The sequence below is a fragment of the Paramacrobiotus metropolitanus genome, unplaced genomic scaffold (genome assembly GCF_019649055.1).
Source record: "Paramacrobiotus metropolitanus isolate TYO unplaced genomic scaffold, Prichtersi_v1.0 Parri_scaffold0000212, whole genome shotgun sequence".
NCBI lineage: Eukaryota > Metazoa > Tardigrada > Eutardigrada > Parachela > Macrobiotidae > Paramacrobiotus > Paramacrobiotus metropolitanus.
In genome coordinates, this window is record NW_026570432.1 from 53,302 (window position 1) to 123,280 (window position 69,979).

Here is a 69,979-nt window from a genome sequence, read left to right on the forward strand (position 1 = left end):
CTTAAATCCACTGGTTTATTGTACTTAATTTAGCACTTCCTTCTTCGACGAATTTCTTGGTTGTTGTAGAGTTGGTTCGACTGCGATCCCCCCCAACTTCGAATTAAGACGACTGCAGCGTTTGTTGAATAAAAACCCTCATTAAAATCGGTTTTATGCTTTCGCATTAGCTGAATATAACGAATTAAGGTCCCTGTTTGGCACAATTGCGTTCGTTTGTTTGCATATGGCAGGGCTTGGGTATGCAAATTCGTTGTCTCAGTTTGTGCTGGAAACTTGTCCTGGTATTATTCTATTCGGTGCCGGAATCGTTTGTGACGTATATCAGCGCCTAAGATATTTGCTGTCTCGTTATCACGTATATGTAATTGCGGTCCGAAGGCTGCGGCACAGTACAGTATATCATACCCTACTACTTGTAAATGCTTGCAAATGATTTTTACGGACAGCACGCAGGTCGATACTAACTGTAAAGGCAGCAAGAATGTCGCCACAACTCATAAAATTATTATTTTTGGAAGACGTAATAGAAGAAGATTAGAAGACCCTACGCGTAATAGAACGGCCTTACTGCTAAATGCTTGCAAATGATGTTTTTGTTGTCAGCACATATTAACTGACAATGCGATTTCCTCCAAAAATCGCAGAAAAGGTCACGACAGGTGAAATCTACCGAGACAATGTAAAGGACAGCCGCATGGATTCCGCTGCATCGGTGAGGTGAAATTACAGTAATGGAAGTAAAACAAATTTTTTAGACTTATCCAACTCAAATGTAAGGGCTGTAACTGATAATCTTGCAGTGCGCGGTGCACACTAGTGCTACCGAAGAAATTTTGCCTAGTCTGTATGGGTATAAACAATTACTTACTATAGTGTGAGAGTAAGTAAGTTAGGAAGTTCTTGGTACAGAGTAAGTTGTCTACATAGCTATAGTAAGTTCTTGGTATAATGAACGAGAAAACAGAGTCGTAAGTTGTGTAAGTTGTACATGTGATAAACCTTTTGAAAAAAAGCTTTCCGATGTGAATATTTAGGGAAAAAAGATAGTGAATCGTAAATAGTTCATTTTGGTCTTTGCGAAAGTTTCTGTTGAGTTCGTCTGCTCTCGTTCGGTAATAATAACAACAAACAATAATGTTCTCAATTTCGGGAAGCACCAAGAATTTCGCTATCGCTATCCTTGTTTTAGCTTGCACAAACTCTTGACATTGGTTTCATTGTTAGTTTTTAACTAGTAAAGCAATTCGTTCGAGGTAACGAACGAAGAGGTCACGACACGTAAAATCTACCGAGACAATGCGGAATGCCAGCCGCATCGATTCTGTCGCATCGGGATTGCGTTCACTGAAATCCGGTTGACCATTTCGGCAGGTTACTACTGTCGGCAGGAAAGGGTCGACCGCTCGTGTGCCACTTTCGCTTTCCAGTAACCACATGTGCATATTTCGCAAATGGTTTCGACAGGGAAATGTATTGTCTCCCAGGAACACCGCTTCCATGGCGTCGCTGTTGCGGAAATCCATTGTGGAGAGCGTGATCACACCTTTCGCGCAACGGCTAATAATAGCTGGACCGATCTCGCATCTGCTGGCAGGTTGCGGGGTCGCCGGCGGTGTAAGAGGTAGTGATGTTGTAGTTAAGGCAAGGGTTGGTGTGGAAGAACGGGATGTTCTAGCGGTTGAGGTCCTCATGGACATATACGTTACCTCGGTCTCGATGGATGTTGTTCTTGATGTGTCTGTAGGCGAATGAGTTGGTGGCGTTTTCGTGGCAGCTGTCCACGTACTAAATTCCATTAAACCTGCATGCGGCAACATCACATCATGCCCTAATTCAGTTAGTTTCCCGAAGTACTGTAGCTGATATGCAAACCACTCATGATCCATGATCGTAGTACGGCTGTAGTACTACTCACCTTCGTCCTGCAGGACAATATTATTCAAACCCGCCCAAAACGTGCGACTCCGCACTTTCAGGCGAAACTTTAACTGCAAAATGGTAATGCAGGATCAACGATTAGAATATGCTTGTACTGTATATATGCATTCTTAGTTCACCAGTAGTATCGTACCCGGAAAGCAGTGGTACGCGGCTCCACGGTGATCACAACAGGATTGGACCAGGTGAACTGATCGTTTTTGCTAAAGATCCTCACTTCCGGTGTTCCATCCGATGGTACCACATTTAGTTGAATATGCGGATTGTTACTGGTGCCAAATGTCTGCTGATGCACGCGAAACGTCAGCGTTGCCTGGAATGTCAAGTAGATTTCTTGCGAGAGCAGCTCGGCGAAAATCTCATCACCGCTGGGACTATTCGCAGCAGCCATCCATTGCCCTGTACATACGTAGCGTACACAACAACTGTCCTACCTTTGTTATACCGTATTCGGATTACTCGCAACTTACTACGTACAATTTGTACAACGTGTAAGCATTATCGTTAATTCACATAGATATGGACAAGTTAAAAGTATGCCAGGAGGCTTCCTAGTCGATACGCACACCTAGTTCTAACTATATAGTTTCTGCTCTTATATTATCGTACGGTACCGTACAAGACAGTAATTAACAGGGATAGAAGCATTTATAATGCGGGTCGGGTGATCTAGTAGGTTATATTACTTCGTAATATACTCTGTATGCTAAACGGAAACAGGCGGCTTGGCGGTAGTGGACCCGTTGCAGCTGGTCTGGGTCACCTGCCATATCTGAGCTGGAGTCGGCGTCCATCCACAGAAGGTGCCCACGAACTGGCAAGAGATTTGTGCTTGCACCACAACTGTCCAGGATTGCAGCAATACTACAACTGTGAAAAAATACGCCAACTGAAGGTAGTATCCAAATTCAGATCTGTATTGCCACGAATGGGATACCCCAGTGACCCAGAGTCCGCAAACCAGAAAAGACTAACCAAAACCAATATTATATTCTGAAAGCCCGTAGGCAAAAACCCGGCCAGATAGTATTCATTTCTTTCAAAACCTCTCCCGCTTCGAACGCCTCTTAAAGTGCTGTTTTAAGGTGGGCGGCAACACGGGCTAATACTTCATAACTATACGACATACGTTTATACAGCTCCGGCCAACCGTAACTGGACATTTCTCCCCAGTGCCATGTAACGACCAAAAGATGTGGCGGATGCACTTTTGTCTTGCGGCTATGTCACCCTAGCGCAAAAAGTACGAGTATCCTGGGTTAAGTGGGAACGGTAAATTTGTGCGGACGTTTTTGTCGATTTCCCACATTTTACTGTTCGGTTACTACTTGAAGTAACTGTATACGACTACATACTAGGTAGCAGATACACAGCATACACTAAATGTCTGCATGTACAGATACGGTACTTACCTAAAATAAACCTGCGAGTACAGGCCCGACGATGCTCTTGCCATGATGCCATTTAATAAGAATCACTATAGTTTTGAAAATTTACAAAATTCAGTGGGATAATTCCGGTTGTAGGGATGTGGATATGAGATCACTCACTTTGCACACTATAACTTAAATACCGAAAACAAAACTGAGCCAAAAATATGTCAAAGCAAGTTTGTAATCAGCGGATATAATAATCTGTAGATATGAAATGCTTACGAGTAGTGTAAGCTGACGAATTCGCTACTTCCGGACTAATACAAGAGCTAATCTAAAGGTGGGAATTTTATCTCTTGTGCATGGGTTATCGGGTTCCACGTTTACGTTGACAATATTTTTCATCATTGTTTCTGTTTGCGTAATAGGTGGCTTTGCGTGATTCCTGTTCACGGTTGCAAAAGACTGAATACGCGGGTCTACCGACTAGATACTTCAATTATTATTGTTTATTAATATGACGAAAGAAATACGCGTAGCGTCTTAGGGGGGATCATGAATTATTAAACAATGCGGGCCAAAGTCAAGAAGGACGAAACTCCCGACTTGAAATAGTGATAGTACAGTACAGTACTACAATATTGCATAATATTGTACTTTCAACTTTGTAATTACATACTGTTGTTTATTACAAAGATGGAAATTTAATGTACATTCATAGGTCGACTGCATTACTTTAAGATTGAGCGAATGCTGTCTCAGAAGACCAGAATCCTAATTTATGTTAGATTTCTCTGCATCCTCTACCCGTCGCTAACAGCGTGCTTGCTGATATACCGATTAAATTTTCATTGATCTCGTGCGCAAGCTAGTTTTAAAACAATAAATCTCAAGAAATCAAATTTTTAAAAGCTGTGTCCTCTGGAACAACCTCGGAAATCCGTCTGTCCTGGTGGCCGTTACGCGAATCCATATTGTGAACATAGCGAAGGGAACACACGCCGAAGTGCTGCATACACCGGCAGTAGAAGTAGAGGCGCATCTACCGTATTTTCGCGTTTCAGATTTGCCGTAGTTGTTAGCATTAGTTACACGAGTACAGCAGCAGCACCATTACTTAGTTGTACGAGTACGGAGTACTGTACTGTTCTACACTATTGATCATGTTGCCGTTTTGCGATTCATTCATCCACATCATAAACTCATTCACAGAAACTGTAAACTTTCCGGGGTGTTAAATCGGATTTTTAATGCGAGTATTTGTAATGGATGTGTTAGCAAACGATAAAACGTGGTTCTTCTTAGCGAAAACAAAATTCGTATCGGCTGCCGGACTACTGCAGCGAAAGGTCACGCTTTGGAAATTTGAAAAGCGCAGTATTTTTCAGCGAACGACAGGATGTGTAGAACTGCGGACTTAAACAGCACCCAATCGGCCTTGGAAAAACCACTCGGAGTATTTTGCTTTCTGAACAGGATAGTTACAAATTCGGCTTCGGTACTGTTGTCGGATTACCGCATCAGGAGAAAATTCAGAATCAGGAGAACGAACACCAAAACGCAACAGCTGGCAAACGAACTGCGCTTTCTGCCCTTTGACATTTCTCAACAATTGCTCACTTACACTTTACAGTTCGAATAATTGCACATCGACAGTATGTATGCTGCAAACGGCTGCAGCAGACAGCAGTTGTTCACGTGAAATCCCAAACGGGGTGCCGCACTTCACCATGCGCTGTGCGCGATCATTGTGCGATAAACACGACCACAGTGGTAACTTACCTAAAGAACTACTGCTCGCTGCAACACAATATAGTGCCGGTGAGCAATTGTTTCAACTGTAAACTGTAACTTCTATAAGTAAGCAATTGTAGAGAAATGTCAAAGTACTTCAGACTTAACAAATATGTAGAAGTATCTGTACAGCACGAATCACATCACTGTAAATACCTGCTGTCGTTGTAAGAACAGTATTCTTACAGTATTCTTATTCTTAGTATTCTTAGAATACTACAGTTCAGAAAAAGACGGTGTTTTTTTCTTTCCCGTCCAAAGATATACGATCACAGGTATTCGTACATTATTTTCTTTATTATCAGAAAAACTCGCATTTCATCCATCCATGTTTTAATCATTTCTGTCAGGCTGTCGCAATGTCCTTCCCGTACTCTGTAGACACCGAAACACTACACCGAAATCAGCACATCCACGTAGAAAACTATTCGCTATAAGCCGTATAACCATCACCGAAAACAAGCCAGAATCTGATACAACATAACTGCCATTTACTCCCATTTAGAAAAAATCATCATCATCGAATCCCGGTGGCGCGGCGGGATAGGCGAAATGCATCTGCGAGAGGGGAAAGTACGGCATCAGCCGGGTATATCCGGCATAGCGGCGCATCTGTTCCGCTTTGGCCGAGTTGCGCCGTTTGGTCTCCGCTTCATAACACTGCAAGTAACACAACACCACATGAAATGTCAACAACCGGGATGATTTCCTCTTACGGTGCGTATCACCGACAATCTATTTCTTCACCTCTTTCCAGGAACCATGAAACCGCTTGATCTCCTCCTCGGTGAACGTGGCAAATCCCTTGAAATCCCGCAGCAGATACGCACGCCACAGGCGTTCCCGGTCGACGATGGAGAAGAGGCGTTTGCAGGTGCGGGCCAGACGCATGGCTTCGCTGGTGGGCAGCGTGTGGGCCAGTCGCTCCAGGACCTCCATCGGGAGGGCTTCTAATCCCACCAGGAGAGGCGGATCCAGACCTGCAAGGAAGCCAGACTTAGCGATAAGTCCTGCATGCACTTAAACAGCCACATCTGGCTACATTAAACCAATATTCGATGATCTGCTCAGTAAATTTTCAATACAAGAAACGGAGAGAAAGCAAGCATATGAAACCGTGTATACAGTTAAGCATGTAACCGAACATCAAAATCATAAACGTGATAATACAGTACAGTGAATGTTTTCCCCGTCTACAGTATCGTGCAAATAAATTTTACGGCGGCTGAAATCTTTTCACTAGGGTTGTTATAATCTTTGAACGGATGACCACTGCCAGTCTGTTCGAATTTACTCTTCGAATATCAAAATTAGTATTGTAATAAATTTACAATAACCAGTAAAAACTAGAAAAATTAGCACGTTAAAATACACTGTTATTTTAATAAACAGACAACAAACTACTCTAAAAAAAATTCTGACGCAGTACTCATATAAGCGCCTATTGCTGACCGCATACTACATGGAAAATCAAATCGCAGCAATCAGTCCCGTGAAAACGACAAAACGCCGCTCAAATCTGCATATGCCGAAAAATAACGTACAAAAAATCCAGGAAATTACAAAATTACGAACAAAAAATCCAGGAAATTTTTAAGATTCACTTGCCTAACCCGAATGGTTGCACGGGGAATACCACAAACAACCTATGACTATCCCAAATATTCTCAATCTTCAATCTTCTTACCATGTGCTATTATGGCTTTCAGGGGATGGACAATCGCATCCTTGACCTGCCGCGCCAGCAGATGCAGATCCCGGTACATCTCCACCACATTATTCCGCAGCGATCCACTGTACGCGTTACTGATCCAGTGCCGGGCGGCCAGGGGGATCTTCAGGGACGGCGGCGGCACGTCCGGCGAGCGGATCCTCCCGGAGCTGTCCACCGTCTCCTGGGCGTGCTTGAAGCGCTCCGCCACCACCGACTGGATCATCACACCCTTGGCTTGCCCACTCATCACCGTCGTGAAGACCAGCAGGCAGGAATAGGGCGCAGAGGGAGCCGGGTTAGAGAGATGCGAGTAGAAGGAACGCCGCACGAAACGCGTATCCGTTTCTGAATCCTCCACCTAAAGCATAGCAAAAATGTACAGCAAACGAATCACAAACGATTATTATTTTACTTACTGATTAAAGATTTAATGGATGTTGTACCAATCATGTATCACATGTTTCAGACAAAAAGGACCAACGAATAGTCAACATTATTAACTGAATCCAGCGAAATCAGAATTAACTGATCCAGTTATAATTTACAGAGAACTTTCTACAGAACCAATTACTGAGTTTAATTTATTCGGAACCAAAAGAAAACTTAAGTCTTTTAAACTGCTTCAAGAGTTAAAAAAACAACTTTATAGTATCTAAACGAATAGTCCCTGTTTTCAATGTCGCTAAATAAAAATTACCAATTAATTCAATACAGCGCCCAGTGACCAACTTACCTTGATTTTCTGAAAGCCCTCTTCCCACATCAACACATCCACGGCGAACACGTATCCATCCAGGACACTGATATTCCCTTACGCTCCTCAATCAGATCCTCCCAGGCGCGCTGAAACGTGTTGGGCACCCAGTCGAACGTGCTCTCCATCAGCCAGCGCAGACGATTCGGCTCATCGGGATCGAGAACGATGTGGGGACGGCAGAAGATCAGGGCATCATCAGAGCTGCTGGATACCGTGCTGGCATCACTGGGACGGCGCTCGGCGTCCGCGCCGATATCGGAACGCTCCGGGGACATGCCCGCGGATTCAGAGGTGTGGTCTTCCATGAGATCCGTGAGGAAATGGTTCACACCTGGGCACGGGTGACTCCAGACAGCAACTTAAAGATACAGTCGATACTCGAGAAAATCCAATCCTATGAACCTCAAATTTAGATCGTCGAAAGAGCTGGCTCAGACAGAATTATAACAACTGAATATACTACAGCTTGACGGGTGAAATTACCGTGTATAAGAGTTAATTTGGCAAGACCACGATGAAACGGATAACAAAATTCGGAAGCAACCACCCAAGAAACGAACCGAAGCAGAGATGCTCAGCCTGCTCACACCAAATGTGAATTATCCGTTTTTAACTCGCATGTCTAATATGGCTGTAAGCAAAACCGTTCAACGCAAATTCATAAATAATTAAAAAAAACTAGGAATTTAAAAAACTAGGAATTCTCAAAGACGCACAGTCGATTTCATCATAATCTGAGATTGATTTCAGATCTGATTGGAAACCAAAAACAGCGCAAAAAATCTTCGAATGGAAAATCCAAAAACCACAACCTTCTTCGGAATCGTGACGGAAGTGACAGCTTAGGCGATTACCAAACGCCTCTGTACAGGGAAATCCTTCATAAATCAGCGTATAATCTGTAGTAACTCTTGGCTATATTAAGAGTGCGCGGATAAACGTTTCCCTGTGTCGCATAATTCGAATCTGATGGTAACGCCAGCGCAGCCGGGCAGGGCGGCAGTTTAACTCCAGAAATGGTGATTCATCGACTCACCGTGACTCGACTATGCTGACCCAGACTCGACCCCGTCTAGCGTATACATTCACTGCGTATAGGCGAGACGTGCGCTGCCGCGGAGCCAACAGAGACCGTTTTTTTCTCTTTTCCTCTTTCGTTAACATGTTGCAACCAACGCTGCACCGTCAACCTTGAGCTCTTGACGGGTGTTTGGCTACAATATTTTCACCCTGATTCTACACTGCATTTCCCAGTTTTTTCTTGAAGAAATTATGGAGGAGTGATCGTTTTACCAGGCACATTTAGCACGACGGCGGATACATTTTGGCGTCCCCCACCGGATCAGCAGCAGCGATAAGGAGAGGCTTGTTGCAATCCGCCTCCGTGTTGACATTGTGGGCCGACGCATGGAACTGTACGCTCCGTTAGTCCTGACTGGCTGTGTTTGGATAATCTAATTTTACACCACCGACTACAGTATATTGAGGGGAATATCTGAATCATTGCGTAATCTTTATAGCTCCTGTTTGAGCGTCATCTGTTTCTGGTCTGGATTACATCGTGGTTATATTTGGATTTAATTATTTTAATAGCCACAAATTGCAGGTAGGAATTAATTCAGCAGCTTTACGAACAAGGTCGTATTAACTATTACAGGATGCTTTTCGATTTCAAAATATTGTGGTACTTTAGTTAAGTTATCGCTTAATATTATTACAACAATCAGTTCCAGGATTAAAGTAAAACGAAAATTAGTCTTAAAGGTTTTTGAAATTTGTAAAAAAAATCGTAAAAATTTCTGTGTTAACTGTTAAGTAGTTTTCACTTGCATTTTTTAGATTTAGAATCTCATTTTTAAAATTTAATTTTGTAGTTTTTATCTAACCTTCCATTTAACATTAGTACTTCTAGTGAATGATGTAAATCAGTAAAATTATTTTGAATTATAACGAATGTTTGATTAGCCACCACAAATCCGAATTTGATGGATTTATTAATTTAATCGGGAATTTTGAGTGAAAACTTGAAAAGCCAGCAAACAGTGATCTGGTTAATAATTGAAATTGTTAATTACTGCTGTTAGAATATGACAAATTAAGCTGATTACGGTTTCCCTTTTTATGATCTTCGATAAACATAACATTTTATTACCTTCTGCGTCCCATTTGCAAGGTCGATTAAGACGTCTCGGACATTTCTTGAATTTTCAAGGGAGGCACCATAAACATCGCATTTGAATTTCTAATCTATTGTAAATCTTCGTCATAAAGCACTTTACGACGCACTCTCAGTGGCGTCGTGAGTAATTTTTTTGCTGCCAGTGTTAAGTGTTTTCCAATGAGCCAGGCTTTCAAAAAAAACAGGTTTCCCTTATTCTACATTATCGCTGCTGTGCCAGCCTATACGCTGCTCCTACGGCGCGCGATAATTCTCCCATTTGTCACTATCAAATAAAATTGCCCGACGGATTTTTTAACGATCCTCGTTATCATTTTTCACCGTCCGCCGTAAATGCGTTGCACACTGGCCCGTCCGATAAGCCCCGCCGCGTGTAACCACCCCGGGGGGTTGCTTTTGTCTATTGGCAGGATCCCCATGCGTGTGTGACGTGAGCGGCGCGTTATGCAGCCCGCATCCATGCGTATTCCGGCGCTGCAAACCGTCCCCGAAGGCCAGACATTCCCCGTACCCGTCCTGGCCGATCTGCTGAACCTCCAGACACCGGATTCGGCGAGCCCCTCCGCCGCCGTCACCCCGACATCCACCACCCCCATGCCCCCCACCGCGCCCACCCCCTCGGCCCGCAGTAGTGCGGCGGCCGCGTCGGGGGATAAGGAGAAAGCGCCGACGCACCGCTCCACGGATGTCAGTTCATCGCGGATACCCTCGCGGCGGACGGAGCTGGAGCAGCCCATCGGGAAGTACCGGCTGGTCAAGACTATTGGCAAGGGAACTTCGCCAAGGTGAAACTGGCCAAGCATCTCCCCACCGGCCAGGAAGTGGCCATTAAGATCATCGATAAGACGCAGTTAAATGCGGGAAGCCTCCAGAAGGTAAGGAAAATCGACCATTAAAATTAACCATTTTTAGCTATTTTTAATTTATCATGTTTATTTATTTTTAAATGTATTGCTGGTGATTTAGAAATTTTTGCATTGTTGGAATTTTTGGTTGATATTGTTCGGTATTTTGTTTATTTTTTCGGTAAAAATTTCTCAAAATTGGGTTGTGAAATTTTGGTTGTGAAATTTTATTTAAGATGAATTTTGCCGATAATTTGGGGAATTTTTTTATCATCTTTTTCGGGAAAATTTCAAACGATTTTTTTACGCTCTCGGGTTCAGTTTTTTTTAATTTGTGGTTTGAAAATGCGATTACGTGAGGCGGTTGTGAGAACGTTGGTTCGGTCGGGAAAATCACACACTGGTGTATTTGTGCTTTCATGCGTTTTGCCGCAGTTTTTGATTGCAGTTTTACGCGTTCATTGATCTTTCGGAAAATGTCTCGTTTTGCCACATTTACATTTCAACACCCGTAAAAATTTGGGGGTAGCTTTTCTTTTTATCTGCCAACAAGCGCACACGCACCGTGCCGATGTATCGCGGACTGTTATTAGCGTGTGTTGTGTTGCTGTGTAGTTCTGTGTTTAGTTCGAGGAACCCAGTTATTCCGTCTGTATGGGGGCGTTGTGGTTGAGTTGAGCATCGGTCAGAGCCTCAGTGTGCATTACAGAACATTAGCGCACGGCAAGGCGCTGCTTGTAGACTGTGCTTGGCAAGAGCGCCGAGCTCCATCCATGCGTCAGATTGGTGTCAGTGGCGGTGACAAAAGTTGATATATTTGGTTGATGCTGCTGGTGTCAGCCAGTTGTGTGCGCTGCAAGGAACCCCACCAGAGAAGTAATTGCTGTGTTGACGAGATTTGCTGGTCGTTTTCTGCTGACCAGGGCTGTTTTTTTTCGCTTCTCCGTACCCTGGGTGGAGAAAACTCACCACAGATCATTCTACAATTTGTGTGGAGATTTTGTTATACTGAAATTCCCATTAAAAATAAGTAGAACTGTAGACAGTAGAAGTAGTAATTTTTTTTATAAATTATGGAGAACGAATTTTTATTTCATGAGTTTTGGTATAAAAAAAATTTATTAAAAATCGGAAAATTTGTTAAAACTACAAAAATAAATAACATGTTAATAAATCGACGTTAAAAAACGGAGAGTTAAGTTGTTTTTAAAAGTAATAAAAAATACTTTTAATCGGGTAAAACCAGAAATAAATTTTTCGCGTGCCCTAATAATGTTTTTTTATCGGGGGTTTTATTGAGTGCGATTTTTTGTTTATTTTAATTTCTAGAAAAATAATTATTTGAATATCTGATAATTTGCGAACTGTTCTGACATTCTAGCTGCTAGTAGAAATTACGCAAGATCCGTAAAGATACGGCGGCGACTTTCAACCGCTGTTTGTAATGATAGCATACATTTACGCAACGATTACGTCGTTTATCTGGCGAATGTCAATACAGACCGGGTTGGGAATTGACGAATATTGTTATATTCAGCGTCATCCTGAGAAAAAAAAACACAGACAGCACAATGGTTCCGTTACGTATCATGGACGATGCGTAAACGGTGGTGTATGGTCTTGCATTGTCCTTGAGGAGTGAAGTTGTCTGGGGCTGTTGCTCACTGCTGATATGTGTCATGTCGGGGCTGTTTGGTTTGCTGATTATTTCCTCTTGCTCAACGATCAGGTTCCTTGCGGCTACGTGCGCTTCCATTGCCTTCTTGCGTTGATTATTTCATTTTATTTGCAACCTTATCCGGTGTTACCGGTGTGTGTGTGTGTCGTTCAGTCTCCACTAGTCGCCATTCTCAACACAAATCGATTTTTCGCAAAACGACTTTTGTTACCAGCAGAAAAAAGTGCGATGTACACATTATTGTCAATATTGACGGGTTTTCTTAGGCGCCGGATGAACGGTGTGTTAAATAACTTTTTTGTGGTTGTTTCTGTGACGTTCAATTCTGGTGTAAGCTTTAGGAAAATATTGACACAAGAAAATAATCGGGAATTGTGGGCTGATTAAAAATAATTGGTGTTGCTTGAATAATTACACCATTTATTTTCGCCTGATTAACCGGGTTTGCAGTAAAGCGCGTCAAATTAGCTAATTAAAATTTGACACCAATCGGAGCGTTTTTTCTGTTTACTGTTTTATTGGTTGATTATTAGATTTTTTCTGCTTTTCTGTTTTTAATAAATTTTTCTCTATATTAAATTTTCTGTATTTATTATTTTGAAAATTTCTGTAACAGTTTCTTTAATTTTTATTTTCTGGTATTTATTGGCAGAAAGTTTGCCATGTACAGTATTAGGTTATTTTTATGTATTATTTTTGGCAGTTTTTTAACTTTATTACTGTGTTCAGATTTTATTTTCGTACACGTGTTTTTTCCTATTAAATTATCGGCTCCATGATGCCGGTTTTATGTGCAATGTGAGACAGCCGGAATTTAAAATTGCCGGTTTACAATTTAACGTCTTTGATGTCGAGGCCTTTTTCTAATGGTTTCTAATTAGAGACAGCTCAATTTTCCCCCGTGTATAAGTTGTGCCAATTAAACACGCGTTGCCGGTGTTGATCGTGTTGCGATTTTTCCCTTCACTGGGATTGCAAATGAGAAAATGAAGGAGTGGAAGTGCGCGATTTGCGCACACTGCGTATATATTTCAGGGAAACATCGGGAATTACACTGGAGAACTTGAGAGAGAAAGATTGAGCCGAGACAGATCGCAAGAGTGGCATTGCCTATCGATTGGCATTTTGAGCGTAATGTTAAACGAGGAAAAATGTGTCCATCGCCGACATGTGTTGTTTGCTGTTGATCGAACGATGCGACAACATTTGAATGGCACAGTACGGGGCGAGATTGTTCAGGCAGGGGATGGGATGGATTGTTTTCGCATTATTCGTGATTTTCGTATTCAGTCGGATAATTGAAATGTTTTTCGGCGTTTGAGAAATTGGATCCCCGGTTATGCGGCTTTATTGTTTGAGTTTACTGACCTCTTTTACTGGGAACACTTACAAAGAATAATTGTTACGAAACTCGCTGTGATTTTCCCAGATTTTTCCTTGCTTATTTTTCCTTGAGTTTTCCTCGATTTTTATATGCAGTTATTTTAGCGTAAAAATCCACGAAAATAATGACAAAAAAATGATAAAAATAATAAAAACGAAAATAACGATAAAAATGATATTATTAATATAACTAAATAAATTTAATGGAAATAAAATTTGATATCATTTATAAAAACATGAAACCAGAAATTCGGGAAAAAATATTTATAAAACCTTTATAATACTCCGACCTTTAAGTGAAACCAAAAATATCGGCAATTTAAATAATGAAAATTGGGCATCTTTATGAAGAGTTTATTTTTTGTTGGTTCTGTTGGTGGATAATTTTTTTCTATTTGTTCACCGGGTTGGGAAATGTTTTTCATTGTTTTTAAAATTATTTTCTGAATTTTCTTGTCATCCGGTTGGTTGAGGATTAAAAGAGGATTTCTTTAAGCGCCACGATTTTTCTCGTGGCCGTCGGTTTCTTTCTTAAGTGCGGAGATTGCACGAACTGATTATGTTTGATTAAAGACAGCTAATGGGGCTTTTCGTGGAGGAGCGATGTGGGACTGTTTGTTTCATATGTTGTCGGGAGAGAGTGCAAACGCTTTCGATGGCCTGATTTGGATTTTGGTGTACTGGGTTGTGTGTTGTTAGTGTAGACGGGGCCGTTTTGTACAGTGGACTTAATTTGATTTATCGTGTTTTAAATGGTAGCGTTTGGCCGCGGGCCAAGATGGGCCATAACGTTTTCGCCGGTGATATCAAGTTCAGAAGTTGGTGTGTGCGTGGGTTTGGGGATGTATTTGGATGGAGTGCAATTCGCGGTGTCGTCAAGTAGTTTGGCATGCTTTTCTCCTCTCCCGGATATAAATGGAATAATTAATTTTCGTGACAAAAAAAAGCGGAGCTATTAAGTGGACAAATATGGCTGGGAAGTTTACTTACGCTGCCTTTTTTATAAATTCACTTACGCAGCAAGAAATAAAAAATGGCCGACGTTTCTGAACACAATTATACTACTGTAATAAAATCCTGAAAAATAAAAATTTCAAAAATAAATAGTCCGAAAAAAATATGCTGAATATCCTGAAAAATATGAAAATAAATATATCCTGAAAAATTAGAATTAGGAAAAATGCTTGAAAACATTAGAAGTTTACTACGAAGCGGAATTGATGACTTTTTACAGGAGATTTTGTGAAGTATTATTTTACATTAACAAAAAGTCGAGCAAAATTTTTCCCCGAAGGCTGAAATGTTACGGAGATACCGATCTTGAATAATGAAAAAATTTAAGCGCACGAAAGCGTGATGTATTTTTGCAAAGAACAAACAGTGGGAAATTCAGAAATGCATATTGTTTGTTATGATTAACCAATGCAAATAGGGAATTTCTTTGGGGATCGATATTGGCGTGCGAATGAAAATTAAGCACTTGTGACGCGTATTATCGGAAAATAGGTGATTATGCAGTTTCTCAACAGGTTGATTAGAACCGAAGGAAGACGTTGCGTTAAGCACCGTGTGCTGAATTTACCGGCACTTGGAGCGCGCGTCAGCATGATTTGGGGCTTTTGAAGGCAGCCATGACTGTGAATAAGCGATTGAAGCAGTTTGACGGTGTGTATAAGAAAGGAGGTGCTGTTTTTATTGTCCGTTCGACGTGCATCTCAGGCCGCATCTTGAACTGGTTTTTTAGCAGTATTATCCGCTGTCAAGTTGGCGGTGTTTGGGAACGGCCCGGTGCGAGCATGCTCCACTGACTCCCTTATTAGTTATTAGCGCATTTATTACCACCTTATGGCATGACTCTTCATAAATACACCGTTTAATTACTCTGAATTTTTGGATGAATATTTGGCATAGGAACAATTTTTTCGATGCTTGGACTTTTCAAATTAAACAGGAATTTTTTGGATTGCTTTCGAAATTTCATTTTTTTCAGTAATTTTGAAGTTAATTATGAAATTGTCTTATGCCCTTTAATTTTTTTTTGGTGAAAATTTTGCATGGGAACAATTTTGTGTGCTTGTAATTATTTTTGAATTGATTAAGAAAATTTTTGTTTTTCCGGTAGTTTTAAAATTGAATTTCGGTTTTTCGGGTTTCGCTGAAAATGTTTTCATAAACGTAATAATTTTCTATAATTGCTTAAATTCCTGAATGAACAGTGTGTAGTTTTGTGATTTCAAAACGACGTATTGTTTTTCAGAATTTTTCTAAATTATGCGGTTTGATTTTTTTCGGATTTTTCCAGGAATCTCTGTTTTTTATGGTGACGAAAATAAGAAGCTGTGTTTATTCCGGTAATTTTGTTGTTGTTTAGACGTGTTTTGTCGGTTTTTGACGTGGGCGATCGCCGGGAGCAGGCATGCTTTCTGTGAAGAAGAAAATAATCATAGTGATGATTTGTTCCGGGTGGATTAATTTGTAAAGTGGCTAAGCAGGACGCAAGAGGTGTAATTTACATTGGGTCTACAGAGTTATTACTCATTTGCTTGATGGGGTCGAAAGTACTGGCTATATCTGTCACTTATCGCTAGAGCTCGCTCGGCTGTGGCCGACGGCATTTTCGGATTGCTCCGTCGTAAAAACATTCGGCGCAGTCAGCGAGACAGCGCGGCCCAGCCGGTTGCAATCCATGCTCCATTGACTCCACCTTGGCTAATGGGGAGCACCAGGTTTTCCCAGAAGAACCCACCCACCCACAACATTCTTCATCCGAACATGTTTGTTTGTTTTGTAAATCTGGAATTTTTCCTCTAATATCTGTAGTGTTGTAATTTTTCCAGGGTATTCTAAAATTCGCTGGAATTTTATTAAAATTAGGAAAATATTTGATGCTAGATTTTGTTGCTAGACTAGATTTTATGATTTTATCTGCATTTGGAATTATGATGTAATTGCACGGCGTTCAACGACCTTTTTCGCCGAACTGCGATTAGAACTTTTGTCGATTTTATCATGTTGAAAATTTGATAACCAAAAACGCTTTGTGTCGAGAGATATTACAAATAATTAATTTTTAAAAATTTGGAATGCTACTCGTAGCGTTTCCGCAGACGTAGGTAATTTGTCTATAAACTTGGTTGCGTTTTGAGTGCGCAGTTTATAGTGGCAGTCGGTAAAAAATTATTCAAGATTCAAAAATTTTTTGCTTCGAAATTGTAGCATTTAGCTTTGTAGTTGAATATGAAGTCTCTGAAATAAATGGCGTGAATGTAATTTAGTCACAGCGGGAAACCTTTACTTTTTGCCACTGCACTACGCCGGTGATGATTTTTTCTTCACCCTTACACCATCGCGCATGATGAACGTTTCCTTCCGTGAGTGGTAGAATGCTTTGTCCGCGAATAAATTAGACGGATGAATTATGTGATGGTTGGAGGGAGAATGCCTCAGAATGGGGCATTGAAAGTGTGTTTATATGTTTGTATTGTGGTGGGGTGAAGGGAGAGTGCCGAGAGGAAATTGCCTTGCGCATGTCTGACAGGGAAGATCTATCCCGTCCTGTGTGTGCAGTCAGCTGCTGGCTGCCGGGTGGGGAATGCGCAGGAAGCGAGTGTGTTTGGCCATCCATCGAAAGCCAAGTGCTTTGGCTGGATGGATTGTCAGCTACAATCACTATCAACAAGAACAGACTGAGCAGCCACTGTCTCGGACGAGGAGAGCTGCTCCCGAGCTGGAAAAGACAAGCCCGGCACACCCTGAGTCGGTCGGCGTTAAAAAGAAGTATCGATTGAATATATGTCGCGGATGAAACGCGAGACGCTTGTTTCGCTCTGAAGCCCGGATTTTTGCGAGAAGCTGTAAAATTTTTTATTGAAATTGTAGCCAAATTATAGCCCAAAATCTAAAACAACGGCTCAAGAAATCTATGGGAAAGGAAAATAAAAACTGTCTGAGAAAATTGAATTTTTGACCGAAACGATTTTTCAGAAACTTCAAAAGTCCATTGGATAATTTTTAAATGACGTCTACCGCTCTTTTGTTGATGTCGGACAACAGAAATTTCGCGGTGAAAAATGCAGTACTTTACCGGAAATCCTTAAAAAAAATTGAAGAGAAAATTTTGAAAGACAAAATCAGTTGACAGAAATCCTGAAATTAAGAAAATAACCGGCAATGCGTTGTGGTAGTGATTTTATTTACTGCTTTTTAAAATTATTTAAGGTTTTTAGTTAATTTTTTATCGTGAATAGAGTAAATTTATTTGTAGCTGAATACATTTTCAGGAGGAATTTTTTCGGCTGACAAATTTTCGGTCTTTTGTTTACGTAATAATGATAGGGGAAAATGGCAGTTGATGCCATCTCGATTAGTCAGTTCATGATAAACGCATATACTGATACATATATACGACGGTTACGTCAGCCAGTGGGAAATGACAGTTGTTGGAGGGCTGTGTAGCGCGGATTATGCGTGTAATGGATGGGCATTATGGAGACAGTTGAAAAGTCTGTTTATCTTTTGATGGATATCTTCCGGCGGAAGTGGTGATTGTGCTGGGCACGACGTCAGCGATGTAGCGCGGGCCCGTGTGCTGTTGTTGTTTAAGAGCACAGTGCCACTCACGGGGACGGAGACAGTGTAATGCGATTATGGCACATTTTCCCGCGCTAATCGCATTACGTCCCCGGCAGAATAACAGACTCGGTGTCTGGTGTTGTGTTGGGTTACATTGTTCGGGAGGAGATTGCTCAGGGAGATGACAGTGTGCTTCGTTGGGTTTTAGTGTTATTAGGGAATTTTCGGGATCATCCGATGGATGCATTTGCAGTGGGATTTTACGGCTACACGGCAGCCGACGAGTTCCGAATAGCGTTAATAATGGTGAAGGAGCAAGCAGTTACGTATTTCGGGAATTATGAAAATAAAAATTACGGGGCACATGCAAGTGTGAAAATAATGCTTATTCGTTCTTTACTTTGCCGCAGTCGGTAATTTTAAACACGCGTTCTGCTGTACAAACTCCAATCAAGCACACCTAGAGCGTGCCATTCCGCTACGTTTTTCATATATTTCATATTTGTATTGCTCCATTCATTCTGCTCTATAAAAACAAGTGATTTCGTCCGAACTCACTGGTTAGTTTTTACTCGTTCCTGACTGATAATTTGGTAACATTAGCATTTGAAAATTAATCACTGAAGTGAAAAAAAATATTGCAATTTAAATACTGCAGTCAAGTTCAAACACACAGTTCAGTCAAGTTCAAGCGAGATAGAAACTGGTGAATGATCGTTGTAATCTTTTTTTGTAGTTATTCAGGGAAGTGCGGATCATGAAGATGCTGGATCATCCCAACATCGGTATGTAATAAAGGATGGAATTAATGAAAGAAAGATGTTTTATCTGTGAAATTTGTGTGTACAGTGAAACTGTTCCAAGTGATCGACACGGAGAAGACCCTGTATTTAGTGATGGAGTACGCCAGCGGCGGGGAAGTGTTCGACTACTTGGTGGCGCACGGCCGCATGAAGGAGAAGGAGGCGCGCGCCAAATTCCGCCAGATCGTCAGCGCCGTGCAGTACTGCCATCAGAAGCGGATCATCCACCGGGATCTGAAGGCTGAAAATTTATTACTGGATAAGGAGATGAATATTAAGATTGCCGATTTCGGGTTCAGCAATGAATTCTGCCCGGGGAATAAGCTGGACACCTTCTGCGGCAGTCCGCCCTACGCGGCACCCGAACTCTTTCAGGTACGCTGCAGAGTGTTTCCTGTCATTGGAAAGTTCTTCATCTGGAGTTTTAGCGGAATTTGTCATTATTTTACTAGCCGGTTGTTTGCGGTTTTCACGCAATTTTTCATTATGCTTTCGATATTTTACCGATTTTATTCACTGGGGAAATGCGTCATCACTGTGGAAAATCTAGAAAGCTTTTCTGTTCAGTGTAATTGTTTCGGTTGTGATTTTCTTACTTTGCAGTTTTTTTAATTTATATAGGGATTATTATTATCAGTATTTAAATGAAATATTAATTATTATCTTACCCGTATTTCTTCGAAATTTTGTCTATTCTTGGAAATGTTGTCTAATATATCTGCATTTGAAATGATTCCGTGGGAGAGTGTAGTGTAGTGGCAGTGCTCCATAAGGGGACGTAGCCATTTAAATCTGTGAAAATTAGTACTTACGGGTACTTCAGTATTAATCTATGGGTTACCAACTTACCGTTGCTCATTTGCTGAGTCAGAAAATTTTTTTCTTGCCGTTTTCTTTTCTTTTTTCTTTTTTCTTGTATCTGTCTGCACTGTTTAGCATCCTTTCTTTTGTTGCATTGACGACGAACTTAAATTTGTTTGTTAATGCTACAGGGTAAAAAATACGACGGACCGGAAGTGGATGTGTGGAGTCTGGGGGTGATTCTGTACACATTAGTCAGCGGCTCGCTGCCGTTCGACGGGCAGAATCTGAAGGAACTGCGGGAGCGCGTGCTGCGTGGCAAATACCGGATTCCCTTCTACATGAGCACGGACTGTGAGAATCTTCTGCGGAAATTCCTCGTCCTGAATCCCGGCAAACGCTCCACCCTGGAGACCATTATGAAGGATCGCTGGATGAACATCGGCTACGAGGATGATGAGCTGAAGCCCTACGTGGAACCGGAAACCGGTACGAGCACATTTCCCATTAATTAGACCGTTAATAAGAATATGTACAGCAGAATCCTGTGTTGTAAATGTTCCGCGCTTCTTTTTTATCAGATTCTAATTTTTGCCGAGCCGAACAAGTTTACCAGCATTACTTAATAACTGGAAGGAGTAGGCAGTATACATATTTAGAAAATTATGAAAACAAAAATTAATTAAGAGGCACAAGCAAGTGTGAAAAAATGTTGATTCTTAATTTAAACAGAGTTCTTAATCGCAGTCGGTAATTTTGTACTTGCATTCCGCTGTTGAAGTTTCGAACTGCCGAACGCTCCTGGGGAGTGCCAATCCACTACATTTTCCATACACTGTGTATTCGTATTGTTTCCTCAGTCTAGCCGATGCTTTAACAAACATATTAATTCCTTTCTGAACTTACTGGTCAGTATTTACTCGTTCCTGACTGATAATTTAGTAACATTAATATTTGAAAAAACGATTACTGTACTAAAGTAAATAAAAGTTGAAACTGGAATACTGCACTTGTGAATATCTTTTCCCTGTGATCTTGATTTGAGGTTAAATAATTTTAGGTGTTACCTTTATTTCCGATGTGATTACTTACCAAATTCAAATATATTTGGAATGAAAAAAATAATAATTTAAAATTAGAAGTGACAGAATGTTATAAATTTAATAAAGATGTTTTTGAATTTACAAAAAATTGGTGTATTATGATTTTTGAATTCGTAGCAAAGTTATAATTTAAATTTAATTTATTTACTGCTAATTTAGTAATAATAAATTTATTGGAAAAATTTTTTATTTTAATTTCAGATCTATGTGACCCGGAGCGAATCGCCAAACTGAACCAGATGGGCTACAGTCGTCGGGAGATCGAGGATTCCCTACGGGAGATGAAATACGACGACGTGTTCGCCATCTATCTCCTCCTCTTCCGCATGAAACGCCCCTCCGAGGAGCCGGAGCCGGGCGGCAAGACCTCAGCGTCCCTGCAGCGCAACGACACCACCCCGCAGTCCATCAGCAGCGTCACGGGCGGCGGATCCGCCTCCTCGGGCGGCTCCACCACCCGGTCCGGCGTCACGCGGGCCGCCTCCTCGGTCACCTCCGCCATCCCCACCCCGCGACGGCCCAGTGGCGACACCAACCAGGCGCCGGCCACCAACGGCACGCGCCGCCTGACACAGACCATCACCGGCGCCGGAGGGACGCCGGCCCCGCCCACCGGGACCTCCCGCAGCTCCAGCACCACCAGCGGCGTGGAGGACACGGCCAGTCCGCGGGCCAGCGTCAAGAACTTCAACGGGACGACGCCGGGGAAGGGCGTGCCGACGCCCAGCTCCCCCACGGAGAAGGTGCCCGGGCATCTGCTGCCGGTGTACGGAGAGGGCACCAAGACCGGCGCGTCCACGGTAGCGAAGGCCGGGAGTGTCCGAAAGACCCCCAGCGGACCCAGCCTGCGGACAGGCACAGGTGCGAGCCAGATCCCGAGCATGACTGACCGTAGTACGCCGCTTGCTATTCCTAACCCTAATTCTTCGATTTTTCTACATTTTTATAAAATTTCGCGGTTTTTTTCTGTAGAAACCACCACCGGATCGGTGGTGAAGGACCGCGGCTCCATCCTCCCCAAGTACCAGCCGGAATCCTCCGCCAAGCCCTTCGTCACGGCCACCAAGTCCATTTCCATGCACCCCAAGGACGTCCCCATGGATGTGTTCGCCGCGCGCTCCTCCACCGCCGGAGCGGTCGCCGCTAGCGCCGCGCCGGGGACGCCCAACCTCACCATGACCTCCACGGCCAAGAACCCCACGCCGGCGTCCGCGCCGGCCCACAACTTCCAGCGCGGCGCCACCGGGCGGAAGACGGTGCACGGGGTGCCGCAGCGCCGTCCCGCCGGCTCCGAATCGCCGACCATGCACCACGGGGTGCCGCGGGAGGCCGTCCAACAAGAAGGCCGGGCGTCGTTCCTCAGTAAATTATCGTCCAAGTTCAGTAAGCAGCGCGGCAGTGTGCATTCCAGTAATCTGCCCAGTGTCCCGCAGAGCCCGACGCAGATGATGGGCGATCTGAGTCTGCATTCGGCGCGGGAGCGCGACGGCGGGATGAGTGGTGGAGGAGGTGGACGGGAGGCGGGGAAAGAGCGGGAACGGAGTGATAGTGCCGCCGGGGTGGGCGCGTTCCCCACCTTCCCGCTGTCCGATCAGTCGCCCGATCAGGTACGGTCAAGCGCTGGTCATGCGTACGTTTGGTTGTTTTTTTCCTAATTTATTGATATGTCAGCCTCTTTTAATATGTTGTTTAAAAATTAATATATTTTCTTTGGTTTATTAGGGAGAGTCATTAATTTACTGATTTAGAAAGTTGTTGTTTTTATTGGATTCAAAGCAGTTTGAAAAGGTCTGGCTGTTGTGAAAATCGGTGTTTGTGTAGCGTACTGATTTTTGTTCTGCATTTACATATTTTGATTAATCGCTGACAAGAGTGATGACGGGTGGAAGAGCGTAGTGCGTGCCAATGGCTCTGATGATTAAGGCATTTTAACATGGTTTCTGTTGTATGACATTGTCGAAGTAGTACTTGAGATAATTACAAATGATTGAAACAGCTTTTTTTTAAAAATAATTTCATGGCCAGCTCTTTATAGGGTTTTGTCGGTAGGATAAAAGAAGGGAAGCAGTTACAAAACAAACTGATTTCCGGGATTCGTCCTGCAAATGTTGAGCAGATAAAAAATGGAAATTTGAATAGTTTTACTGTTATTCTCGGAAAAAAATTACCGTTTAGCTTCATGCTGAAATAATTTTAGGAAATTTACAAAAATTTTTGCCGGCATTGATCTCGTTTCTTCAAAATTTGCCGTTTAATGATTGACATACAGAATTTTTTTCCCGATACACTTATTTGACAAAGTGGGGAGGTTGTAGTGGAAAAATTGTAGAAAAATTTCACGGAATTTTTCCAGCTTGTTGACGTGATGGTTTGCAGGTATCCTCCAAGCCGCGCTCCCTGCGCTTCACCTGGAACATGAAGACCACATCAGCGATGAATCCGGAGGATATGATGCGGGAGATCAAGAAGGTGCTGGATATGAACAACTGCGATTATGAGCAGAAGGAGAAATTCTTGTTAATGTGCGTCCACGGCGATCCCAACACGGAATCCCTCGTCCAGTGGGAGATGGAGGTATGTAAACTCCCCCGGCTGCAGCTCAACGGGGTGCGCTTCAAGCGCATCTCCGGCACGTATCTCGGCTTCAAGAACATCGCCTCCAAGATCACCAATGAACTCAAATTATAAATGGAAGAAAAAATACCCGGAAAATCGCCGATTTGTGCCTTGATACTGGAAAATTGCGGAAAATTACCGGCGATGTGTGTGTTATTTTGGTGTTTTTTCTTCTGGAGGGTTCGTGCTGACCGGCTCCGGGTGGGGAAGGGGCGGTGTTTATACAGGCGGGGCGGGACGGACGGTCTCCTGTGTGATGAGGTTTTTTTCTTTTTTTTTGATTTTGAGCTGATGTTACAGGTTTTTGGTTTAATATTTTTTTTTCTTGTTCTTCTTGCGTGTCTTCATTATCTTACTGCTGGCGCTGCGAATGGATCATGTGTTGACGGATGCAGGATGGTTTTATAGTGTGTTTTTCTTGGCGGGACGAAATAGGCGTTTCACTTTTGATCAATGGATATTTATATATATTATAAGAATTATTTGTAATAATTTTTGACCTGGATGCTATTCGTGTCTCTCTTTCTCTGTGTCGCGCGCGCGCGCAGGTTTATTGTGTCGCAATGAATAATAACATGTTATTGTGCATTCGTCGGAAACTCGGAATTATCCGCTGCGATTCTTACCATTTTCCATTAGGATAGCAAAATAATAGCGCACTGATCGGGAATTTGTTTTAATTTAAAAATCATATATTTAATTTTTTTAAATTAAATTTGTGAAATTAATTTAATAAACGTGTTAAATTTTTTTCATGTATTTTCGCTCATACCGTTAACGAAGTTGGTGTGGAAACGTAGTACGGTGGCAGTTGTCAAACGCAGGCGCGGGATGCATAAGCGCTTATAATACTGTATCCGACTCGAATACAAATTATAGTAGCTAAGGATACTGACGAATTTAGGGTCCAATGCTTTTCAACGAATTAATTTTTGGACTCCATAGGCGTTTTATGATACCCTCTCGAACTTTCAACCATTTTTTAAAAATATAATTGCAACAAGAACAACTTAAACCACAGAAATACCGGTAGTGTCTATAAACGTTATAGCTTGGATAGTGCCAGTTTCGGGTTGTTGAGCAGAGATTTGAAATTTGGTAGATTGTGGGCGTTCGCATTCAGTGAGCGGTAGGTAGGGTTCGTGCCGTAGCCGGCTGCCGCGGATCCATTGCCGTAGCTATGCAAACCCTCGGCCAGTTGTCCCACCGGGAAGCGTCCCGGTCCGAAACCCACCCGGCAACACTGGATCCAGTCCAGATGGATGTCCGTGGTGTAGGGATTATGCTTTTTACCCAGTCCGGTCACCTATTCCATCACACGCATAGGAATAAATACAAAAACGCACTCTAAAAGAAGATGCAATAAAATTGTATACAATATGAAGGTACAAAACAATCGATAAATAAATACAAATAAGTACAACTGATAGAATTGTCTAAAGGTAGATAAAATAAAATTCACACTTTCACAATTATTTTTCGAAAATCTTGAAAAAATAATTGTTATATACCGCAGCTTAGAGCAGATATTAAATGAAAGCGCCAGTTAATATTATTAGAATGAGCAAGTGCATATTAATGGTACTGGAAAGTCCATATCGGTACCTACAGATATACAGATGACAGTTACACAAGCTCGTCCGGATGAGGAACAGAAATAAATATAGATAACGGTATAGCGAAAAATAACTTCACGGGATACGCCAAACTGCCCACTCCGGCGCGCCGCGCCACAAGTTCTGCGCGTTATATGCATTTGGGCTAAATAATGATATACAAGTAAAATTGGAGGTGTTAAAAAAATACGTATTTAATTATTGAGAAACTAATCTCTAGACTTTAGGATGTTAAATCCGTCATTATGAACATTGTAGTGTAGTGGCCAACAGCTCGCGCAATATGTGGAAGCTGTGTAGTTACGTGTTAAATTCTGAACAGGCTCATGTACGGTAAAGTTACCGCAAATATAAAAACACAAAATAAATATAACGAGAGGCTTTGAAATATGAATAACAAGAATATAACTGCATCATATTTCTTAACAATATTATTAAACCTAAAAACAATAAATCTGCAGTATAAATAAATAAGGCGTTTCAAGCGCATAAACACCGTACGATGTACGATGTATCGTATGTACAGATATGTTCATAACTAGTTATCTGTGTGACAGTAGCAGTAATGCATTAGTGTACAAGTATACTTAGCCGATTTTATGAACGTACCACGTAGCCCGTATCGCAGAACATGAGGAAGAGGACATGGTCATAATATTCCCAGTACTGGTCATGTGTCATTTTGTAGTAGCACGACATGTAGTCGATGTAATAATTGGCCGGTGTGGCGCAGCATTTAAACAGCTGCACGTAGTCGGTGGTGATGCGCCAGACTTGGAACTGGAAGTCGTTATCCCATAAACCTAAGCGAAAAACATGACCCTGGATGTACTTACACGTACGTGTACAGAATCTTTTCCATATAGCCGCAAAGCCGGATTAAAATGACATTATTGACGGTTCTCGTGTGCACCTGTCATGAAGCTGTTGGGTGACGTCAGGGCGTCACGTGGATCGTAGCAGAAATCATGCGTAGTAAAGTTTCTCACGTAGCACCTGCGCAGTAACACCATTGTACCGTTATATACACAGCATTATAAAGAATAATAATATATAAAATATTATTATAATAAAAAAAATCAATCTTATTTCTATAAAGATAACGTTCTGTTGCTCCTATAATTATGGGTGTTTTCCTATAACGATGAAAAATGCCAACCCAAATTACTCAGTAAATATATATCCGCAAAGCGTTGTTAAATGATATACTGATGCTGTCATAATTATTAATTTTGTATCTTACCCGGGATAGTAAGGATAATCGGATGACGGCGGTTTATACGGGAACATGAATTTACACCAAAGTCCTTGTATTCTCTGGATAAGAAACCATAAAAATTTCCGGTCAACATACGGTGCAAGGTAAATAAGTCGTAGTTGCAGCGGCGTTGAAAATATAAACGATCGATGTAAAATACGTGTATTAAAACCATGCCAGATAGTATACAGATACGAGTATGAACGTCTACGCACGTTGTTGCACATTCAGATATAATTTACGGCAGTTCAAAACTTTGCATATGCCATATAACATTATAAGAAATAATTGATGTACAAAATTGTATATATCAGTGCTGTGGCACCGGTATTTAGACAATACTTAACCGCCAATGTAGCCGGTTAAGTATTGGCTAAATCCAACTTGGCCAAATACCGTACTGTATGTATGTAATGTATTTAATTCCTCTGGATGCTGCCAAATGCCAATCACAAACAGACCCGGGATAAACATATCGGAAAAAAAGTGCGAAAAACTTAATCCATATTGAGCTGTTTTAAATACAGTCTTAATTTCTATCGAAAAGTAGGCTTTTCAGATTAAATAACGGAATGTGTTCCATTCACTATCAGGGAATGCGTACTCACCTGAAAATCATCTGCAGTGTCCCTGCAATTCAGTTCTTTCGTTATATGTTATACAAACTCCTTTACTAAAATGCTGTTGTGGTTTGCAGTAAAATGTTTCATGTTGCTCTTACCGAATGCCGATTACCGCTTCTCCTATAAAAACAAGTAAAAAAGCGTGAAAAGATCGGAGGCATCTGTATTTCTAGGAAATAAATTTTTTTTTTCAGAAATAGAGTGAACAAGCAATGCTTAAAAAAACAGCCGGACCACTCTTACCGTCCAGACATTCGATATTCCATTTGTGAATGGGTGATGTGGTTCCACCGTGCATATGATACGTTTCGATAATGTCATCGCCCTAATTATAACACTTAATACAGAATCACAGGAAAGCCATACAGATCTTTTAAAGTTAAATGAAGTTATTTTAAAATTTTAATTTTAGCAATGCTAGGTAAAGTTAAAAGCTTACAAACCGGAGAAGTACAAAAACTTTGTTCATATACTCATATATATTACACTGTACCAGTAACTACATGTATAACGATCGCCGCAATTATCACACTTTAACCGCTCACGCTTTTTTTTAATTTGGTGGTTACTAATCCACATCATATTACGGTTTTTTGTCAATGAATTTTAGAAAATTTTGACAAAACCTTTTTCTTGGTGATTTTGGAAGGCGTTAATCTCAATTATGCCATGATTGGCAGGGTTGTGATTACAAGCATACTAAAGTACAACCGTTACAGGAAAGGCAACTGATCAAGCATCAAGCATCAAAAGCATCAAGCTGTGGTCAGTGAAAACTACAACTCACCGTGCCAAACGTTAAATATGATCCATAATATCTGTTGGTGCAAAACACCCTCGCCGCCAAACAACATATCGCAATAAAAATAGTTGTAGCGCGAAAGACATCCACCGATAACGCTCCAGCCATAGATAAAACATGTAAACTTATAGTCCAATTTTCTACACCAAAAGTGACAACAAATTGCCGAACAATACACTAACAAATTTATGCGGAATTATTACGCCATATCGAATGATAATTGGCATTTGTGGTGAAGAAAAAAATCGATGGCTGATTGCGATAAGTTGATGCGGTAGCCACAGTGATGGTGCAGATTTTTGTTTAATGCGCGAGTACAATATCAACATGCCACATGCGCGGAGGTCAAGCGGTAGTACAGAGTCTCGTCTTCCTCGCGGCGCTGCTGTGTATACACTTATTTTTACGCGGCATCTTCCATTGGCGCGGTTTATCCAATCTACCGGCCATTTTTCAAGTGCCGGCACGATGATTCAGACCGATTTTGGCAACGTAAAACTGTGCAAAGAAGAACGTTAATTTTTTTAAAATATGCCTCATAACGAGCAGGCTTGACGGATGGTGACCTCCGGATGCCGGCACAACTGCGCCGAGATCAAACAACTCTTAGCCGCCAAATGATCCGCCAACAGCATGGACGTAAATCGTCATGTATTGTAGTCATCAGCCGCTGTTCGATTACAATCGTGTGCACTACGTATATCATAATCATGCACCGGAACGTGGGATGGCGCTAGCACGTATACCGTCCTGAGTTTCATCCCGTTTTTTTCCTCGTTTTTATTAATCGGGTGAAACTGCACAAGTGTACTGTACATACTGCCAGTATAAAGGCAATTACGCTTTCTGTCGGCAAGGTAAGCCTACTCTGTAACTGGAGTCAGTTAACTTGTTAGCTCGATTAGCGTGTCGAGAAGAATTAATTGTGCGTGTTATATTAACAATGTCCAAATATTTTTGATAATTTTACAAGCTAGTAGGTAAAACAAGGTAATAATGTCTATCATACAATAATTTATTACGTTTTACAGTCAAAAGGTATATCAACAAAACTTATTTGATAATACTTCATGTTTTGCATGGTGTTGCACTCTCTGTCGATCTGCTGATGGCTATTTGCCGAGGACTGCCAAAAAAGGTTTTACATCGAAATGCCTGCCATTTTGTCCAGTACAGAATAATAATCCGTATTATTACTGTATAATTTATTCAGGTAACTATAATTTCTTCAGGAATCTGCATAATTTCTTCAGGAACTATGTTTCGCATTACGTTGCAGATTTGATAGCATTGAACGAAAAACATTGTATGGCCACTATGTGCATTATCGCCTATCCAGAAAGAAAAACTACAAAATATAGCGCTACTACGCCACTATTTTTCAAAAATTTTATCTGTGATCAATAGAGCATCAGTAAAAATGAAATCCAATCAGTTTAGTTGAGGGATTTATTGACTCGCGCTCGACTAGCAAAAAATAGCCCATGTGTTTTGATCACGAATTACCGGCAATGTGGACGCAAAGGTCCTAAATAAATCAGCGATAAATAAGCGTAATTAGCAATAACATTTTGCTGAATTTGCTGACGCTGCGTTTCTAAGACATTTTGCCGCGCCTTTTTCCGCCGACAGCCAACGTACGCATCGTACGTTAGGATTTAGGATTAAGGGAAAATCTTATTACCATTGTCGCATTTGTAGCACACAACTGCCACCACCAAGAACACACTGGATTTGACTCACAAATGCGCACGACCCTTTATATGTGATCTGCCGTCGCACCGGCATCCAGAACTTATCTCACAACTTTGACAAATGTAATCCTGGATCAGGTAGTGATTTACGGTTCTGTATGCTTTCCAGGTGGTTCTCGGATGATCGCGACGTGGCGTTGCCGTATGCCGCCGCCGCCGAGGAGTAGCCTTTCCCGTAATCATGCAGTCCTTCGGCCAGATGCCCCACAGGCAGCCGGCCCGCCCCGAATCCCACCCGACAGCACTGGATCCAATCGACGTGGATGTCCGTGGTGTAGGGATTGTGCTTCTTCCCGATGCCGGTCATCTGCAATGACGACAACCTGACCACACCTGCTGGTAACGTTGGTCTAATTGGAGCACACGACGGGAAACATTAGCGCTTTTTGGAAGTAGCCGATCGATACCCGGGTTCGTCATCGGGATCGATCTTCCGGGCGTCAAAAGGACTGTCATCAGTCACACAGTAGAATGAGTGTTACACGTGCACACGTCGTGTCTGCCATGTGAGGTGGGCACGTGATTCGCACAACCGTGCACTTGCGATTGACTCACCATCGCCCGGCAGGTATAACCCGCTTCCTGTACTCCCATCACTCAGCTTAACATATTTTTTCATGCCAGTGGTACCCTCGCTGTTGTGTGATATAGAATACATAATACGTATTACGTATTACGTAATACGTATTATGTACTCCATGTTTTAGGTGAGCTGTGGGATGGCTAGAGCAGTAAAGGCAGCGGTGACCACCTCCAGTTTGTACAAAGAGAACAGCGCTGTCAGAGTCCAGCTGAAATGCTTGCTGTTCTAGGCTCGGTAGTCGGTCAGTACTCATATCAACGACAGAGGAGCAATCCCAGTATATGTTGCCTCGCCCGGCTGGTGTATGACATTGCGGCAGAGCATATGGATTAAATACAGCGCGGTATATATAAGCCCCATGCTTCCAGCCGACAGGCGGCACATAAAGGGAGTGCTTGTCTCAGTTTTTGACTGCCCTTTGTGTATTACATGTACGATACAGTACGTAGATACTTGCACATACAGAGAACATACTTTCAGGGCTACTGTTAGTGCCGATGCCCGAATGTACATAAAGGTCACCAGGACAGGTACATATATTATACATGTTCCCTGGGACCTTTATGTACATTCGGGAATCCGCTCCCTCTTAATACACCTTACCACGTATCCTGTGTCGCAAAATACCAGGAAAATAGCGTGATCGTAGTACTCCCAGTACTGGTCATGCGTCATTTTGTAGTAGCAGGACATATAGTCGATGTAATAGTTAACCGGTGTGGCGCAGCATTTGAACAGCTGCACGTAGTCGGTGGTGATGCGCCAGACTTGCATGAGAAACTCATTATCCCAGTACGCTGCAGTAATACGCATTGCTGTGATGGTACATTAGGAAAGGTTAAGGCTAAAGGTCACTCGCTGTACCTGTCATGAAGGTGTTGGGCGAAGTGAGAGCATCGCGGGGTCGTAGCAGAAGTCATGCGTCGTAAAGTTTCTGACGTAACACCTGCAGTTAGAAAATTGTTTGTTAGCAGGCGACCAACCAATCTCAAGTTAAAGTCAAAGGGTAATTAAATAAATTTTCCCAGCCTACCCAGCATAGTACGGGTATTCGGAGGACGGAGGTTTATACGGGAACATATACTTGCACCAGAATCCTTGTATTCTCTGCAATGGTACCAGAACTAGATATTTTGCTGTAAATACGTATTTTTGTAAAAACCAATCATCCAACTTCTGACAATAGTTTTTTTGGTAAACCAGACAGTTGCACCAGATCAGGCATAAAAACCGATTTTAAGCGTATGAACAGCAACTTTCCTACAGGAATACAGTGCTTTTACATGAAGTACGACAATCTTTTTATTTCATAAAATGAAACAAAACAAGTATCAAATTTTGAAATTAATAAAAAAGTTAATAGCAACGGTAAAATACCTCCGTTGATGGTGTTTTTGGCTACTGTAGAACGATAACAGTATTGCTAATGATGATAATAATAAATTAATAACAATATCAATGATATTGTCACCCAAACGGAGTGTGAGTAATTACCTGAAAATCATCGGCAGTGTCGCTGCAATAAAATTTAAATAATAAATCATGATGAGATACTGCGCATATGCTAACAAGTACAGGGATATAAAAAATAATTTAAGAATTACTTAACTATGTTAGCTACAAATAATGTGCATGGTAGTGCTTTTATGACTTACCGCACACCAATCATCGCTTCTCCTATAAAAACAAGTTCTTTGGTATTGTAACCTTATGTTGTTTTTCTTGTTTTAGAAGCTTCAGTAGTTTATCGACTTCCCAAAAACCGCCGCAGCCGTGCCGGCATATACCTATATGATTGGTCAATGATCGTGCAGACAGGTAACAAAATAACAATTATTCGGTGATTTTGTTGATTCACGTATAATGCCGACGACAACAATTAGCGCAAACTAACATAGTGTCTCTTTATCGTAGCACATGCATTAGATTTTTGCATGAACTTGAATTGTAAAGTCAGGCGTCTCTTACACAGCCATTTTCTCTATTTTTTCATTTTTTCAGAGACAGTGCAACAGTTTAATATTTAAACTGATTAAAGCATCCTCCTGAACGACATATCTAGTTAATTCTGGTAGCGTTATTTAAATACTTAGAAACAATTTAGCAGAAATTCTAAATTTGTAGTTAGGTCTTGTAAATGTAGTTAGGAGAAATTTTAAACCTTCAGGCAACAGAGCAAAGAAATAGGTGCTAAATCCATGGGTATTTTGGTATAAAATATTCTGCCTTTATGTTAGTTAACTCCAAACCGCTTTACAGCTTTTATAGTCAGTTTGAAAAGTTTCGTTTTTTAGCCTTGAGTTGCTTACTAAACTCTGAGCAAATAAATGTACATACTATAGTCTGCTGGTAAAAGCAAGTGCATGATTCCAAACTTCCAAATTCTTGTTCAGCACGGGTGTGACAACGTACACAATGATATTTTGCAAAATTATAGATTACAAAGTTATCTTTGCAGGATACAGCAGTACTAAACCTCCAAAAACGGATTCCCACTTACCGTCTAGGCATTCCAGATTCCATTTATGTATCGGCGATGTTGTTCCTCCGTGCATATGTACCGTTTCCAGAATATCATCACCCTTAGCACAAATGCATCGGTTTTAGGCTAGCCAAAAACCACATAGTGCATATAAAACGGAATCAGCTGCTGCGATATACTTAAGACGAATTAGGATCGATGGAATAACGAAATCACGTTATGATTCGTATCACTGCAGATTTTTAAGATAATAATAATTCTAAATACTGTAGTAACAGCGCTTGCACCATATTTTCAACGCATTGTACAGCAAAATATATATCACTATGTCCGGCAATTTATTAGGATACTCACGGTTCCAAAGAGCAAATAAGATCCATAATATCGGTTAGTGCACAGCACAGATGAAAGTAAGAAGGCAAAAATTACAACAGATATATCGAATTTCGGCTCCCCTGGTTTGACAAAGACGATCAATTCCGCCATTAACAACAAATTACGAGCACATATAAACGTAGAATATGAAAGTAAATTTATGTAAATTTTCCTGTAGCGCAAGTGACGTTGCAACGTCCGATGCAGAAGAAGAATGGAAAGTTAATTGACTATAAAACAGCTATGTATGCTACATATATGTAAATCAAAACTGCCTGCATGGTGTGCATAGATTTACACGTTGCAGCAAGCGTGTTTGATTCTTCAAGCCCGGTCACACCTCCGTCCGAAAAACCGGTAATTTATTTTTCCACTGTGCCGGAAGTTTTGAAGAATTTGCGTCTTCTTTTCCTTCCGGGCGAATTTCATGCTTTTACAGTAGTTGAGCATCTCACATCCGATCAACGATCAAAAATTTCCCGGAACGTGCGCGTCTAGTATCTTTTGTGCTTTATACAGTTTTTTTCTAGGCAGTTTTCATACAGTGCAAGGCGAAGCGGTTTCTTCTGTTTTTTTGTGCACTCACAAAAAATAAACTGCACCAGTATGTGTAGATACGTACGTGCCACCGTTTAAGTAATTGTTTTTTTGTAGCTTTGTAATATTTTTTTACGAGTATTGTTCTGTACAAGTATTGTATTATACACTACCCCTCGTCAGAAATGTGATATACAAAGGAGATTCCAAAAATAATTTTCCCTATTCTGTCTCCCTGCGATTTTAGGTTATACACAAATGGTATAATTCTTGCTGGATAAACCATTATGTAAACCATCTAAAGAAATAAGAATCAAAAGAATCGAAGAAGAACTTGCCAAACGAAAAACGGAATGGTGAATGCTGCTTTTGCACTTTTTTCAGCACCTTTTTGGAAAATTATTCTTTTTATTGCCACTTCTGACCAGGCAATGTTTTCAACAAAAAAATTAAAGCGTCAACTGGAAATTTAGTACTTGATATTACTGCGATGGCAGAACATTTTGAAAAGCTCAGGATTAAAAGTAAACATTTTTTTTTCATAAGACACCGAAACTCCCTTATTCCAGCCGTTTCGCTTTCATAAATTCATGATGCTTCCCATCGATAAAAAGCACATTTTATGGCCAGTCGTGCGCATCTAAGATACCAAGAAAGTTTGCATTCCACCGACAACAGCAAATTTTTTCATGAAATTTTCTGTTTTTTACCGTCTGGATGCTGCGATGCTTTCTGATTTTGACACCTAGTCCCAAGCCGTTCTTATTTTTCTAGAAAAGTGGTTTGAATAGGACATTTTGTGCAGAACTTTATTTTGTAAGAGAAAAGAATTCTTAATCTAAGTATATTTTATGCATCAAGGAAAATGAGCAGAAAGATTGCGAAAAATAGCAAAAACTGTCCGGGAAATTCACGTGAAAAACTTTGAAAACCCTGTGGTGTTTTTTTTGGCATTTCTTCCCCATTTGATTGTAATTAAACAAAATAATTTCTTTATACATTTTGCTAATGAAGGACGTTTGTAACGATATGGATGATATTAGGTGAATGCGTTAATGCCGGGAGATACAAAATAGGGAAAATTATTTTTGGAATGTCCTTTGTAGTTTATTGGTAGCTTTTGAATCCAATGTAGATATTAGAGGCCATGTATTAACCCTTAGATTTCTACTAAAATGACCGATTTCGATATGAGTAATCGATGTAAAATATATTTATTCGGGTATATAGCAGCGAGCTTGTTTTAAAGCACAGCGGCGATGCCATTAACAATGAAAATTCAATTCGTTACGCGTTTAATACTCAAAAACCAATGTTTTACGAATAGAAACGCTTTTAACAACTTATCATCAAATCATTAAATACGTAGCATGCGGCATTCAGCAGCAAATTTTGGATGTTGACATCCATGCGTTTTACGGCGAAGCTGCTTTCCGGAAACCGACGCAAAAGAGCAGTCATTCATCAGCAGTCATTCATTGTACAAGTATATATACTTATACAATACGCATATGAGTAGGAAGCTAACAAGTAAACTGCCAGTATTATGCGTGGAAATTAATATTAACATTAGATAATGTTTTCCTTTCATAATAATATCTTCTTGATATTGCAGTACTGATCACTGAGTATTATATCTACTGACAGCGCTTCAACTATATCTAGATATACTGCACTTACATAATATTATGCAGATCATAATAAAGTACAGCTAGTATCCACCGAAAAGGTTTTCTGTCGGAAACTACTGCTACTAAAATTGCTATTTATAGGCGGCATGTGTAGCATATTTTAACATCGCAGTCTACGAAAATACTAAATATAGCAGACAAATAGTGTTAATATGTTAAAAACTCAACGAATGCAAAACTCTTTTACAGTTTACATGAAATCTTTAGACTGCCTTTCTGAGAAAGATTTGTGAGAATGCGGTACAGTTATTGGATACGTTTTGTACCGAATATTTTTGTTGCGGGAATATTTTTTTAAGGTTTGTAGAATGCTTTAAAAGTAAAGTGAACATTGCAGTACAGTTCTCTGGTTTAACCCGTTCCCGACCATCCCTGTCAAATGGCAGGGTGGCGGACTTAATTCCTGTAGCGGCCCACAATGCAGTAAACTTGTTATTAGTGATTCTATTCTAGAGTAGGAATGTTTCTGGTCATTTTAAAAATTTGGCCATCGAATTCAACATTTTTGTGGCCACACAGCAAGTGACCAAAGAATACCAAAATGACACCTTTGGGGTTCGCGGAGGTCTTGGCTGTACATACGGCCTCCCCAGCACCCGATAATTCACATATAATTCACTGAAACCCACCCTGTGGCACACATTGCAAAAGCATTGCATGGCCCAAAAAATAGCTGGACAGTGGACAAAGATGGTCATTCGAAAATTTCCTGCCACGTTTGACAGGGATGGGCATGGTGCAACTTTAACAATAAATCTCATAAATTCCATATCAAATCTTAGAAACATAATGAAAAACCAAGCTTAGATTCAATAAATCAAGAAAAAAGAGTAGTACCAACTCTAGTGTTCTGATGGTCATTCAGATGACCAGTGGTCAGCAAATCAAAAAAATGCTGGAAAATTCACTTTTTTGTATGATAAAACTTGTACAATTATACAATAATAAAGTGTAAACTGTAAAAACGAACGTTAATTACTGAGAGATAAGTGTTTTCGTATTTCGGCAACGAAATTTTGGAGACTTATCCCTAATGTACATTCTGAAAACAATGATATACTTATTATATCTAGTCCGGGCCTGTCCGGCATATGGCGGAACGGTACCATTTGAATTATTGTGAACGTGATTTATGTAAAAACGTAGTTATACAGCTTCTCACAAATTGCATATGGTTGCTGCGTTCAGCCGCTGTGTCACCTTTAGAGAGTTGCCGAGCTCTAGCGGAAATGACCAGGTGGAAATAAATTATAAAGTACCAGTGCGCCGTAAACCGCACACTGTTGGTAGTACCAAGGCATAACACTACACTACGTGGTAGCAGCGCTGTTTAATCAACCGCCTGAAAATGATGACCGCCAGTCGTAATTGGAAGAGCAAACAAAGCTGTCTTCCGTCCGTTTCTGCACATATGCTCAGCCAGCCGCGTGCACCTGCGCGACTGCTCGATGCCCATTGCCGCTACGTCAAAACTTCCCTGGTCAGCGCTAGTGCTGCGCATCGGCCGTTCACAGTTGCACACAGTGAAACGGACGGAGGGCAGCGATGTTTACCTACTTCGTTAAGGATTGGAGCGTACATCGGTTGCAGGTTGAAAGAGTACAGAGAGAGAATTTCATTGCTATCACGTAGTGTATATTTTGCCATGGTAGTACTGTGCGGGTTGTCGCTTGGGTGTTCGGCTCAAAGACTGCTTATACAGACTGTAGGCTGCTTAGAGTGTTAGTAGTGTACCATTTACGCACTGATAAGTCCACAAAAGTCCACGAATAAACGGAAGCGGGAACACCGAAGGGGGGCAACACTGTTCTTAACACGCAGTTAAGCACGGGCTTCGGAGACAAACACCGTACATTCACTGGAAAGGATGCAAATTGCCGCTCTTGTCCGACTCAGGATAATTTTGTACGTTTCTTTATTTAAGCAAAGTGCACATCGTATCTTTTTTAACAAGTTGCCGCTCAGAAATGCATTTATTAACATTTTTTGGTATTGCTGACCACTGGTCATCTTGATGACCATTCTAAAGTTTGAGAACTGTAGGAATTTTCTAAACCTTTCGTTTAAGTGGTTGTTCTCCGCAGTGCCATCTTTCTGTAATTTTCTAGAAATTTCGCCGTGTTACCTGCCAAATGACAGGATGCCCATCCCTGTCAGTTTGGCGAGCTATCGTTCGTCTTGACCTATGGTCACGAAAATTCCCAAAAAATTAATTTTCCTTAATCAAATTATTTCGTTACGAAACACCAATTTTCAAATCGCTATTCGCACTCCTTCAGGTAGCTGACTTTGGTGGGTTAAAGCAGTACTCGTACGTATATTGGGGTGATACAGTACTCATGTGCTGATGCAGTTTCTAAGGCTGCCCGTAAAATTCGAAGAACGGTATAATCGGGGGGATGTTCGCCAGCGTGCGGTGCCAAGAAATTCCTCCTTGGCATTCCATTCTATTGTTCAGTGGCCAGTGCTGCCGTTCGAAGTCAACTTCGAACTGTGCCTGGATGCGCCCAACGTCGTCATGAAGCTGACGTTTTTCGAATGCGTTGCCCGATGGGAAACCGTTTACCTGACAGTTAGTTTGGCCAATTCCAGGCAACCTGACGCAGCAAAGGTGATTATTTGTGGACACGACTGCCAGTCCTGATTTTTCCATACATCGTGCTTCTCGAAATTTTAATTTTCGAAGTGTTATGTGTTGCAGAAATAAGACAACCACATCTGCACGCATATTGCCCAGTGATTATCGGCCCGTTTTTTTGTGAATTCTGCACGACGTCATTCTTCCCACAGTAAGGTGAGGCAGTCAATACTAAGGAAATATTGCTAATAATTTGAGTACATACTGCTCGCATCTCTACCGGGACCTTTGCGCTTTGATAACACTTACAGTGACTACTTTATAAATTAATAAATATTCTTTTTTTGCTAAAACATTTAAAATGCATAAAAATGCAAAATATGCAAATGCATATATTCAAAATGCATAAAATATTCCTAATCGGCTTCTTTTTCCAGTGAACTATCGCTAGCCTAACGGCTAAGGAAACGAAAACTCAGTATTTAATATTGACTTTCTTTAAATATTTATATTTTGCTTTCGACGTTTGCATTTGTGTAATGATAATTTTAATTTTTACATATTTGCTGCATCACTGACTGATAAGCCAAATACCCAGATAAAGCATAACATTGTACTGCACAAACACACTGTCCCCGAAATCACTTCGTACTATTATAATATTATTGAAAATGGGCCCTGTATCATCTTTTTAAGCAATGGTAGTTAATTTGCGATGTACGGAATTTTCCAGCCTTAAAACGTTTGATATATGCCAATTAGCTGCATACATAAGTATAACATAAATACGAATTTCGAACGTATACGAGGTCACCTCGTTAAAACGTAGCAGATAGGACAAAATATAAATATGTGCAGGATAATAAATTTTTTATGACGACGTGGCTACGGCAACGTCAAACCAAATTTTGGCTGGTCGAAACGTTTTCAAAATAACCTCTGCAATAATTGTCGTTCCTTTCTTTAGAAAAATGGACGTGCGATGTTTTCTGCTCCTTGCCATGAGCACCACGATTCCTTTATGCTGCGCTGAAATAGGAAAAATGAATTTGGAGCCCGTACCTGGTATGGCCGTAAACAGAGTATAATTGCCGAACAGATTTATTGAATTTGTTTGACAAGTGGTGTCAGCAAAGTTAGATAAGAATCGGTTCCTCACTTTGCATGACCTTTACGTGTTTTCCAGAATCTTTTATTTAATTAAGATTTTGCACTCGCTCTTCTCCGTTTATTATAATTAGATTTTTTTCGGCGCTATGGCGCATTCGATTTGCATTTTCAAATCTATTTCCGGCACGATGACTTCGTTGCGTTGCTTATAATGAAAAAGAGAGAGTGGACTTTCGGAATAATATTCTTTCAAGGAAAATTGTCGGCATACAATTATTTTGTTTGCATACTTCCAATGGCCATAGCTACTGTATTTCAGGTACTGCAGATTAGATTGGTCAACAGCTGATTATTTCAGCAAATAATGCAAGTATTGTTTAAATATTCGAAGGTGCTATGCGCCCGGAAAATTCCTGGCGCGTGGACAGATGGGTGTTATGGATTAATTAAGCGCACAATAAACTTCCTACAACCAAATTAAGAACATAAGTGGAGATTTCCATAAAATAATGAAGGCATAGAAGTGACCTTTAATATTTTGCTGAGCATCTTAGAACAAAAAACTAGGAATTTAAATATCACTGCACAAGCGTAAACCATTTTAATTTTTAAAACTGATGCAAATCAATTTTTAAAACTGATCAGTTAAAATGATTCAAATTTAAACACTGAAAAACAATTTAAAAAGTGTTGCTAGCAGGTAGTATTATTAATGACTGCTGAGTCAGTACTAATACGAGTATACGAGTATGTTAGTTCGCTAACCCAATATTGGTTCGTTAGGCGCCCTGTCCGACAGCTGCACTCACGGGAAGTCGAAGCCTGTGGGTAAACACGGGGTGGTGCGCGATGCCGGCAATCGTATCTATGTCCACCAAAATGCCAGCTTCCAGTTAGCATGCAACGGAAGCGTCAGCAACACCAGCGACACTATGGCGCCATCCGTAGGCCATGGGTGCAAATGGGCCGACTCGGAATATAAACCACTGCACAAACCTGATGACCATCCTGATGGCAGTCGATGCAGTGTGGTGATTACTCGTGCGTTATTTGAGCGAGACCTGCAAGTGCAAGACACCCAGATGACTGTCCGATGCACTGACCATGTGCTACAACACGAGGAGAAGTCCTATCTTCTGATACTGGCTCGTAAGTAAAGCCAATAAATACTGAAATATTAATAAAAGCTACCAGCAAATTTTGATTAATTTAGTTTGATAATGCACTGCGGAGTTTTTCCTAGCTGTCGTAATTTTTTTTGCAACTACGCGCACGAGCCGCTCATCGACCCTTCGTCGACACAAGGTCGACCGTCACAAGGGCGACGGATAAAAAACCTAAGAACCATAAGACCCAAGAAAACTAAGAAAACGGAGATGGTTTAGCTAAACGGTAGTTGGACGAAGTGACGATCGACGAATTTTCGTCGATGAAATGGCGGACATAGCATCCGTAGCCGCATTGCATCACTGTAACCACCGTGTCCGAGCTTAAAGATAAAAAACAGCTGCAAGTGCTACCAAAGAAGCGCTAACAGGGCAGTACTACAGTATTTATTTCTCACACTGCAGTTGGCAGTTTTTTTTTATTCCATTCTTTCTTTTTCCCCTTGTAAGGCGTTCATAAGCTGATGCTAACCGTTTCGCGCAGTAAATTATTTCAAAATTTCGGACCTTTGAAATCGTGCGAGTGGGAACAAAAGAAGCTGAAAATCCTGCATAAAAAATAGCGCGGTCTTCGTCCGAAACCAGTGCAAGCGCTGCACTGCGGGCAAACTGCACAACTATGGACCCTCAGTACCTTAAAGGAAGCCAGAAAGTTTCCTGTAACTTACAGAGACCTTTTCGCACACTGGGTTCGTTATGTCGGTTATGAACCAACAGCACAGCGGATTTAATATTAACCCACTGTGCCTATTTTGAACATAGAGTCTGCTGACTGGCTCGTACAAAACAAATTCGTATTTTAACTTACGTACAGTACTTTACATTGACCTAAAGTATTTTACGGACAACAACTTACTATAGCACCTCTCGTTGCACAGCTTCAAGTGTTTTGCTCACTTTTAACAAACGCACTAACAGATTTAAATTTAAAAGTGTTCTTTAAGTTAAAGGAACTCTCTGGGTTCCTTTAATATACAGAACATCCATAACTCTGCACGCAGCGACAATCTATAAGCTGAAAACAAAACGCACTTTAAGTTACAGAGAACTTTAAGGTGTCCAGCGACAGGGGCTACTTTATTTTATAGTGATCAATGAGCACCGGCACACTTTAATCTAATATGTTACGTGCATCCGGCAGTGTTGCGCTCTTGGCCGAAGACAGTAAACGTCGTAAATACGCCTTTGTGGAAAGAATGGGATATCTTCTTTATCCCCTTGCGGTCGAGACCTTTGGAACTTTTGGCCCGGCATTTTCGGAGCTTATTCGTTTCGTCGGCAGAAGGATTCGCGACGCGACAGGGCAGCCACGCTCTACCGCATTTTTAAAGCAGAGATTTAGCCTAGCTGTTGTAAAAGGAAATGCTGCCGCTGTTTTGGGCACGTTGGGTATGCGTTCTAAAATGACTGACAGCGCTAACGATTTTGGTTGTTTTTTTAATGTTTAAATGTGAATCATTTTGCGTAGTATTCTGCGTATGCACTTTTTATTGTATTGATGGCTTTTGCCCAATAAAGAAAAGGTAATATGTTACTTTGTTACCATCTTAAGACAATAATAAATTGTTTTGTGTTGTTTATCCGCAGAATCTCTTCGCTGGTCAGCTGTCGATCCGCCTCTAATTGTTCGGCCTGATCACGTGGTTTTCATGTGCAGTGTGTTTAGCCGGCCACATGCATGCGTCACGTGGTTCTTCAACAACCGACACCCTTCTGGTAAATTGCTACATGCATTAAGTTAACGACGTCATCCCACACATTTCTCTGATAGCCATAAAGCTACAAGCCCGGCCCGAAACTTTTCGACCGCTTTCAGCGCAATGCATATAAATCGCGCGCAGTAACGCTTGTACAGATCTTAGTGTAATGACAGACATATTAATCAATAATTACGCAATAACCCATAATAGATCACAACTGATCACCGCCGAAGCCTTAATAGCAGTTAAAACTTTTAGTTAATCAACAAAGCCAAAGAGATCGCGGTTAAAATTATCACAGTTAAGTTTTCAGCAACTACAAAACCAACCAGATCAATTTATACATTACGGTTTATAGCAATTGTATTATAGTGTCACTGTTAACAAATTGTACTACCGTAATATTGTAATAAATATTGTAATACCAGGCCCATCCGGAAACGAGAAGTTTAAGCGTAAGTAGTGTTCGGTCGGCAGGGCCCGGTGCAGCCTGGCCGAGCAAGAGGGCCGGGTCGCCGTTTGCACGGCCCGGCTAAAACAGCGCTCCGACCAAACTTTCCGGATTTAGATTGCTCCGACCAAAGTGTCCTTGCTGAAGTAGTGCTCCGACCAAATTGTCCGAGCTTTAATAGTGCTTCGCCCAAAGTTTCCGGGTAGAAAAAGCTGTCAGAAACAACGGGTTGCATCAAGAACGCGAATAATTTGGGCGGGCAACATTTCGAACGCACGGTTTTTGTCCCCCGGACGGTTTGGTCGGTTTAACGATCAAAACGTCCGCCGGACGTCTTCCTTTTCCGGACGTTTTGGTCTGTTACAAGCGCGGATTCAGCGTTAATGTAGCAGTTTTTAAACTTTCTCCCTGATTTGTCTCTTACTTTGTGCGCTCTAGGCAACTGAGCTAGGGCGGTTTTCTTCTAAAAACTACTGCATGTCTCATTAAATAAATAGATATTAGTTTTTCACTTGAATGCCGAAGGGGTTTTCCATCGTTTGAACTAGAAAGTCTCTATGGTTAAAACAAAATTCTAGCTTTCCTCACACTCAATATTCTTTTTAAAAATTCCTTTAAGGCATTAGCATTTGATACGTGTCGAAGTGTATTACATGGCTCAAGTCCACGTTATTTTAAAATCCCGTGTATAGGGGTCGAAAGGTTTCGGGCAGTGACTGTATCTGTAAACAATGCTAGCTACGCAAGGTACCGAGTAATTATCATGCAGTATTTATCTTAAGCAAATGCGGAACTAAGAGAATGCTCGGTCAGCGGATCTCGGCTGAGTTGCCCCATAGCAAATATTAGCCGTATTCTGCCGATTATATGCGTGGCGACTACGGAATGGGGAGAATCTTTATCGCGCATTTATTCGGATCTCCCCGACAATCTTACGGCCACTAGTGATTGTAATACCTCCATGGACAGCAGCGGCAGCAATGTTACCGCAGTCAACACAGCCGGCGAGGAAATCCGCGCAAATTCCAATAACTGCACATGTAAGTAGAAATAGATTTTTTTCTAGCTTCATCATCGTTTTATGATAATTCAAACTGTAGTTAAAGAATGTAATACAGTCAGACACCTTGATAGGAACACGATTTAAGCCCTGCCACTGTTGGTCGGGACATGATTTAAGCCGGCTACCGATCACTTCTGCCGTGTTCATTTCGGCCAAACTTTTTCGGCCGCCATTCACGTCGGCCGCCGATCACTTCGGCCGCAATTCATTTCGGCCGACGCTTATTTTGGTCTAATATGGCCAAGAAAACGTAGACTTTCGATGTAACAGGGCATTTTTGCAGGAAAATTGCTAGAAGTTCTATAAAAAATAGCAAAGGGACAGAAAGTAGTGCTCAGCTCGCTTGTGACCTCTGAATGCCGCTCGCTCGCCCATCGTTAAACGACCGCTCGGCTCGACTCGGCTCGCGCCAGTACCGGTAGAAGCTCGCTCATCCGGCAGCGCCCACGAGCCGAGCCGAGGCTCGGCCCTCCCGCAAGTCTCTAATTCTACGCCCGTGCAATTTGGTCGGCAAATGATATAAGACCTGACATATTGCTTGGCACGCTATATCAGCCCGGACACTTTGAACCAGACCAGACCTACGCCGGACACCATGGTCCGGACAAGTTCTTCTCTGGACACTTTTGTCAAAACATGGCCAACACCACCACACACTGGTTCGGGCATGACAGACGCCCGGACACCCTTGTCTGGACATGACCAAACCGCCGGCATTTTGTCCGGGACATGACCAACGCCCTAGACTTTGGTGATGACAAGGTCCTCTTCCGTCCACTTTGGTTGAACATAACATACGATTGAGCACCTTGGTCGTGACGTGACCAACGCCCGGGCACTTTGGTTTGGACAGGACTAACGCCTGGACACTATGGTTCGGGAATGACAAACGCTCGGACCAACGTTGGACCCTGGTCGGGAAATGACCAACGTTCGGCACTTTGCCTCACCCATGACCTACGATTGGGCACTTTAAAATGGACATGACCAACGCCAGAGCACTTCGGTTCGGACATGATCAACGCCCTGATAATTAAATTTGGGCATAACTGATGCCCGGGCACTTGCCAGACGTGACCAACCATCCTGCACTTTGGTTATGACATGACAATTTTTTGGACACTCATGCCGGGACATGACTAGCCCGCCGGCGCTTTGGACGGAACAGGACCAACGCTTTACAGTTTCATGGGTACAAGGTCCTCATTCAGACTCTTTAGTTGGGACATGACCAACCATCGGGCGCATTGGCTCGGACATGACATAGGCTCAGAAAATTTAGTTCGGACGTAAATGACATGCGCTCGGACACCCTTGTCCAGACATTACCAACTCCCGGGCATCTTAATTCGAACATAATATATATGCGCTCAACAACTTCAGTTCAAACATGACACACATGCGCTCGGCCGATCTTTTCGCGACTTGGCCAACGCACAGCCCGCACGGCTACTTCGGTTTGGGGATGACATACGTTCGGACCCTCTTGTTGGCACATGGCCAAGGTGCGGGCACTTTGGTTTGGAGATTACCGGCGCACGGGTACTTTGGACAGGAAATGACCAACACCCGAACACTTCGGTCAGGAAATAATCAACGCCCGGGCACCTCGAACAGGACATGACCCACGCCCGGACACTTTGGTCGTGAAATTACCAACGCCCAGGCACCTTGGACGGGACATGACCTTTGTCGGGGCACTTTGGCCTAGAGATGACCAACGCCTGGACACTCTGGTCGGGAAATGATCATCGCCCGGGCACTTTAATTTGGCATGACCAACGCGGACGTTTTTTGGTCTCCAGACAGTTTGGTCGGCTTGAATCGTCTGCCGGATGTCTCAGTCGTCCGGTCGTTTTGCTCGTTTACAGGCACGGTACCTCGTGTCTCTCGCGCTACTGTTTAAGTTGTTGCCACCTCTGGGTGGCCGTCTTGCGCACACACTCGTATTCGTGAGCGGTGATTTGAATACTCACTGGGTATTTCATTTGATGCATGGAAACGATTTTTTCCCATACTTCGATTACATCCGTCATTGGATCACTTATACTTTACGGTGCAGCTATTACATGCTTGTTGACCTGATATCGAGTGCTCAGTGATCCGATAGCTGCACCGTATTGTAAAAGTGATCCAATGACGGTTTTAATCGAAATAGTGCACATACCACATACCCCGTACTTGTTCATTCTTTCATGACTCTTTCTGCAGGTGCTAACATAAGCTTTGTTGCTCCGGAAAGTGGGAACAAATTAATGCCGAATTCGTCATCGCAAGTGGCCGCGCTGAATATGTACCAACCACTGGATGATGACAATACCGGCGGTCTGCTGGACCTGACGCCCGCGCCGGTAATTGATGCGGCTGACAAGACACAGCCGACAGATATTGGTAAGGTCGCCAAGGTTTTGGATGTGCTAGTGTACAGCGGAATCTTTACGCTCTTTGCTGTAGATGTTCACTAATTTGGCTGCTCTGAACTTTTGCGAAATCTTCACTACAAATATTTTAGCTTACTTCAGTTGTTCTCTTGTTTAGGTAATGGTTGATTGTCTCACTGCTGCATTCTTACATTTGCACTACTGTACCGTAGTGTAATGCGGCGCATGCGCTTTTCTGCGGACTGCACATGTATTTTTGCGAACTCTCGGGGATATCTTCATTGAAATTAAATCTAATCGCGGTTTTTTGGTTTTTCTATAAGGGTCTTGCATGCAAAACCGTACATTTATCCGCGTTTGCGCCAAAGAGAAGACCATTGTTTTATAGGACTTGTTATCGGGCTGACCGCCGGTTGTCTGGTTACTATCATGGGCGGAACTGCGGCACTGGTCAAGCTCATAAAGTCCCGAAGCGCGTCAGTGGATTTGCTTGCGATTCGAAGTAATATGCATCGTGCTTAAATTTTATGCAATAAATTCGGCGGTAATATTTTCAATGGTACAGAGTACATGTACAATTTATTATTATTAGTGTAGAATCATGACCGTTGCAGTTTCGTACCAATGCTACAATTTCCAATACACTTTGCATTTCTACCGTAAGATGCAATTAATATATTATCTTCCTGTTGTGAATCGCGGTCGCTGACATTAAAACCGAACCCCCATTTCGTTCAAATTTGGTGCAGTGACGAGTGCACTCGGTATGATAGTCACAAATTTACTGCGGCACATGATTTTGCAGAAATTGTTCATTCAATTAAATTAAATACAAAAAAGACCGCAAAATGGATCTGAACTTTTCCTGAACGCTGCTAATAGCATCGCTTGTCAGCACTCGTCGCCGACAGTTAACAATCAGCGTCGACATATCCCCGTCGATTATTGGTGTGTCCCATGCAGTACGAGTGTTCTCGTAAGATTTCGGTAAATTAGACTCACTGTTTATTGTTTTATTGGAGCACTTTCGATGAGTTACTGTTAGTCAGAAGTTCCACAAAAATATGCCGTCTAACGAGCCAGCGCATGTTGTCGGAGTACACGCGGTTGGTGCCGGTCCACGCGACCCGCCGATTCTTCTCCTCCAGTGCAACACGTTGACGCCGTCGATGGACAGACACGTCTTTGCGCTGTCGTACCTGACCTTCTTCCGATCCGACGTCACCCCTTGCAACCAACCTTGCTGGAGTTTTTAATTCTTAATATAGGTCACGCTGCGTCTGCCCTGACTTTATTGGTACGGACGAAGTTTTCGCGCAACATGCTGTACCCCATGAATTCGTACTTACCGTTGACACTGACGTAGCTTTGGAAAGCGTATCGGATGGCATGCACGTCCAACTTTTCGACGGTCCAGTAGTATATGGGTCGTCAGGTGCATGCGCGCGCACATGACTAGCGTTAGCGGTCGGTCATCCGCCGGGTCGAAGCACACAGCGTTAAGTACTGTATTGTCTCCATCGAAACAGCGCAAATGTAGTTATCTGCGCGTCCACGTGTGCGTCCACCTGCTAATCTCAAAGTGTCCACATAATGCCAGCGCCTCAGTCAAACCACCTAGTCACGTATTTTACCAATGTGGTAGAAGTAGAAAGCTCTTCTGTGTGGCCCTTCTCTTCTCAGCGGTCCTTGTTGATATAGCAGTGCAGACGGAGCTTGTTTTGAAGATATTTCAGCTGCCGAATCAGAAAAACTTCCTGCGAAACCGTGACCTTTATTTATCCCATCGCGGTAGAAATCGGATATGTACGTATGCACACCTATAACGGGCCGTCGTCATCAGGCAGTAGAGCGCAGAGAAATCGCGCAAGAATGTTTTGAATGCGTTCCGCCTACCCCAGCGTGGTGTTGCCGTCCGCTACCCTTTCGTTTATTTTCTCACCGGAAAGCCCGCTGAGGGAAAAGGCGCTGCCCTTAGACCTACTTTGAACCTGACTAAGGCGTCGGTCAAAGGCAGGCGCCTCCGCTAAACAGCGAACCTGAAAGACGCGTTTGTGAATGTGGATATGGCAGCTGGCCGGGGACGGTAGCAGGCAGATAAAGGGACCGCTCGAACTGCCGTTCGGCGATCTCACTGCACCGACGGCCGGTCAGCGTTGCGGCTCCAGCGGCATTGTGACACTCTGGCGATGAAACGGGCCGAACATTAACACAACGCGCAATCTTGTGCAGTTTCGAATGTGGCTACCGTAGTGGGATGGTCAACGCTGATGCGAGGCAATCGCGCTGGGGCGGGCTAGCTTCCACGTCACGCGCTAAATAGTCTGCAGGCTCTTCGAAAACAGCTCGATGGTTTGATAGAAGGAACTCGTGCGACTGTTGCATGCAGTGATAACGAGAGGCGCTGGCTTCTAAGACGAGGTGCAACCGTTGCAGTGTGCCCGATCCACTCCACACACACAACTTTTGTGGCAGTTTTGTCTTGAAGGTCACCAGGATGGCTGTTCGCCAATATTCGTAATATTCGCACTTATCCCTGTCGCACATATTTGAGTAATCGGCATTTGTGGCTGCTGCGCACGGTGGGAGTCGCTACTTCGCGGTCAGATAGCCAGCCTGAACCGATTGTTGTGACGTTTGCAAAAAGACGATTTGGATTCAGCAAAGAGAACCCGCTGCTACTGCGTCGTCTAGTTTGGTCTTCCGCACCACCTCCGCTGGATCTCAAGTTTCGCAGTTTATTTGTGCAGTTTCTGCAACGCATCGCATCCATTAGTAAACCATGAGCCAAGAGAATGCGGACGGTGGGTTCGGTGTTTTCCGTAACGAACAACTTGGATGCAGCCAGGATGTCAGTTTTCGTTTTTAAAGCTTTTTATTGATTAGTTTCTTAATGGAATGAGCTTTTTGGGTAGACTTTTACGTCTGTTGTCAATGTCCACTTTCCATATGCCGTTTCGCGAAACAGATGTTGCTAAACTTGCAAAACGCTGAACAGATACAACATGCTCTGCTGACCGCTAATTTTTATGCTAAATCATCGCTTGATTTTTTCACTACTGTACTTCTACGTTGAATGCAATACACATACTTGCACATTCTGAAGGTAATTTGATGTAATATTTCCTTTAGCGCAAATCACTGTTCAACGTCCGTTGCAAAAGGAAAAACGGGGAGACGTGGTGTGCGGAGACTTTGGTGGTAAAACGTGGTGCCTGGAGCATTCTCCCTTCAAATTTGATTTAAAAGGCTACGTATGTTGTGATGATATTCGCGTATTGATGCAGTTTCTACTGTTTGTGCTAGCATTTGTAAGGTATTTCCCAATATTTAAATAATGTTGTAACCTCTTACTGGCAACAGCCATCCATTTAACAAAAGTCGCAGGCACTGGTACATTACTTGATAGTTAAATTTAAACATTAAACCGAAGGCTCTGTCCTATCTCGGTTTAAAAGGTAACGTACTTAAAACAGCCATAGCATTTCGTTTAAGCACAGCAGCCTTTAACAATCTAACCAAATCGCTCACCGTTGTTGTAGTAATCCGTGACGCTTCATCAGTTTGCGAAGAACGATTCTGTTACTGTAAGTATAAACTGTAAAGTCCATAGCCGGCATTGGCATCTGGGCCAGAGAGAAAGCGATTATGTACCGTAAAAAAATCAGAGGGAACCGATACGTAGAGCGGTTCGGTAGCCGAGCGGAAAATCAGTTGCAGCAAATCAAGCACTGCCGGTAAATGGTAACAAATTTCTGGTTTTGAGGTTTGACGATGTTACGTATTCTTTAATCTGGAAGCCACACTTCACGGGCTATGGTCGATCAATGCCCTATATTTACTAGGAATACTTGAGCTGTTACTCTGTAGTTGTAATGACAGTAATGTTAACAGTTGTGCTATTCACATTAATCCAGCGCGTGCCCTTTCACGGCTAAACGGGCAGGCGTTTTCGTTTAATTTTGACGCCTTCTTCCATTAAATTCGGTGAGGAAGAATATACGTTTGATCCAGCTATCTACCAAGCCAAGCAACCTACCGTTGGATTTTGTTTATTTACTTGCTGCAGTGCATCTGATTCATATTATTATTACGTACTGTATCTCCAATAATGGGGGCAGCCAGCGGAAATCAGAATACACCGTCACATTATAATTAATTTTGGCTTACAACCGGCAAAACCCAAGTAAGTTCAGTTTCAGACTGCAGCCGTTGTTATAATAAAGATCTTGGAATACTACAGGAAAATTAACTTGTCAGTACAAATTCGAGCTATCGTATGAGCCAAAGTCCACAAGTACCTTTACGAGTATTTGTGGAACTTGGCTCATACAAAGTGGTAGGTGTAGCAGAAGCCCTTATGTTTAGTTATTTAATTAGATTTTACCCAGATTCTGGTTCTACTAGCGCGTAGCGTACAGGTGCCAAGGAACTCTTGCTGTAGATGCATCAAATCTCTGAGATAATACTATAAAAGTATACACAGGCTGTGCACTTTCGTTGACGATGGTCAATGTCGGAAACGTAATTTCTACCGAATAGAGGGGCTGTGAATAAAATCGAAATAATTTTAATCCAATCAGTCCTCAACCAATATGGAGCAGTAAGCAACGCTCACTGGTCCAAGTCCAACTGCAAGTTTTTGGACTCAGGCAAATGCCGGTTGCGGGTGCGTGGTTCGTGCAGTACCCTAGGCTGCGGAATCTCTAAAGGTACTGCAGCGAGTCGTATCCACATTTTTGAATTTTTACTTTCGGGTTTCTATGGAAGAGGAAAAATAATTTTGAAGCATTCGACGAATCCCTAAGGTGCACAGGATGTATTCGAGGCATTTCACGAATTCTTAAGGTTACTTAGATTTTGTTATGTTGTTTACGGTATAAAGCAAATTGCTAAATAAGTAATTGTTGCCGAAGTTGCTTTGAAAAGTTTTGTTTGCAGATTAATAAACAAGTCAAATAATACAGCAAAAGTGCGTAACAGTTTACAGTACAAAGTAGCGTAGTTAAGTTGTAGAAGTACTGTGAATTTTCGAGCAAACAAAAAATGCTGTTAGCCAGTACGTACCGGCTTTTATGTTTAAAATTACAGCGGAATGGGTAACATTTTTGCTTCTGGCTACTCGAGTCTGGAAGCCCGGGTCCTGCCCGGCTGCTGGGTGGCTTGTACTAAACTGGTGTGCAGTAAGCCATTCGGCTGGATGTATAACAACCGGTAAACCGGTCCTACAACGGAAACGACAAATCGATAGGTCACTGCGTGCACCTGCACAACGTTCGATCCTTCGAGACCAGCTCCGCCCATTTCCCAAACGGTCGTTTCAAAGCAGTGCTGCATCTTGCGCCAGATTGCTCCTGACTCAAGAAGCTGAACGTACGTAAATGTGTTAACTGTTAGTAAAGATTAATATAAGTAAATATGCTTACACGCGTATGCGATACTTATGCGATACGCTTCAGTAACTAGAAATTTCTAGTTACTAATACATTTAAATGTATTGAATTATCAATACTGCCAGACAGATGCACCGCCCCCGTCTGGCAGACGTTTCGCTCAATTTAATACGCACGTTGCAGTTAATGTACTGTACTGCATCGCTGGTTCTGCGCTATGGCAGTATGGTAGACATCCCTAGTCGGAAGTGGGCAACTGACCGCTGAGAAAACAAAAACGAAAGCTGCTCCTGCTGTTAGAAGTTAGAGCGTTAGTTTGCAATTTTGCATTATTTGTGGCCAACCGTTTGCACTGTGCAGTACTGCATGTTGTGCGCACGTGTAAACGAAACGGTACCGTGTTCCGTAACAATACCGTAACCGTAAAAGCATAGACTGAAACCATCCGTCACCGGAAACAAATTAAATTTATTACAGTTTGCCGCCTCTAAGTTTTCTTATTAAGTATTGATTTTTATGTACACTGTAATCTCGGAAAAGGAGAACGCTATGTATGGTATGAAAAATTCCGGTTGTCCGGCTGGAATAAAAATTACTTGCTTACATTATTACCTATGAATAAGATTGCAAGTTTCGTATACCTTACTCTGTAGATCAAGCAGCGTCTCCGGTTCTGAAGAGTATAAGTACATTACATTAGTTTTAATTTTTACATTACAGTATATGCATAATGTACCGTATCTGTGTTATTGTACAAGTGCGCTATGCTACCGCATCGGTTGACTCTAAGTCAGCAATTTGCCGACGTAGCAAAGACCTTTTATGTTAAATGATCGTAATGGACCCAGACAAAGTGCTAATGGGAATACTAGTATAGTAAATACATGCAGTGACCTTTCGTGCAATTGAACAATCGCATTTTTTATTATTTGAGTGTAGATTTGCCACGCGAAATATACGGCATGCAACTGTTACTGCAAGTTACAAAGATGTACTGCTAGCTTTACATTAAAATAATTCTTATCATTTCAGCCTCGATACTATAGCGGTAGTAAACGCTCCGTGTGATACGCATAATAATGACAATGGCTAGCATTTAATTAGCAGCGTTTAAACAGAATGCATGGAAATGCACTGTTGTCGATGTACCGTACGTACATTGTTTCGTACTGGGTGTCGTGTTGTAATTAATGGCAGTCGATTGCCTCAACCGTGTATGCCATCTTGGGCGGCTGGCAAATCAGCCCGTAATGTTACGAAATTGGTCGCATCCACGGATTTTAAACCGATTTTCTCCATAGACTGGTACGAGTATGCTAACTTCAAATGCCTGCCATTCTTGAGTTTGAGAATGAAACTGTACACGTCAAGTACCAAACGGCAGAAAATAAATTTTCACGATTTTTGACACCAAACAAGTTGCAGTTTATGGCGTGAAAGACAAGTTATAGCTCTTTGAAGTTTCTCGTAGATATAGCATAGAGTCGCCGCGTGGGACCCTTGATCGTGAATTGTATGCTAAGTCTACGAGAAAACTAAAATGGCTGTAAATTGTTTCATTCGCCACAAACCACAACTTCTTTGGTATCAAAAATCGTGAAAATTTATTTTCTGTCGTTTGGTACATGGCGTGTACAGTTTCATTTTCAAACTCAAGAATGGCAGGCATTTGAAGTTAGCAGACCAGTCTATGGAGAAAATCGGTTTAAAATCCGTGGATGCGACCAATTTCGTAACATTACGGGCTGATTTGCCAGCCGCCCAGGATGGCATACACGGTTGAGGCAATCGACTGCCATTAATTACTTTACAGAAAGGAATATTACGAGATGCATAAATTGTTTTCTTAGCATCGGAAAGGTCTCATGAAACTTATGCAAAGTGATCGTCCATTAAACTTGCGTAGCGGCGGAAATCAGAAAAAACGCTTCCTAAAATAAAGCCGTCATCCAATAACTACATAAATATAGCGTCTCTGGGCCAATGCACTGAACGGTCATGCAGGCAACCGGTATGATGCAGGGACAAGCCGTTGCTAAGGCGGTATGATGCAGGGACAAGCCGTTGGGAGCCGTTGCTAAGGAAATAAGTATTCCATGAATCGGCCTGCTATTATCGCATTTACCAACCTGTTCGGTGTGACAAGACCAGCACGCAGCACAACACGATCAGATCATCAGACTTTGTAAACATAACACTGAGTACTGAATTAGATAACGACTAGCGGACCAGCGTGACAAATGGATGAGTATGATGGTCAGAGTTATTTGTAGCAGAGTTTATTAATGTAGGAATTTAATGCAGAGTTTGGACAGTAGCCTGGATAATATTGTATACTGCAGCACATACCGGATACCACTCCCTGACGTTGTATGGCGATGCACCGTAAGCCTACGTACCGGGGAGTTTGCGTTCTTGTTACTTTCGCTTTGTCGAGGTGCGGAAAGATTCGTACCTTAATTTACATTTCACTTAAGAAGAACTATCAAATTGAAAATGATGCGAAATTGTTTCATGATTGTTCATGGTTTCTAACAGAATTTGACAGAGACTCTTCTGCGCACTCGTCACAATGTAGGACTGCCTTTGACGCAATGCTTAAAAAATACCGGGCAGTGGCACTCACGGACAGAGCGTCACCTTAGGCGCGATTCAAGTATTACGTAACGGAAATTTTCCACTTTTCGACCACCCCCCCACCCTTTTGTGACCTTTATCCATGTATTACTTATGGGCGGGTAACGCCAGCCGGACCCACCCCCCACCCCCTGAGCCGTTACGTAATACTTGAATCGCGCCTTACCGGCTTAATGCTGGCACGCGCCACTTTGGTCACCTTGTACGAGGCAGATATCCACAGTTGCTCATGATACTCCGGTGTTTTTTCCCGTATTTAATAAGCCATACACCGAATGGCATTTTGTGGCGTTTGCCGCAGTTTGACAAACAAGTGATTTAAAAGTACGATTGTACTACATATAGATACGGTTGTGTAGGACGACTGTACGATATGAATAATTATTATTCAGACCAGTACCGGACAGTGGGCTACTGCGAGTGTACAGCATATGGATGTACAAACACATACGCATATTAATGTACTTACATCGCCCAAAATTGCACAGAAGCGCTCAAACCAACAGTGCCGCATAGAAAACTATTCCTGACTTTGAACGAAACGGGTTGTAAATATCAGTTGACAACTACTCGCTACAACAACCCGTAATTTTCTGTATTTTCGCATCTGAGATTCTGCAGAGTACACCTTTTAGACGTTTTTCAATCGCAACTTTAAGTTCTCTTTCACTCGCCATTATTATCCCACACAAGGTAAAAACCGTGTCATGCGGATGTAGCATTAATTTATGCTGATTTTTGGCTTTAAAAATAGGTGACCACTCCGTACACACCCTTTCACTCCGTACACAACAGTACTTAAAACTTATAAACCATACTTTAGTAAAAATTACTTCTTCTAAATTATTCTTTTTTAAATTTAAAGTATTTAACTTCAATTTTTACCACCAGACCTTCAGCACATGTTGCTGGCATTTTACTGCATAAAACTAACCATAAGTGGTGTGCATAAGAAACGCGAGTAAGGTAGTTGTAAACTTTTATATACAGATTTAAGGACTCCAGCTGTGTAAACGCTATACTACTTTTGGCGGGCTGCCTTCCATTCCAGTCAATTTTGTCAGCAGCTTCCTGCCTGTTGCCAATTTTAAATTAATATGTACTACCTCAACAAGTGTTTTGCCAAATTTTTGTGACAAAACAGTTGGAAGATGGACGTTTATTTTCATATTTGTCTAGAAACCGCAAACCGTAAATTTCTGTAGTCCAAAAATTTTAAGATGTCTGTACACTGATCAGCCGAACGCTTGCGAGCCTGTGAGGGCACTTTTCAACTGCAGGCAGCCAATGCCCGTTTTATATGCGCACTCGGCCTAAAGGTCATGACGGTAGGTTCGGCAGATTCGACATTTCGCAGCTATAACACTTAAAAGGGCTTAAACGCCCAAAAATCAGTAACGAAAACGCAGTATTTCAATTTAGCCAGAAAGTAAGTACAGTAAAAAAGTAGTGTTATTTTCAACAGTTTTCAGTAGTGTTATTTTTGAGTGCTTTTGGGTGAAGGTACTGAGTGGAGCTGCGGCTTATGAAAGGCGGTCGATAGTGCACCTTGTGCCCTTAAAACAGTAATATAACTCTTTCGCTTTCCATTGAAGTATGGTTAAAAGTCATTTGTAGTAATTAAGCAGTCCAATTTTGTTTATTTTTCGGCAAGCTATGACAGAAACCGAAATGTCTCAGCTATATACCGAATTATGCCGTTATGCTTTCTTATGAATAATTCGCCTGTGATCTGATTGCCAGTCCAGACTGCTTGAAGTTTAACTTTAAACCTTAAAGCACAAAAGGGAAAGTACAGCATCAGAAGAGCAGTTGAGGAGGAAGTGAATCTACGCTGTAATTGCCTGTATAGTCACAAATTTAGAAATTATAGCAATAGTTTCGGCAAGATCAAATTATGCCATTCGTTATCGAGCCGTTTTGGCTAAGTGCACAGATTATAAATTTTTATTGGTCGATTTATTGTAATTCTAATTTGTTATTTACCTGGTCAGTTTTAATTACTCAAATTCAAAGCAGGTTGGCCGATAGGGCTAGTAATTTTTTATTGTTGTCTGAATTTTGTGGCCATATTATTAGGCTGCTATCCTTCGTTTGACAAGGCACCGATGGGGAACTATTCGTGCCACGACTGGAGCCTCTTTTGGTTCGAGCCGCAAGTCTATGGCTATGACAAACACTATATTATATACGTTCGGCGGAACGGAAATGTAATATTAAATTGTGATGGAGGCGTCTACGAATTTGGTGGCAAAACGGGAATGACATTCGACAACTGCCAGTGGTACAACACAACGAACAATGAGAAGTCCGTCCACTTTCTGAACGTGGCCAACCCGTGCTCTTCAGCGGTGTTGTCATTCACCAACGCTTTGGAAAAACTACAATGTCGGAATTCAAGGCGTGGGGCTTATAAGTTTACGGTTTATTTTGACCTTTATTTAGCCGGTAAGTGTCCAGGCGGAAGTGATAAGTTCACCGTTCATACAGATAGTTAAAATCGTTCTGTCTCATTTTATTATTTTACTTTCCCAAAATTAATGAGCACGCTGAAGCGAGAAATAACATACGAGTACTTAGTTGGCCGCCCGTGTGGGATTTTAGATATTTTATGCCCGTTTGAATGCAAATATCAAACTTTAATTGCTACTCCCACAACGTGCAAAATTAATAACAATTTCGAATTAAATAATTACTTTTCTGCAAAGCTCTTCTTATTTGTTATCAGACGAGTTGTTACACTGGAAGGAAATTCCCCACACGAGATTGACACAAAAAGAGGCTATATTCCATTGTGAGGCCAATGCCTCAACCCCACGTGCCTGCGGTAAATGGTTCATACATGACCGGAAGTTCGAAGGTCAGTAAAAAACTTAGCATCAGCTTTTGAACGTTGCCGGCACGTAGCGTTTAGTAATACTCGTAATTTACGTGGACCGATCTGTTTGCATAATTATGTGTTATAATAATTATTGTATCTGTATGCGACCTGTCATGTGTGCCTCATGTTTTTAATTATCATTCAACAGAACTCGAGGATAAGCGTGGCTGCATGGAAGTAGAAGGGACGCTGCATTGTCCCATCAACCAGTATATGGATCTCTTGCCAGTCAAGTGTGTAGTCAGTAACAATTTCGCTTCTTTGCAATATACGTTCGCTCGGGAGTCTCTGGAGATGGCGGGTATCATCGGTGGCCCTGCAATGTCAAACAGTTCCTTAAGTAAGACTAGTACTGCACTTCATAAGTACTTTTAGACATTGCGGCATGCTACATTACCATCTTACAGCTGCGGTTGTAGACGCTACGAATAGCACGGACACGAATGCCACAGAGAATGGGAATTTCGGCAGCAACATGGGCTTCCCCGAACCACGCCTGAACCCCCCAAGTACGGCACATCACAACGAAATTAAAGTGGGGATCTCCCGGCTGGAAAGGTCACCAGTGCAGGTAGGCGGATCGATTGTGTGGAAGCACATATCGGTAAAGCGGTCGATTTTCTGGTCTACAGCAAAATTTACGCTGGTTCTTCCTCGCATTCGTTAATCGTTACTGGGTTAACATTGTCGTTTCAAATCGGTATGCTCCGCTTAAGATTTTTATTAATTGTGCGTTCCTGTTAATTAAGGATGTACGTAAAAACGATGTAAAACGAAAGAAAAAGGATGATGAAGTCGCAGGTACATATTTTCGAAATTCAGGCATTTATATCTGCAGCTCACATACACATTCAAGCGCAAATGCTGCAGGAAACGCTGCCCAAGACGTTCCCCAACGGCAAGCAAAGCCGGAGAAAGGTCACCTTCCATTTGGAGGTCTTATATCTACCTTTTCGGCGATATCAAGCAGCTGCCTCCTGTGCTGGATCGCCAACTTTATGGCGATGGCTTCAAAAGCGAAATGGCCGATCATGGGCAGCTAATTTACAGAAACGCCTTTACCAAAGCCTTCGTCTTCACGACCTCCCAACGGCAACGCGGAGACGATCCCGAGCAACAAAATTTCAGGGATGCATTAGACAGACTGAGTGTTGGAGAGTCAACGATTGAAGACTACGAAAAAATGATTTCACGAAATTATGGACTGCTTCCCGACGAAGAACGGGAATCATTTAAGACTGCTATTCGGTTGTTTACTGAGCGGGAACCGGCATGTCAGTATAATATAAAGGCCCTGACGGATCTACGGATGCCAGTTGCAAAAATCAAGGCTAAACATAACAATCAAACAGCCGCCCGAGGTAACAATGCACCCTTTTACAAAATACTTTCTACGTAACAATACAATATACTTCTGTACAGGAAATGACCAGCAGGCAATGGGGCTGGAACCGGCACTTTACCTGTCGCGCGGGTCAAGGGTTATGCTCAAACGAAACCTATGGACGGATAAAGGACTCGTAAACGGATCCTTGGGTTTTGTGCGTGAAATTATTTATGCGCCTGGAACATCTCCAGATGACGCGATGCCGTTGGCTGTTCTTGTCGAATTCGACAAGTATAAGGGGCCAACGTTTGCTAGCAACTGTGTGCCCATCTGTCCGATCACTTCCGAATGGACGGAGAATGGACAGAAGTGTGTACGGACCCAATTCCCGTTAGCCCTGTCCTGGGCAATAACTGTTCATAAAGCCCAGGGATCACTTGTGACCGCGCTGTTGTCCATCTTGGACCCCGGGAATTTGCCTCTGGATTGATTTACGTCGCCTTATCCAGAGTCAAGTCTTGGAAGGGTTTGGCTTTAGAGCCCACTTTCCCATACTCGCTGCTCACTACCATTAAAACTAAAAAAACCACTGTTCAACGCATAAAAGAAGAACAACGGCTTAACCGGTTGAAATGAGCAGCGTTGCATGCAGACATTGATCTGTAGTGATCATTCCAATGAATAAAGTACCGGTTTGGCACCTGCATACATAGTTTGGCACCCAAATTTTTGGCACCTGCATACGCGAACAAAATACAATTTTTAAAGAATTTAATAATTCTAGTGCTACCTGCGCTCCGGTCTACCAATGCACGCAATAGTGCGTTTTCCTAGTTGTATCAGCAGTAACGTGTGGAATTCTCTCCGTACATTTAATTATAGCGGTGTTTTTATTACGTGCATAAACATCTGCTTGAATAAGAATATATAAGAATACTTATTCCCTTTGAGCTTTTACAGTAAGTTGCTTCAAAAGCGTGCGCTCCTGGTCTCGTTCTACATTTGTGTCACTAAAAACTACTTGATCAAGTTTACGATCTGAGCTAGTGAGTACTCGCTAAATAGCCAGTACACACCTAAAAAGTTAATTTTTTATAAGACTGGTAGCCGGGTTAAAATCGCGGTCGATTTCTTGTCGTTGTCGATGTAATCGTCGCAACCGTGGCATAGTTGCTATCTACATCATTTCGTCAGTCGTCATTGTTAGCTTTGCCGCTTTATCGTCTGCGTTTTTCTGATGAATTTTACATGAGTGCCTTCTGCTATTCTGAAAAGTTCTACCCGCTTTGTAATTTAAATACCGCCTTTGCAACGGTTTGAACTTAATTTTTGCACATTACAAAGTATTATTATTATAAATATTTCCTTCATAGTCACTTCATACTAAGAAATATGAACTAATACTGGAAGACATAGGAAAACTGAAATAATACTTAAAAAAGAGGCCCTTCTCTGCGCTCCAGTGGCTTATCTGTTTATGAAAATCTGCTGTGACCTTTTTGTGTCGGCCTTGTTTTTAAATAAAACGTTTGTCGGTAGTCACGAGCAACTGCTTTGCCTATCTTAGCCTTTTATGTGTGCCAAATTGATCTACAGCCCACGGTATCCGTGCACTATTTCTACTAGCTCGATTACTGATCGTAAATAAAAATTAATGTATCTAAGTACATAAGCAACGAAACAGGATTAAAATATTTTTTAATTTTTGTATTTCACAGGGCTAACAGCCGGGCTCATTGTCGCTTCCCTGGTCGCCATAGGTGGCATTATTGGCACGGTGGTCACATACCAACGGTCCCGGTGGTACCGTGCGGCGGCGGTCGCGGCGGTACAGGCCTCTTGGAAAAACCTGGAAGAATTTAAAATGAACGCCGAACATCTCCCAGAACCCTGAAAAATATGTATATGTACGCTATATCGTCATAATGTTTTACTATAATCATTATTACGAAATTACTGAACGCTGTATTCTTCTGTATGTGTGGCTCTTAACATTAAGTATTACACCGCTACTCCTTTACGCGAACTGGCCAGTAAAATCTATTCGTTAAAAATCAAATAAAGACCGTATGAGTACTCGTAACTAATTACAATTTACAGACACCAGCGCGCATAGTACATGTATAAAATAATACAATTTGCTGAATGTTCTATTGATTACAACAGCTGTTGAAGATACAGACTGTACATATGTAGTAACATATCAATAATGAATATTTTCAGCTACTAGTTGCACTTGAGTACTTGCTGGGTTGGGTTGTTATTAGAAAAAAGTAGATTTGCTTACTGCATAATAATTTTTTTGTAGTATATAACGATAATCGCACAATCAACACTTTCAGTCGGAAACACAAGCTACGTTGACTGTATGAGTCATCACTGGTTCATAGCCCGTCTAAGTACAAAGGTCACGTCCGTTTATGACGACTTACGACGCTTTAAATTACCGAGTATTCTTGAAAATTATGTACTTACCTCTATTCACAAGATCGTACTTACATAAAAATACTGAAATGCGGGATCCTCATTTTTCACTTTCGCTCTGTGGAGGTGCGAGAAGAATTTAGCCGGTGTAATTAAATTACCTTTGTCCAACGATTGTTAATCGATTGTAGAAATTGTTCCACGATTCATGACTGATCAATGAGCTGGGGCATACAAAGTTTCACAGAGATTTCGTTAAACTTTTCACGGTTTTTTAATGCCTTCTGCGCCATGCATGTACACAGTAAATCCATGAAAACGTTAAGTCGATAAGGTTAATAACTTAATCTCCATGAAAATATTCCATTACGAATCAGCACTCCATGTTATTCATTGTATTGTACGTGTATTGTACAACACGTAAGCAGTAACTAACCGGAACCAGCGGAAATGCACAGAACTCATGGTTACGCAGTTTTTAACAGTTGCTCATGCAGTAAAAATATGTTTAATGCAGCACCATTTTCGCCATGCAGCAGCAAAATGATGGCACAGTGTTACATTGTACTAGAAAGTGTAATTACGGTGTATTCAGTATTGCCCGACGTTGGCACATATACTACGAATTTTATTCTCGGTTGCACCGTGCGACGCCTGTGTGGGAAGGTGATAAGTAAACGCGTTCAGTGTAAGTTGGGTGCATTTTTTCGCCCAGTTCAGTTAGGGTATGGAACTCGAGGTGGAGCGGAAGCTGCTGTGCATGCCACTCGGAAATTTATTAGAGCACACCCAGCCAGCCCTAATGTGATTTTGAAACTGGACTTCCGTAACGCATTTAACACTATACGTCGGGATGTTGTTTTGAAGGAAGCAGCTGAAAGAATACCGCAATATTATCATTTTGTTTCACAGTGTTATAAAGAGAGCTCGACGTTGTTTTGTCGGGACACAACGATATTATCCGCCAATGGCGTCCAACAGGGCGATCCCCTCGGTCCGTTGCTGTTCTGCCTGGGATCTAGCAAATTGACCAGAAGTCTCCGCGCTGATCTCAATGTTTGGTATCTGGACGACGGGACGGAAGGAGGTGACCCAGAAATTGTTTTTGAAGATTTGATCACTGTGCAAAACGAAGCCTCCAAACTCGGCCTGGAACTTAATTTTGCCAAGTGCGAGCTGTATGTGTACGGCGGTTCCGAAGAAGAACGACTGAGGATCTTTGATCGTTTTAATGCGGTTGCACCCGGAATTCAACTGGTAACCCCAGAGACACTCGAACTGCTTGGCGCTCCTCTCACTGACTGGTCTATTGAACGTGTCCTGGACTGTGAAATTAGTCAAGTTAAGAAACTGACTGAATCTTTGGGTGTTTTGCCGGCACATCAGTCTCTATTCTTACTCAGAAACAGCATGTCCCTGCCACGTCTCATGTACATTCTCAGAGCGACGCCCTGCCACAAATACCCAGAGAAGCTCAGAGAATTTGACGATGTGATAAAGTCCAAGGCCGAGGAAATCACAAGCGTCAAGATGGACGATGTTACATACAGGCAAGCTTCTCTTCCGGTGAAATCAGGTGGGCTAGGTTTACCGAAAGCGGAAGAAATTATAGCCCCAGCACAACTGTCTTCACTTTATGCGACTGACGAGCTGGTCAGTAGTATTGTGCCCGAGGACTGCCCTGATGACCGGATCGAAGTCGAGTTTCGCTGGAAAGAATTAACTGGAAAATCAGCCTCTGCTAAAGAAGACCGAAGCAATCAACGCCTGTGGTCGGACATGCTGACTATCAGGAAGCTGGAAGCCTTAAAGGAGGATGCCGACGTTATCGCCTCTGCTCGCTTGTTGGCCGCCTCTACTAAGAATGCTAGTGCCTGGTTGTTTGCTTTGCCGGTTGCTAGCCTTGGCACACTGTTGGACGACGATGTGGTACGAATTAGGTTTAGGTTTATTGTTTAACGTCCCTAGATACAAGGAATCACTCCTTATCAAGATCTACGGACAATCAATAATCAATGCAATAAGAAATTAAAAGAACAACATAAAACATTGAAATTATGAGACACACCACAATATAAAAAGTTCTTGCTAATGGATTTTCAGAAATGATCTTGAGGCAGCTGATTTTTAATCCACGCAATGTCTTCCCAAGATATTTCGTCCAAGGCCTTCTGGAACGTCCGTACTGAGCGATACGCTGTTTCATCTAATCTGAGTTCGTTCCACAGCTTCGAAGGCCAACTGGAAAAGTCGTTTTCGCTTGCTGGTACAGTTGTACCACAGAACGTGGTGGAGGCGGGTTGTATAGGAAATGGATGTTGTGCCATGCGTGTAGCGTTCCGTGTATTTCCTGCAACATTATCAACGGCAGTAACCGATTCATAGCTAACAAAAAAGGAATCACAAAAAGGAATAATACCAAACAATAATTTATAAGTTAAAACCAGAGAGTGCTTTATGCGGCGAAGCTGAACACTATCCCACCCGCACTCACGGAGTCGATCGCAGTAGTCATCCGTAGCGCAGCCCAGGCGTAAACGTTTAAGGAACTTGAACGCACATTTTTCGAGAGCGTTTTTAGGCATTTTAAAAAAAGGATTAACGACGGGACTGCAGTAGTCAAAGAGAGGAAGAATAAGAGCTTTATATAAACATATTAAGGCTGCCGAATCGTAATGGTCAAACATGGAGAAGATGTAGCCGATGCGCTTGCGAATTCTTACACACACAATCTCAGTATGTTTACTCCAACGCAATTTTCTGTCTACAAATAACCCCAAATATTTCGTCACACTTTTCTGCTCAATTTCAACATTGTTTAAGTAATATTTAGGAACAAAGGTCGTGTCGCGTTTTAGAAAAAAACGCATAAATACCGACTTTTTCGGGTTGAAACTTAAACTTTTTTTTACAGCACTATCGTAAATCGAGTTTATATCTTCCTGAAACTTCTCGCGATCATCGTCATTAACTATTACCCGACATAAGAAGACATCATCAGCGAAAATAAAAATTTTGCTTCCGTTAGGCAAGACAACTGTCAGTCCATTTACTTCACAGTTGAAGAAGATTGGGCCGACTATGGATCCTTGTGGTACTCCACTAGTGACAATACCGCTTTCGGAAAAACTGCCGTTTACAACAACTACTTGCCGCCGCTGCGTTAAATAGCTGCTTATGAGCCGTACGAGTTCGGTAGGAACTGAGAAGGAAGTTAGAGTACTTAACAGAGATGCATGGTCAACTGTGTGAAATGCTTTCGAACAGTCAAAGAAAACAGCATCTACTTCGTAACCACTTTCAACATAATTCTTTATAAATTTTGTGAAAAGCAGACATTGTAACTGAGTACTTCTTTTCGCTCGATATCCAAACTGACTGTCGCTCAACAATTTGTTAGATTCAAGAAAATAAGTTAAATAGTTTGCTAAGCATCGTTCAAAAATTTTTGAAACGGGATGCAAAATAGCAATCGGACGGTAATTATTCAAAACGGTTTGGTTACAAGATGATTTTGGGAGTGGCGAAATGAACGATGTCTTCCACGTTAAGGGAAAAGTACCGGTCTGAATACAAGAATTAAATATTTTCACTAAAGGAGGAACAATCACAAGGCCACACGCTTTTAACAAAGGATTAGAAATTTTAAAAGGCCCAGATGATGTGGAAAAACGGGCTTGACTGATTGCCTGGATGACATCATCATCCTTTAGGACAAAGGTCACACAGGAATTTTTGGTAGAAACGGTATCCAAAGAACAATGTTTTAAGCAAGCATTTTGAGATTCCAAAAACAGTTTATTAAACGCATTCGCTTTCTCATTATCTGAAGTAAGAATTTTGCCATCTGTAGTTTTAATAAGGGGAAATGGTTTACGATCAACACTACGCTTTACATACTGCCAAAATTTTTTGGGATTGTTACGTGTTGCTGAAACCACGTCAAGAACGTTGTGCCTTTCATGAGCGCGCAGAAGATTGTCGACTTGTTTCGACGCCGTTTTCCATAATCGTTTGGCATTTTCTTTTTCAAACGGAGAATTTTCTTTCAAAAACTGCTTGTATAGTCTGTTGCGAGAGTTTACGGCGTTCTTTATTCGGGCGGGATACTTTTTAATTTTTTTGGTGTTTTGCTTACCAAATCGAAAAAATAGCTCAGCAGTAGAAATTAGCTTATTCTCAAACTGAATAGCTGAAGTGGAAGGATCGGGGTCAGTTAATATTGCAGACCAATCAACGGAACTCAGAGCATTTTGAAAAGGAGCAACTTTTGCAGCTGCTATCATCCATTTATTTTTAACGTACTTCGTCTCAAAAGAACGGCATTCATTGTGCATGTAAAACTGAAACGCAGAGTGATCATTTGTCGCTGACGGAGGCGAAATGACTTCTACATCCGTAACCAAACAATAAGTTGAAATCAAACAAAGGTCCAGGATGTTTTTCCTTCTAGTCGGAGTATCTATTATTTGGCGAAAACTAAATTCTTTAAGCGCGTTTAACAGCATCTGAGAAATAAAACTAGAAGCGCTCAGTGTACTCCAACATATATCCGGTAGATTGAAATCGCCCATTAAAACTAACTTATTACGCAACTCAACAGAAAATTTTTCTCGTAAATGTTCGATAAGGCGCGGGATAACAATTGTTTTAAAAATCGGTCGAGCATAGAAAACACCAAACACGCAGTCCAGTGTAACAGATTCTACGAAGACAAGTTCTAACCCATCACACTCAAGGTCAGATCGCCTCTTCCCGCTATAGTTTTGTGACATTACCAACGCTACTCCACCACGACTATCTTCAGAAGTATCAGAGTTACGCCATTTACGAAAAACATTAAAATGGTCTAAATCAGCAAACAAATTATCGTTATAATTTTCCCGATCGAAAGTTTCCGTTAATGCTATGACATCAGCCTTCAAACAAAACTGCTTCACATTAACATGTTTAGAAAGAATGCCATTTATATTGCAACATTTAATTTTAATTTTCCGAAAATTTTCAACAGTGCAATTAACATCAGAGTTTACCACGTTGGTAACATTTACCGGTTTTTTGAATTTGTGGAAGAGTTAACGCCATCTTCAGTGCCCTGGTAACGTGGTGATTTACAAAATTTAGCTATGTGACCGGTGTCACCGCAATTAAAACAGCGAACTATGTAGCGCTCAATCGGACAGATGCAAAAATCAAACCGAATACTACCGATTTTATCAAAATATTCCACGCCATCTTGAGATGTTTCAATAACCATAGCGCAAGTTTTAACATCTTCAGATTTACCGACCAATTTTTTGACAACTTTAATTTCGCACGCTTCAGGTAATTTAGCCGAAACAATCTTGTGAAAACTATCTGCAGTCATTTCTTTCGGTACGCGTTTAATTATCAGTTTATGTACGCGCTTACGAGTCTCACTCACCGTTATTCCCAAATCTTTTTTGTGCTTGTCCAATTCTGCTCGCGCGGCCTCTCTGTCATTCTCGTTCTTGAACCGGATGACGATATTGTTATTCTGTGTACGGCGAACATGCTCCATATTGAATCTCTCGCTGGCATTAGGAATACACTGGGGCAGCTTTCTTTCAATTTCATCAACGACATCTTTTGCACTGCTGGCATCGTGTGTAGGTTTTTCCGCTGAGACAACAAGCGCATAGGTTTTTCCAGTTTTCGAGGCGGTTGACTGGATAGGAGGTCCGTTCTTTCTGGCAGTGGTAGCCGTTGCTGCGGTATTTTCAGGGACACGAGGAATGGCAACCGGCGCAGTGGCGATTTGTTTCTTCCTCAGTTCATGCACTTCCCGCTCCAAATCCAGAATTCTGTTGTGCTGTTCGATGTTTTGGCTGACCATGCGACTCATTAGAGGCAACAATTCGTCGATTGCTGCTTTCAGGCTTTTATAAGTAGACGTTGTGCTCTTTGAAATCTCGTCCTTGAAGCTTTCCAAGAGTTCAGGAATAGTTCGTTGAGACAGTTTGGACGCCGATTTTGATCCCATGTTGGTGGGGGTCGAAGTACAGCAGGCAAACGGCAGGGCAAAAGGTCACCGAGACCGGCGCTCAGTTTGACACACGTAAACAGCAACCCGGATACTAGTCTTCGCAGTCAAAAAATATTCAGAAAATAAGATCCGCACTTGAACTGAGCAAGCGAAGACTGAGAACTGTTGCTTTACGGTTAGGAGTTCAGATCTGTAAGCAACACAAATGCCGATGCGGGAAAATGGTTGATGCTCTAGGTTTGTATGGTTTGTCATGTTCGAAAAGTCAAGGAGATTCAGGCGACACGCGCAAGCCTGAATAGCCTTATTCAACGCAGCCTAAGATCAGCAAAAGTGCCTTCTATTCTGGAGCCACCTGGATTGAGCAGGTTAGATGGGAAGCGGCCGGACGGTTTATCTCTTTTCCCTTGGAAGAACGGCCTCCCATTGATTTGGGATGTTACAGTGTGCGACACTTTCGCTATATCGTACATTGCCGGCTCATCAGAGGAAGCGGGATCGGCAGCAGAAGACGCGGAAGAGCGAAAGAGGAACAACTACAGGGAACTGACTGATCGTAACTTTCTCCAACCAGTTTCCTTGGAGACTACGGGAACTTGTAGCGCCAGTACCCGTCAGTTCATCAGTGAAGTCGGCCGACGCATAAAAGATCAAACAGGAGAAGCGCGCGCTACCGAGTTTTTGTGGCAGCGTATAAGCGTCGAAATTCAGCGCGGAAATGCCGCATCTGTTCTGGGTACTGTTGGTTGTTCAAAGAGCTGGAAGAGTTGTTTCATTTGTTTTAGCTATTTCAATATTTGAGTTTTAAGTGTAAAACGGCATTTTGCTTGTACAATGTTGAAATCAATAAAGTTCGATTTTATTCTGGACACACACATGCAGGTAAATCAACCTAAAACTTTTAATACAGCAGCTTTATTCCGGTTAGATTCTGTACTTCGAAGTCATAACCCTAATCTAAATGTTTATTCAAACTCTATGATGAGCCACGGACTTATGCTTTCCGATTCGAAAAAATTGTTGACGGTGTTGTTCTATGAATGAATGTGCTTGTAATGCAAAGCAGTAAGTACCAGCCAGATTCATAATTAGTTGCGTAAAGATACAGGTGTTTTTACGCTTAAAGCAATAACCACTACACTAAATAAGCTTAACCCTTCAAGCCGTGTTTTTCGCTGTAACTTTACTCAACTAATTGTGAATCTGGTTGGTGCTTACTGATTTCCTGTATTTCCTGATTTCCTGGAATGATTTCCTGTATGTGGTTCATGTTGATGCTCCTCGCCTCCTCCTTTAGTAAGAACCGGACCGCACTCGCAAATGTGTGATAGCACGAGCGCCACTGTTCTGCCCTGTTTGCAATTATTTGCAGTACACTTAACAGGGAGTAGATCCGCGGATCTGCTCTCTGTTCAAGGTATTTTAAATACTTCCTGGGATTTCTTCAATCGTACGATGGACTGAGAGACGGTAGAGCGAGTATGCGGACCTTCTCCTTTTTACCTAACCTATACTGCTTTGATTTTGATTGGCGTATCATGTTTGCATGTATTTCATGTAGGATATGGCGCATTTCTGGTGACGCGCGCGGATGCAGGGAACACACGTGGAAGAACGAACCCTGTCGCGTAACATTTAGATGGGACGCGACTGGAGTCCCGCGGTTACATGTGTTGAGAATAATTTATCCATTTGGATTTTTTGGAGTACCCGGTCGCTCCGGAGATCATTGGAGGACTTGGTATATCGCAAGAGTATTCCAAGGAATTCATGGATCCGTTCTACCCTCTCTATAGTTAGATGGAACAACTGGTACCGTGATGGCGCTATTTGTCGTAAATAAGGGTATGCGTCTGCAAGTTTCCAATTACGTGGTGTAACTATGTATATTGATATGGGTTTACGATTACGGGCCTGCAACTACGTAAACGTAAGTACGTATAAAAACCTGTAAGAAAACTCTACACCTGTGTCAAAGCGCAGTTCTGTCATATTTCTGCAGTCGCCGAAATTTCAGACGATAGGAACGCCACCGACGCGATAATTACTGACACCGCTACGGCACTAATGAGCTCCCACAACCAATGAGCCGCCAACATATAATACTTAATGGCGGAAGTGGGAATCCCCTCACTGCACCAGCTGGTCGGGTACGTCGCTCATGTGGGTATCACGCCAGGCAGATTATAATCTAAGCCGTCCGCCAGACGATTCGGTCGGTTACGCACCTTACATGCGTTCATTATACGAGTACTTTTTTAACATTCTGCACTTTAACATTATGGTAATACCACGGTAAATAGGTACATAGTTGAGACTAAAACGTGCAAAACAGAATGAACAGGAATAACATATGAAAGGAAGGTTACGGACAGTTGGAAACAGCTTTGTGTTGGAAGTGTGATTTTCAGTTGCATGTAAATATTAGCGGTACAGTAGGTTAAAATTTAATTCTGTTTTCTCGATGGGTTCAACGGTGTTTCCGAAGCCACTATCAATATGTGACGCCTGTTCTAAACGATGCAGATTCATCAGCACACGGACTTGCAAGTTTTCTATCTGCATACTATGATTATTATGAACTGTATCCCCGATAATGGAGACAGTCAGCGGGAACCCCACTCAGTTACATTTATACCACCGCCACCTGATTTCGTTTACTGTCGGCAATACGCCAGTAAGTTCATCTCAGCCGTCGTCACGAAGATCCTAAAATAACTAAAGTATAGAACAATTCACCTTTGAATACATTGAATTAGCGCTCACCAGTGACCTCTGTATGAGTAAAATTCCACAAGTACGTGTGCCCGTGTTAACATGTACAGTAGTAGCACAAGCAATTACCGGTACATACTGTATGTTTAATTTAATCATTTATTTAGCTGCATCCCGATTTCGGTCTACTAGCTCGTCGCCTGCAATGACCAAAATGAGCTCTTGCTGCAGATGTACCAAGATAAGAGTCTAAAATGAAGACACAGCGTGTGCAGCTTCGTTGGCGCAGTAACAATAAATAACAGGTACCCGTTATTTATTGCTCTCATGGTTGACAGCGGCGGGCTATATTGAAGATGTAATTTCTACCTGGTTGGGGAATTCTGAGCAATTTAATTCAGGCAAATGCCGGGCGCGGGTAGTTGTGTTGGTACAGCAGGTCGAGGATCAAGCGCTAAGGGGTCATCGAATCTGAGGGCATCCGTTAGAGTTGTTATCGGCGGGCTGCTTTCAGATAAGCGAAACAACTTTGACGTACTCGACGAATTACTACTAAACAGGGTAGATTCTAGACAGCATGCATTCGACGCATTTTGCAAGTTTTTAGGTCAACTTAGAATTTCTTAAATTTTTTATGAAGCAGTTTAATGTAAAAGTTAACAGGAAAATGTAGCGCAGGTAACTTGCAGTCGCTGGCCATTGTTAACATTGGTCTTACTGGATTTGAGTAAGTAGTACTCCCGTTTTAGTACTCCCGTTTTTACTCCCGTTTTAGCCAGTACCGACTTTTTGAAATTAGCAGTTGCATGATAACTTAATATTTTTGCTTCTGGCTACACAAGTTTGGAAGCAGTGGCGCCGCCCGG

At 42.0% G+C, this 69,979-nt stretch overlaps 7 protein-coding genes across 14 annotated transcripts; 3 read left to right on the plus strand and 4 right to left on the minus strand.

The window, feature by feature from the left end:
- Positions 1–935: 935 nt before the first annotated feature.
- Positions 936–3,545, minus strand: LOC129601082 (uncharacterized). 7 transcript variants are annotated; one of them, XM_055499805.1, is made up of 6 exons: positions 3,354–3,545; positions 3,071–3,172; positions 2,640–2,811; positions 2,075–2,340; positions 1,919–1,991; positions 936–1,804 (listed from the first exon to the last, which is right to left on the minus strand). In XM_055499805.1, the coding sequence occupies exons 4-6, from the start codon at positions 2,330–2,332 to the stop codon at positions 1,224–1,226; spliced, it is 912 nt and encodes a 303-aa protein (XP_055355780.1). In that variant the 5' UTR covers positions 2,333–2,340; positions 2,640–2,811; positions 3,071–3,172; positions 3,354–3,545; the 3' UTR covers positions 936–1,223. The 7 variants fall into 7 exon arrangements, with proteins under 7 accessions (XP_055355780.1, XP_055355778.1, XP_055355779.1 ...); XM_055499803.1 differs by having other exon boundaries at positions 2,075–2,254; positions 2,628–2,811; XM_055499804.1 differs by having other exon boundaries at positions 2,628–2,811.
- A 1,863-nt stretch (positions 3,546–5,408) lies between these two features.
- Positions 5,409–7,774, minus strand: LOC129601080 (F-box only protein 7-like). Its single transcript, XM_055499797.1, has 4 exons — positions 7,556–7,774; positions 6,796–7,180; positions 5,856–6,088; positions 5,409–5,768 (listed from the first exon to the last, which is right to left on the minus strand). Exons 1-4 carry the CDS (start codon positions 7,583–7,585, stop codon positions 5,610–5,612), a joined length of 807 nt encoding a protein of 268 aa, XP_055355772.1. The 5' UTR covers positions 7,586–7,774; the 3' UTR covers positions 5,409–5,609.
- A 925-nt stretch (positions 7,775–8,699) lies between these two features.
- LOC129601079 (serine/threonine-protein kinase MARK2-like) lies at positions 8,700–24,145 on the plus strand. The gene is given in 9 exon segments (XM_055499796.1): positions 8,700–9,185; positions 10,169–10,524; positions 10,527–10,633; positions 18,973–19,021; positions 19,086–19,414; positions 20,032–20,329; positions 21,145–21,804; positions 21,916–22,550; positions 23,320–24,145. Coding segments are annotated over 8 exon segments (2,712 nt in total). The 5' UTR covers positions 8,700–9,185; positions 10,169–10,202; the 3' UTR covers positions 23,632–24,145.
- A 446-nt stretch (positions 24,146–24,591) lies between these two features.
- Positions 24,592–28,113, minus strand: LOC129601090 (uncharacterized). The gene is made up of 8 exons (XM_055499813.1): positions 27,844–28,113; positions 27,300–27,381; positions 27,155–27,176; positions 27,042–27,063; positions 26,419–26,492; positions 26,089–26,171; positions 25,785–25,978; positions 24,592–24,865 (listed from the first exon to the last, which is right to left on the minus strand). The coding sequence occupies exons 1-8, from the start codon at positions 27,964–27,966 to the stop codon at positions 24,605–24,607; spliced, it is 861 nt and encodes a 286-aa protein (XP_055355788.1). The 5' UTR covers positions 27,967–28,113; the 3' UTR covers positions 24,592–24,604.
- Positions 28,114–29,308: 1,195 nt separating this feature from the next.
- Positions 29,309–33,380, minus strand: LOC129601083 (uncharacterized). Its single transcript, XM_055499806.1, has 8 exons — positions 33,032–33,380; positions 32,696–32,777; positions 31,851–31,872; positions 31,690–31,711; positions 31,229–31,302; positions 31,060–31,141; positions 30,799–30,992; positions 29,309–29,919 (listed from the first exon to the last, which is right to left on the minus strand). Exons 6-8 carry the CDS (start codon positions 31,064–31,066, stop codon positions 29,659–29,661), a joined length of 462 nt encoding a protein of 153 aa, XP_055355781.1. The 5' UTR covers positions 31,067–31,141; positions 31,229–31,302; positions 31,690–31,711; positions 31,851–31,872; positions 32,696–32,777; positions 33,032–33,380; the 3' UTR covers positions 29,309–29,658.
- A 4,357-nt stretch (positions 33,381–37,737) lies between these two features.
- LOC129601086 (uncharacterized) lies at positions 37,738–46,457 on the plus strand. Of its 2 annotated transcripts, none has more exons than XM_055499809.1 (8): positions 37,738–37,891; positions 37,982–38,074; positions 38,826–38,923; positions 39,752–40,117; positions 41,722–41,850; positions 43,068–43,325; positions 45,560–45,739; positions 46,118–46,457. In XM_055499809.1, the coding sequence occupies exons 3-8, from the start codon at positions 38,830–38,832 to the stop codon at positions 46,249–46,251; spliced, it is 1,161 nt and encodes a 386-aa protein (XP_055355784.1). In that variant the 5' UTR covers positions 37,738–37,891; positions 37,982–38,074; positions 38,826–38,829; the 3' UTR covers positions 46,252–46,457. The 2 variants fall into 2 exon arrangements, with proteins under 2 accessions (XP_055355784.1, XP_055355785.1); XM_055499810.1 differs by lacking the exon at positions 46,118–46,457 and adding an exon at positions 45,887–46,087.
- Positions 46,458–55,853: 9,396 nt separating this feature from the next.
- LOC129601093 (uncharacterized) lies at positions 55,854–62,350 on the plus strand. The gene is made up of 7 exons (XM_055499817.1): positions 55,854–56,207; positions 56,488–56,619; positions 56,789–56,980; positions 57,060–57,211; positions 57,479–58,001; positions 58,063–58,340; positions 61,304–62,350. The coding sequence occupies exons 1-7, from the start codon at positions 55,868–55,870 to the stop codon at positions 62,348–62,350; spliced, it is 2,664 nt and encodes an 887-aa protein (XP_055355792.1). The 5' UTR covers positions 55,854–55,867.
- The last annotated feature ends 7,629 nt before the right edge of the window (positions 62,351–69,979 follow it).

Bases quoted from the DNA above. Each gene is read 5' to 3' on its own strand.
- LOC129601082 (XM_055499798.1), bottom strand. From the start codon at position 3,397: ATGGCAAGAGCATCGTCGGGCCTGTACTCGCAGGTTTATTTTAG. The intron at 2,812-3,353 runs GTAAGTACCGTA...ATTTTTTCACAG, and splicing joins TACTCGCAGGTTTATTTTAG to TTGTAGTATTGCTGCAATCC. The intron at 1,992-2,074 runs GTACGATACTAC...ACCATTTTGCAG, and splicing joins CGCGTACCACTGCTTTCCGG to TTAAAGTTTCGCCTGAAAGT.
- LOC129601083 (XM_055499806.1), bottom strand. The intron at 29,920-30,798 runs GTAAGGTGTATT...TCGTCATTGCAG, and splicing joins TTTGCGACACAGGATACGTG to ATGACCGGCATCGGGAAGAA.
- LOC129601086 (XM_055499809.1), top strand. From the start codon at position 38,830: ATGGACGTGCGATGTTTTCTGCTCCTTGCCATGAGCACCACGATTCCT. The intron at 40,118-41,721 runs GTAAGTAAAGCC...GTTTATCCGCAG, and splicing joins CTATCTTCTGATACTGGCTC to AATCTCTTCGCTGGTCAGCT. The intron at 41,851-43,067 runs GTAAATTGCTAC...ATTTATCTTAAG, and splicing joins CAACAACCGACACCCTTCTG to CAAATGCGGAACTAAGAGAA.
- LOC129601093 (XM_055499817.1), top strand. From the start codon at position 55,868: ATGGGGAACTATTCGTGCCACGACTGGAGCCTCTTTTGGTTCGAGCCG. The intron at 56,620-56,788 runs GTCAGTAAAAAA...ATCATTCAACAG, and splicing joins ACATGACCGGAAGTTCGAAG to AACTCGAGGATAAGCGTGGC. The intron at 58,341-61,303 runs GTACGGACCCAA...TTTGTTTCACAG, and splicing joins CGGAGAATGGACAGAAGTGT to TGTTATAAAGAGAGCTCGAC.
- LOC129601080 (XM_055499797.1), bottom strand. From the start codon at position 7,585: ATGTGGGAAGAGGGCTTTCAGAAAATCAAG. The intron at 6,089-6,795 runs GTAAGAAGATTG...GCTTCCTTGCAG, and splicing joins GAAAGCCATAATAGCACATG to GTCTGGATCCGCCTCTCCTG. The intron at 5,769-5,855 runs GTGAAGAAATAG...TGTTACTTGCAG, and splicing joins TTCATGGTTCCTGGAAAGAG to TGTTATGAAGCGGAGACCAA.
- LOC129601090 (XM_055499813.1), bottom strand. From the start codon at position 27,966: ATGGCTGGAGCGTTATCGGTGGATGTCTTTCGCGCTACAACTATTTTT. The intron at 26,172-26,418 runs GTAAGATACAAA...GTTACTGCGCAG, and splicing joins GATTATCCTTACTATCCCGG to GTGCTACGTGAGAAACTTTA. The intron at 25,979-26,088 runs GTGCACACGAGA...TTTTTCGCTTAG, and splicing joins ACCCAACAGCTTCATGACAG to GTTTATGGGATAACGACTTC.